Source organism: Melospiza georgiana, chromosome 5 (genome assembly GCF_028018845.1).
Source record: "Melospiza georgiana isolate bMelGeo1 chromosome 5, bMelGeo1.pri, whole genome shotgun sequence".
Classification (NCBI taxonomy): Eukaryota; Metazoa; Chordata; class Aves; order Passeriformes; family Passerellidae; genus Melospiza; species Melospiza georgiana.
Genome location: NC_080434.1, coordinates 15,804,205 through 15,873,713, shown reverse-complemented (window position 1 = coordinate 15,873,713; position 69,509 = coordinate 15,804,205). Strand labels below are relative to the sequence as shown.

General features: G+C 43.8%; 4 protein-coding genes across 5 annotated transcripts; 3 read left to right on the top strand and 1 right to left on the bottom strand.

Moving 5' to 3' along the window:
• Positions 1–9,333: 9,333 nt before the first annotated feature.
• On the top strand, positions 9,334–11,517 carry LOC131083401 (histone H2A.Z). 2 transcript variants are annotated; one of them, XM_058024072.1, is made up of 5 exons: positions 9,334–9,478; positions 9,825–9,902; positions 10,272–10,385; positions 10,844–10,973; positions 11,124–11,517. In XM_058024072.1, exons 1-5 carry the CDS (start codon positions 9,476–9,478, stop codon positions 11,183–11,185), a joined length of 387 nt encoding a protein of 128 aa, XP_057880055.1. In that variant the 5' UTR covers positions 9,334–9,475; the 3' UTR covers positions 11,186–11,517. The 2 variants fall into 2 exon arrangements, with proteins under 2 accessions (XP_057880055.1, XP_057880053.1); XM_058024070.1 differs by lacking the exon at positions 9,334–9,478 and having other exon boundaries at positions 9,777–9,902.
• A 1,522-nt stretch (positions 11,518–13,039) lies between these two features.
• Positions 13,040–40,260, top strand: DNAJB14 (DnaJ heat shock protein family (Hsp40) member B14). The gene is made up of 8 exons (XM_058024131.1): positions 13,040–13,321; positions 18,906–19,080; positions 27,949–28,094; positions 31,060–31,245; positions 31,594–31,688; positions 32,342–32,451; positions 33,670–33,842; positions 35,492–40,260. The coding sequence occupies exons 1-8, from the start codon at positions 13,189–13,191 to the stop codon at positions 35,614–35,616; spliced, it is 1,143 nt and encodes a 380-aa protein (XP_057880114.1). The 5' UTR covers positions 13,040–13,188; the 3' UTR covers positions 35,617–40,260.
• Positions 40,261–41,861: 1,601 nt separating this feature from the next.
• LAMTOR3 (late endosomal/lysosomal adaptor, MAPK and MTOR activator 3) lies at positions 41,862–46,664 on the top strand. The gene is made up of 7 exons (XM_058024526.1): positions 41,862–41,901; positions 42,124–42,176; positions 42,337–42,371; positions 43,023–43,081; positions 43,865–43,998; positions 45,071–45,134; positions 45,809–46,664. Exons 2-7 carry the CDS (start codon positions 42,168–42,170, stop codon positions 45,880–45,882), a joined length of 375 nt encoding a protein of 124 aa, XP_057880509.1. The 5' UTR covers positions 41,862–41,901; positions 42,124–42,167; the 3' UTR covers positions 45,883–46,664.
• DAPP1 (dual adaptor of phosphotyrosine and 3-phosphoinositides 1) lies at positions 46,248–68,798 on the bottom strand. Its single transcript, XM_058024525.1, has 9 exons — positions 68,731–68,798; positions 60,143–60,265; positions 56,873–57,006; positions 54,060–54,190; positions 52,721–52,768; positions 52,418–52,480; positions 50,359–50,444; positions 49,744–49,831; positions 46,248–48,785 (listed from the first exon to the last, which is right to left on the bottom strand). Exons 1-9 carry the CDS (start codon positions 68,775–68,777, stop codon positions 48,735–48,737), a joined length of 771 nt encoding a protein of 256 aa, XP_057880508.1. The 5' UTR covers positions 68,778–68,798; the 3' UTR covers positions 46,248–48,734.
• Positions 68,799–69,509: the final 711 nt, after the last annotated feature.

Here is a 69,509-nt window from a genome sequence, read left to right as displayed (position 1 = left end):
ATGGTACCACAAACAGCTGTTGCTTGGCTGCCCACCATCTGAAAATGCATCTACAAGCATCTACATCTAGTCCTACACAAGCAGAGACATCAGCAAAAACACTCCTTTGTCCTCCACTGTGGCTACATCTGAGTTCAGGTAAATATTATGTTAAGTGTCTCCAAGACCAAGAGAGGAGGGAAACGCAGCTGCTGTGGATGGGGAGTCACTTTGAAGTAAGGCCTGCCTGGAGAAGGGATGAAGGAAGGAGATGCAAGTCCCCTGGGCTTCTTCCCTCTACAGGCCTTTGCCCTCACAGCCAGCAGCAGGGACTACAGGCACCAAGAGCTCCTCAGGGACCCCAACTGGGCCACAAATATTAGTCTGCTTCAAATGGGGAACCTGTTGCGTTGCATGCAGAGATGTGAAGCAGATCACTGCCATGAAACAACCTTTGTAGTCTTGGCTGGCACCTCTCAGTTGCTCTTCACAGCCTTTTCTGTGGTGACTCATCAGAAAATACTTTGCATGCTTGGAACCCTGCATCCTTGGGGCAGCTTTAAAGCATGGGGAAGCACAGTGCTGTTGTTGGGGCTCTGCTGGGGAGCCAGGCACTGGCGGACACAAATCAGGCTGTGTATATGTATTTATGCAACCTGGTTCCTATACATCACCCATGTGCCAAAGTCAGGTGAACAGGACCAAAATCATGACCAAGAGGAATGCCTAAAAATCCCACCCATAATCACTGCATTTGAAGATGCCACATTGCTGTGTGCTAGCAAAAGCCTCTGCTCCCCAGGCTGAGAAAGGCATCGCAAGCCTTGCCATTTGGAGAGGCTGCTGTGAGCAAGCAGCTCCTGTGGCTTCACCCACTCTGGCACCAGTGGCTTTCAAAGGCAGGGTGTGACACAGCACCCGCTGCCAGCACTCCCACCCTGAGCCCATCCCCACACTCACCTCCCAGCTGCTCCATGCCAAGCTCGGGGGGTGGGGGTTCCCACCTCCCAGAGAAGGGTTTTCCCCACAGGGATCAGCTCTGCCCCTTCCCTGCCGTCGCCACCGCGCCGCAGGCTTCGCGTCCCCCATCTCTCCCTCCCGCAGGAAGTCCGAGCACCTCGTTGGAAGCTGAAGCTGCTCTCCCCCTCTCACCAGGCACCACCACTGCCCTGCCATCACTCTTACCCATCACCATCCCTTGGTTTGGCTCCTGATTTACAGCAGCAGCAGCCCAGCTGCTTCACTGAGATAAGAGGGATGGATACACATCCCCTTGGAGAGTCACAGAAAAGATGGTCCTGACAAAAGCCTTTCAAACCACCAATGTTTAACTCTCCCTGTGCTGAATATTTCTCTTCTTCCAGACTGCTCCCAGGTGTTGCAAGGCCTTACCAGTAAATCATTGTATTTGACAAACTTGTTTACATTTTTTTCCTACTTTTTACATGCATGGATTTGGGACAAATGCAAGACCATGCAGGCCGCCCAGGCCCAGGAGAGAAAATTTGAAAAGATTCAATGATGTATAATCGAGAGTTGTCGGGACATACAACCCACCCTGCCCCCCCACAAATTTGACAGGATGGGAGGGTTTTTTTAAGCTAGAAAAGAGCTCACTTGTAAAGTCAATCATTTTATAGCTGTGCAATTATGCCTCTATTCATCTGCAGCAACTTCACCTAGTGAATTTCACGTGCTAAATTTTGTTTTGCTTTCACATCTAAGAATAAAAATCCCTTTTTAACACAAGATCTCTAAAGCATGTTATCTTTCCTGCTCTGAAGTCCTAGCAGAGGATGTTAACCAGATGGCAGCCAGGTAAGGTCCATCTCGCATGAAATACTGACCTTGCCTGGTCTCCTGACACAAAAAATAAAATGTTTTTCTTTCCAATTTTTCAGCAAGATAAGTGTTGTGCTTTGGTTTTAATGGCAACCCCACCCCCAGAGAACAAGGATACCACTTTGGTGATGATGACTCAGCCTAAAAAGCCTTACAGAAGAGGAAGCCCTTCATATTTTCGCATTTTATTTCTTATGTTATGCTGCCACCATTGGGACAATTTCATTTGGTCAGTCACAGCCCCTTTACAGTTGAAGAGATTCATCTTTATACCCTGGTCAAAGTGTGACTCATTTTCACAGTATATCAAATTTAATTGGGCACTAATAGTCATACTGCAAGATCAAATGCTTCCAAGTGCAAACCTCTGCATTAAGGAGACTTGGAAATTTCCAAAAAAAGTCCAGCACAAAATCCTTCACTTTAGCAAACAGTATACAAGAGATGAAACAAGGTGAGGAATCTACTTACCTACTTGACTTTTTTTTTTCTTCTTTAGGTGCAATTTAAAGAAAAATGAAAAAAAAAATAAACACACATTAAAAAAAAAACAAAGTCAACCTCTCTGGGTTGGGTTCTTGGGAATGAGATGCTCTTAGCTATAATCCCAAATTTTGGCAGAAGTGAACTCCGGAGTTAATCTTGCTGTTTTTTGTAAAGGTATGTCAGTAAGGGTTATACTCCCCTTGACCTCTGACCTATGACTCCTCATCTTTGATCCTTGACCCTTACCCTTTACCCCTTATCCTTGACCTCTGGCTTTTGACCCCTGTCTCTGGAGCCTGGACCCTGACCCTGGTCCCTAACCATCTGCCCTGCCTGTACACAGACCTGCTGCTGTGTCCTGTGTCCCCAGCCATGGTGTGTGACCCTCAGCCCCCAGCCCTGCGTGTCACTGCGGCCTGCAAGTGCCATCCCTGCCTTTCTGGGGGCTCTTGTCCTCCTGTCAGGGTTCTGCTGCTGGCCTGGTGCCATGAGGGTGAAAATGGCATCCTTAGGGCAGTGTGACTTTATACTGCTGGTTTTTTTTTATTTTAAACTAGAGAGAAAAATTACAGTCTGGTTTAAATGCAGAAGAGCAGAGGAGCCTAGGTCTTGACAAAAAAAGCAGATCAAATGCAGAAAGGTTTAAAATATACCCAAAAACCTGATTAAAACCAAATAAGGTTAGATGTTGGTGCCAAAACATTGATATGTTTTATTTAATAGTAAAACAGGGAGGAAGGAAGGGAGGGAGTGACAAGGGTTAGGTAGAAAGGTGTCATCCTTCCAGGGATCCCGACAACATCTCGTTTCTCCCGTCCATCTGGTCTTCTTGGTCGTGAGGGTCCCCCACAGCCAGGGCCATGCTGAAAAGGACAGAATCCAGTGGTATTTGTGCTGACACCTTGACTCACTCAGAAACTGGTAAGTTCTCAGTAGAAAATAGGCCCTAGATCTCACAGTTCTTTGTTGCAGATGACTAAAAATGAGAACGTGTTATTATTAATTATGTACTATTCAGTGAGGGCTAGGCTGTCTGTGTCACAAGTTAATTGTGGTACAGGATCTCATTCCAGTTGTGATCTTCAGTTACTTCTCTACCAAAACCAACTTGCACCACGAGGAAGAAATGACAGCTGTAGTAGCTGCCTCCTACCACCTAAGAAGAGTTGGATTCCTTCTACTTGCAATGACTTCGGCAAGGGAAAGTGTTAAGCCCCCCAGTGAATTTTCTCTCCAGACTTCCAAAGGGCAGGTGGCATTTCTTTTTTCATGTTCACAGAACAAGTTGTGTAGAACCATTTCCAGCTCCTGCAAGGGAGCATTTTGTTTGAAAACCTAGGAAAAGCCACCTTCAGGAAAATGTAATTTTCTTCCTTTTTTTTTCATGTTTTCCAAGTTGCTTTCTTAGGCAAACAAACTGGTATAACGAATTTTCTATAGCTGGCAAAGCCCACTTGATTACAATGCTCTCGGGACATGGGTATCACAAGGCAAATTAGGTTCACCCAGACTTCCCCAGCTTGAACACAACTGGAGTAAGTACTTGCAAATGACTTTGTAGCCAACACGAAATATCATGTAAATATAGCTTCAATTACCATATTGAACAGAGCTCAGATAGGAGGAAGGTGGAGGACCAAAGCAAACCCCAAAGAGTGTTGAGGGATAAGTTTCTGTGTAAGACCGTGGGAAGGATGGGGTTAAGGAGTTCTGGCTGTCACCATCTCTGACAGATTCTCATTCCACCTTGCCTAACTAGCTGTAGCTTCCTTTCAGAGCTGGCTAAACAAGAACAAGATAAAAATCGATACAGACTAGTCGTTGTGACACTATTAATAGCAAATGCAAGGGTGTACCATGAACAACAGTGTGGATATAGCGGTAGTTCAAGTCTTTCTGAAATCAACATGCAAGTGTTATCTGCAAAACTATTACAGAGACTTGCATTTTGTTACAAGTATAAAATTCAACAGAAAATAAACCCTCCTGCTTTCCAGTTGGCCCTCAGAGGGTCTGGGTGCAGCTAGGTTTAATTTTTTTATTATAACCAATTCAGCACTGTAAGTTCGGTTGCATTCAGTAAGATCCCAGAGGCACCAATACAGTGGGTCTCATTCACAATCAGAAATTCAGAAATACTGCAGCTTACCAATGAGACACTGTAAGTCTGCTTGGGTTCAGAAGAACTTGCACAAACACAGACTCACCAAAAGTGCAGTTTATTGGAACAACAGATTGTAGATTCTTACAGATTGGCAGTGATGGATTCATGAGATGTGCAGAATATAAATATATATAGTACTATGTACAAGTGTTTCCAGATATATTTTAGAGGTGCAAATCTTACCAAAGAGGCATCCCACCTTTGGGGAAGAAGAGAGGAGTAAAATCTTTGACTTGTCTGCAAAGTGGTCATATTGTCAAACATTGCCACAGAGGATTTCAAATGCCAAATCACATTTTTGGAGAAGTGGAAGTGAGAATGTAGTCAAATATTCTGTTAGCTGCTATCACAAAGGGGAAGGGTAGACACTTTATACCTACATGAGGAATGTTGAGAGTTACAAAAAGAGAGATTACAAAGGCCGTATGTCTTGGCAAGGGCAGAACAGGACTGTGACACCTGAGTGTTACTCCCTATTCCAGCTGGATTGCAGTGATGAGAATCATCTTCAACCTAGAGATAACCTATCACCCCAACGGCAGGCCATCATGCCCATCCCTTCAGCACATATTTCACACCACATCTCACCCCTACAATGTGTGAAGCTGTTTAGAGATAACAGATTAACAGATATATCTGTTAAGCTGAACAATTGAATTCATTAATCACTACGAACAATACAGCAGTGCAGCCACGGAGGGTGGGATTTTCCTGAACCCAAAAGCAGCAGCCAGCAAGGAGACCAGCAGAGCAGAACCCTGTTATTTGATAGAGATCCTGGAAAAGGGCACAAGGGAACCCTCTGCAAGAGGAAAGAACCCTGGGGGCAAATGCAAGTCATACAGGAATTCCTCTCATCACAAAAACTAGAGCCTAAATAATTTAAGTGGTGTCTAAAAAAACCCCATATGAACTATATTACTCACCTAAGAGGAGTTGGTTCAAAGTTCAGCATATTAAAACCTCTGACTAAAAACTGTGTACTAAAAACTGAACTCCTTAACTCTCACCTAAAAAAAATTAATTTCTCAAATGCTCTCTGCTGCCTGGCTCTTGAAGTTCCACAGATATCCAGATTTGTATCCTGGAAATACCACGGCAGAGCTGAGCACCTCGACATGTATCTCCCACTTAAACTTAAACAGGATCCAGAAACTGTAAAGTTCTGAAGGCTGTGGTACAAAGAGCTTTCTGGGAATGCTTCATCAGCCCACTGAAGATGATATCCACCACTTCTGCAGAAACTAAAATCCTGCAAAAAATTAATTCAAGGAAGTCCAAATATTACCATGTTAGCAGCCCAGTACTTAATGAGGGGGGAGCAGCAGTACCCACTTTAGAGAATTTGTTGATATTTTTGGGGCAATCGGAAATAATAAGGAAATAACACCAAGTAGTAGGCAGAGTAGAAAAGAAGGCAACGCCACACCCCAATTCTCCTAAAGCTCTGAGAACACAGAAGGTCCTTCAGGTACCACTCTGTCCCCAAGGCAGAGGTAACCTTTACCCAGCAGCTCCCACTGCAAGGCTGAGAGCCTCTCAGCAAGGAGCTGCCCTAAAGGCAGGGCACCAGCAAAGCCATCCAGCTTCCCAGGGCAGGGGGAAAATGGTCAGGACAAGGCAGCAGCAGCCTGCATGCTGGGCTGTGTGTGATGGGCTGCAGCAGCCTGGGTGCTGGGCTGTGTGTGTGATGGGCTGCAGCAGCCTGGGTGCTGGGCTGTGTGTGATGGGCTGCAGCAGCCTGGGTAATGGGCTGTGTGTGATGGGCTGCAGCAGCCTGGGTGCTGGGCTGTGTGTGTGATGGGCTGCACCAGCCTGGGTAATGGGCTGTGTGTGTGATGGGCTGCAGCAGCCTGGGTAATGGGCTCTGTGTGATGGGCTGCAGCAGCCTGGGTGCTGGGCTGTGTGTGTGATGGGCTGCAGCAGCCTGGGTGCTGGGCTGTGTGTGATGGGCTGCAGCAGCCTGGGTAATGGGCTGTGTGTGTGATGGGCTGCAGCAGCCTGGGTAATGGGCTCTGTGTGTGATGGGCTGCAGCAGCCTGGGTAATGGGCTGTGTGTGTGATGGGCAGCAGCAGCCTGGGTGCTGGGCTCTGTGTGATGGGCTGCAGCAGCCTGGGTGCTGGGCTCTGTGTGTGTGATGGGCTGCAGCAGCCTGGGTGCTGGGCTCTGTGTGATGGGCTGCAGCAGCCTGGGTGCTGGGCTGTGTGTGATGGGCTGCAGCAGCCTGAATGCTGGGCTGTGTGTGTGATGGGCTGCAGCAGCCTGGGTGCTGGGCTGTGTGTGTGATGGACTGCAGCAGAAGCAGCTCAGGCACAGCCTGCCCAGCACAGACAGCCCACACAACATCAACAATGAGAAGCACTAGAAAAACTCCACAGTAAAAAAAGCAGGGGCACAAGGGCTGGGTAAATGATGCAAGCCCTTCACCACTGTGGCCTTCAAAGGTAAGACACCTGGGGATAGGCTTTCAGTACAAATATCATTATAAATATCATTAGGAACTTGGATGTGGTAAATGCTCCCTTGGCTCCTTTTATGCATGCATGTGGGATTGAGGTTGAGTTATTTGCGCTCACAACTGGGTCTGAAGTTGCTATGGGATTGTTCCTGAGTACCTAAGTTTGTTTCAATTTATCTCTTTAAATAGCAGAGAGGGGAGTCCAGGTTGTGCTCATGAGAGTGTCTTGTTAGCGTGAGGTGACCTGAGGCTGGTTTCATGCACTCTACCTGACACGTCCCTAACCTTATCTGGATGGTAAGAAATATCCTTGCTTTGGCTCAACCTTTGGTGTTAGGCTGCCTTGCCAGGTAATCCCAGCTGTAAGGAGCTCCAGGCAGCCAAAGTGAGCCATGTGGAAAGTTTGTGTGTGTGAAACAAGGAATGTCTGTGGCAGGGATATTTCCATGTGATAAGAGGCCTTTTTGTTCCTCTTCCTATTACTTCTGTGGACAGAAACTAGAGAATTTTTTGTTTTGTTTTGTTTCTTCCTACATCATGAATGGTGTTCCATAGGGGTATTATGGCCTGCAACTTGCTTGTCTTTTTCTGCAAGGTAAAGGGCACATGGATCCTTGATTTTGAAAACAAACAGTTTTTAAACAGCATGTTGAACGACATCTTAAGTTCTGGAGGCTTTTGTAAAACCTTGAGGTTTGTTTTTAAACTTTACCCCCCCCCCCCCAAATCCTTCAAACCCTTTTTTTTTTCTTGCTGAAGGAGAGTATAAACAACTGATGCTTCAAATATAGACAGAAGCACCAGACAGTTACATAAAAACAAACTGCCAGATCCCTGCATGTAGGAGTGCTGCTCTCAATTCAGTCCTGCCTCTCTGTGCCTGTGCCTGGAAGTAGGTCTCCCCACCCGGAGGCGACAGCAGCTGGGACTAGAAGCCCCAACTGAAACAGGGGGGTGCAGGCATTGATGATGTGGCCTTGGGTCGTCCTTCATAGCCAGGGGACCAAGTACTCGCAGTCAGACATTGGAGAAGAAGAGCCACAAAGTTTTAAATCTTTACTATGGGTGTGAACAGCTCAAAAGACCTTTAAGTGAAGCTCTAGGGACATATCCTCCTGTCTTAGAGCTCTGAGTACTTCGGTTGTTGTAGACCTGAATAAAGGGGAAAAGTTATGGTGTGGAGAGCATCCTCATGAGGACTTAAGGGTGTCAGCTCTACCTGCCACTTAACATCTGGCTCTAAGATATTCATTGTGCTCAGGACTCTTCAATATCAAGGGAGAAGAAACAGAAACTACACCCACCCAAGTGGTGGGTTTGTGATCAGGTTAAAGTGCATGAGAGATGTAGCTTGTCTTCCCTCTAAAGAGCTAGCTATTCAGCCATCTAAAGGCCAAGGTTTCTCCCTAAGTTCACTGCATGCTCACCGATGAACAGCAAATCTCTCAGATAACACAGACTTACAGTGTTCTGGAAGAGCACAGCGAATTGTTACTTTTTTGAAGCTGAAAATACAGGATTAACCAAGAACACCCTCAGCCGAGCTCTGAGGTTCAATGGTAACATACTGAAAACAGCACCTCGAAAAAATAAGTGGGTTAATGGCTTCATTTTAGGGAAATACAGCCAGGGATTCAAAGTGCCCAAGGTAAGGAAATTTGCACTACGTTAATTGTTACACTTGGAACAGAAAGGATGATAAACTGCTTTTAACTGCAGTTTGTGAAATAGCCGGTGACACAAAGGGATCTAAGGCTGGGTGGCCCTAGGTATTAGAGATAAAAAATAAAAATCAGAACACGTGTGTAGTCATTGGCACTTCTCCAGAACCGCAATTTTGAGAAGTTGATGGGGGAGCTTTATTTGACGCCCCTGAGCAGCCTCGTGTCCTCGCTAAGGCAGTGTAATAGCTGCTCATCCCAAACCCGCGCATGATCTCCTCCAGGCTGCTCCTGAGGCGCTTTGCACACAAAGCCAATTAACTCCATTGTGGAAAGAAAGCTTCGCGGGCAGCGCGGCGGCTCTGGAGCCATCTGAGCACAGAGGCTCGGCTCGGAGCGGGACCCGCCGATACAGAGCCCCGCGAAAATGAGTGGAGTGACTGTAGGCAGGGTCTCTCTCGCTGGTGACCCCACGGAGCGCCAGCCCCAGAGCAGGCCGCCGGCGCCGAGCCGAAGGGAGCCCCACACCGCGGGCGACATGACCGAGACATCCCCCCCCGCGTTCCCCCCCCCCCCGCTGTCTCTGGCCGGGGAGGCGGGGCCTCTCCCGCCCCCCGCGTCGCGCGCCCGGCCCCGCCCCACCTCACCATTGGTTGTCGCTGGGGCAGAGCGGCCGCCCCGCCCGCGGCCATTGGCTGGCGGCGCGGCCGGGGTTCCCGGATGCGGCCGAGCGGTGCGGATATAAAGGGCCGGGGGAAGGCGGGAGTGGGCGCAGTTTGAATCGCGGCGGGTCGGGATAGGTCGGTGCTGTCGCCCGGGCTCGGTGCGTGCAGGACGCTCTCTGCTTCAGCCTTCCCCTGCGCGGCACTGCGCTCCGGTTCGCTATGGTGAGGAAGCGCGAGGGCGCTCGAGGGGCGGGTGGCGGCGGCCGCCGGGGCCGGGCGGGTTCCGTGCTGCTGAGGGGGGGGGGGGAAACGCGCGCGGGCTCGGTGGGGGGAGGGCGGGGGCGGCTGGGGGTATGGTCGCACGCGCTGTGGTGCCCCGGGAACGGGGAGCGGGGGCCGCGCATGCGCGCAGGGAGCGGCCTGTGCCGCGCGGTGCGGCGGGTGGCGCGCACGCGCCTCGCAGCCGCGCGGGTGGCTCTGCGCGGGGACGGGGGGGTGGGGTGGTGGAGGCGTGGGGCGCATGCGCGGTGGGAGACGTCAGCGTCTGCTCTTCTCTTGGCATTGCCAGGCTGGTGGGAAAGCTGGGAAGGACTCCGGGAAGACCAAGACCAAAGCAGTGTCCCGTTCCCAACGGGCTGGATTGCAGGTGAGCAGGGGCTGAAGTGTGCATGAGTGAAAGTCAGGCGGACCTTCAGTCTGTTGGTTTGTTTGTGCAGTGTGAAACCTTCACACTCTGTTGTCTGGAACGATGTAAGGATCATGAACCAGACATTAGCACACCCGGCCGGTTTTAGACCTTTGCATATCTATACAGGGAGGAAAGCAGTTCCCTTGTGGCCATTGCTGGGAATCGTGAAAGTTGCTGATGTGAGTTTGGCATGCAGTCTCTTAACTGGATTCTCAAGTTCTGAAATGCAGCCCGTGCTTCTGCCGCTGGGATTTTGCTGCCCACAGTGTGGTTTTGTGCAGAGCCTTTCTGTCGTAACAGCCTGTTCACGCTTCCATTATTCTGCAGTTCCCTGTTGGCCGCATCCATCGGCACCTGAAGTCCAGGACAACCAGCCACGGGCGTGTAGGAGCCACAGCTGCTGTGTATAGTGCTGCAATCTTGGAGTACCTGACAGCTGAGGTAAAATGCCTGCAAGGCTGTCAGCAAGTTGGTCAGTCCCCAAAAGGTGTAACGACCAGTGCCCACTGTATTTGACAGTTTGGACTGGGTTGTGAACTCTTCATGTGCTTCGAGACACTTTTAAAGTGTCTCAAAGAGCAAAAAATCATGAAATATCACTCCTCTGCATTTTAAGCAGATCCTGCAGTGTGCCTTGTAGGAAAAATGCAGTATTGAAATAACTTTGAGAATGGGCCATTACAGCATGTCATATCTGCTGTAGAACACTTAATCTGTCATTGGGAAAACTAAATGCAGAGCTCCAAAGGAGGAACCCCTTGAAAACAGACATTGTTTGCTGTCTTGTCTCTGTATTTGGAGCAGAGAATTGAGCAGCTAACTGTGCTGTTGGTATCACTAACAGTGTGCTGTTGGTCTCACTTGATTGTGTAACTGTTGAAAAAATGGCCTTGTTTCAGGTCCTTGAGCTGGCGGGAAATGCATCCAAAGACTTGAAGGTGAAACGTATCACTCCCCGTCACCTGCAGCTTGCCATTAGAGGAGATGAAGAGCTGGATTCTCTGATCAAGGCAACAATTGCTGGTGGTGGTATGTCAGTGCTTCCTGTTTATGGGTGCTTGGGTGGCATGAACTGTCACAGACTTGAAGTTAGTTAGTGTTGTCATTTTATTTGAAGCATGAAGTTTAGGAAAATTGTTGAAGAAAAATAGCATGGTCTTAACTGTTGTTCTTTTTTAGGTGTAATACCACACATCCACAAGTCCCTCATTGGCAAGAAAGGACAGCAGAAGACTGTCTAAAGGATACCAGGATTCCTTGTTATCTCAGGACTCGAAGTACTTAATTTGTCCAGTGTTGGTGATTCCAGTGGACTGTATCTGTGAAACACAATTTTGCCTTTTTTTAACTTTGAGAAGCTAAAGCTCCCTTGAGCTTTCTAACAAACCAAATTTCTGCGTTGAAGTCTTAACCATATTTAAGTGTTACCATGGCTTCAAAGAAGCTATTGTGTTTGTAGTGGATTGTAATTGAGCCGACTGTTTCTAGATTGGTTTAAGTAAAGGAAATGTTTGGTTTTGTACAGACTTTTCATCTACTAGAGTGGAAATACTCAATAAATGTTATGTCAGGACTGATTTGTCTCTTTGTCATTAACTGGAAAGTCTGGTCTCCACTGTGCAGCTCTTGAAGTTGTTCCAAGAGCATGTAACTGAAATCCCTTCCTGCTGGGCTTGGGGCATCTTGAAATGCAGCCTAAGAATACGGTATTCGTTAAATACCATGTAGGGAAAGGGCACAGGGCTTTGTCCTGTAAAGTTACACTCTTCCTACTGAACCTGCTGTGTCCTGTGCTGAAATTGCCTTTAGCAGGGCTGATGTTATTTAAGGCCAGTTTTACTCAGTGTCAGCCTTCACAGGGGGAGAGGGTCTGTCATGCAGGAGTGTAAGATAAGCTGAAGAGATGTTGAAATTCCATGCTTCACATAATTTTGTGTCAGGGCCTCTCTTAACTGTTTCAGCTTGCAAAAGCTTTGGACAGACATCCATGAAAACAGGAACTATACTGCAGCACCCTTTAAATTGTGCCATGCAGTAGAGTCCTCAGTAGCAGTGGATTACAGGGGGGTCTGGGCACACCTTCAGCTGTCCCCCACTCTGCTAGTTCATTTCATAGAGCACAGCCCTGCCTGTTGTGGTAAGGGAAAACGTCCTTTTGTTAAGGCAGAGGGAATGGTTACTGCGTGCAGTTGGGGGTAGCAAGCTCTCTGCCTTCCAGAGCTGCAGTCACAGTGAAATACTGCAAATAGACTTGGTTCTGCTGAGAGCAGGCTCTCGTGTTTCCCTAAGCTCTTGGAGGCAGTAATCTCTGCTGCAGCACTGTGGCTGGGAGGCGGTGACCTAGATCGGAGACGCCGGTGAGACCTGTGCTAGCTGCGCTCCTCTGGCGCTGCGCTGCTTCCCCGGACCAGCACCCTCCTTGGCGGCACAGCACTCCTTGCGGGCTGGGACTGTTGTCGCTAATTACAGTCAGCCGCTAATGAGCACCGTCAGGCAGAGTCGGGCACGGGGAGCGGTGGCACCGTGCGGGCCTGCAGTGCTGCGCGCACGGTACTTTTCCATCGCAGCCGGCTCCCCCGCGGGGCCGGCCGTGAGGGCGGCTGCGCTCCCGGCCGGGCAGATCCCAGCGCTCCCAGCCCTTCCAGCCGCTCCAGGCCGGGCAGATCCCAGCCGCTCCCGGCCCTTCCAGCCGCTCCAGGCCGGGCAGATCCCAGCGCTCCCGGCCCTTCCAGCCGCTCCCGGCCGGGCAGATCCCAGCGCTCCCGGCCCTTCCAGCCGCTCCCGGCCGGGCAGATCCCAGCGCTCCCGGCCCTTCCAGCCGCTCCAGGCCGGGCAGATCCCAGCGCTCCCGGCCCTTCCAGCCGCTCCAGGCCGGGCAGATCCCAGCGCTCCCAGCCCTTCCAGCCGCTCCCGGCCCTTCCAGCCGCTCCCGGCCGGGCAGATCCCAGCGCTCCCGGCCCTTCCAGCCGCTCCAGGCCGGGCAGCGGCGGAGCCCCGGGCAGGGGGGTGGGGCGGCGCATGCGCGGCGGGGCCCGGAAGGGGCGGCCGGGCTGGCGCCGGTGCGAGCGCCGCGCTGGGGCTGCGGCAGCGCCGGGGCAGCGGCGGGATGAGCCCTGCGGAGTGAGCGCGGCCCCGCCTGACGCCCCGCGCCGCTCTCGGCGCCTCCGCCCCGCCCGCCTCCGCTCTGGCTTCGGGCCCCTTCTCTCTGCGCTGCGGCGGGCGGAGGCGGCGGAAGGAGAAGCCCATGGAGGGGAACCGGGACGAGGCCGAGAAGTGCATCGGGATCGCGCGGGAGGCGCTGGAGGCCGGGAACCGCGACCGCGCCCTCCGCTTCCTGAACAAGGCGCAGAAGCTCTACCCGACCGAGACGGCCCGAGGTGAAGCCCGGCCCCTTCCCCGCTGCCGCTGCCCGGCTCCGTCGGGACGAGCCCGGCCGGACCGCGGGCCCGCAGGAGGGCGGGCGCAGGGGGGCCTGCCCCGGGGGGGCCGTGCGGGCCGAGGCGAGCGGGAGCCGGCCCCAGAGGCGGCCCGGGGGCTCTGGCGGGGTGCGCGGCTCGGCTGGCGGAGGAGGCCGGAGTGTGTGCCCGGGAGCAGCGCTCAGGGCAGGTGCCTTCCGCCGCCGGTGCGTGACTCTGGCGTCAGGCGCTGCGGAGGAGTGGGTTTGCCTCCCCCGGTGCCAGCGGGGATCTCCCAGGGCCGACCCAGCTCCTCGCCTGCATTCCTCTCCTCCCTACAGCCATCAGTAAAAGCGCAGCCGTACAGACGAGGCTTAGCCCCGATTAACATCAGGGCATCTCAGGCCCCAGGCCGAGACAGGCTGGGTTGGCTTCTTTTCTGTCACTATGAATCACCCCTCTCTAGCAGCTTGCAATGAGAGCTGCAGCTCCAGAGTGGACCGTGTCCTCATTCTCTAATATATTTGTGGTCCGTGTCTCCATTCTCTAATATACTTGTGGTTTGGGTTTTCTCGGGTTTGGTTCCCTTTTGGGTGTACAGCAGCCACATAGGAATTGCACATGGGTTTACCTTTGCTAGAGAAAATAGAATATTTGGCACCCCCAAGACCTAATTAGCTCTCCTGAATATTCCGTACTAAAACAAAAAAATATTACCTTTAGCAAAAAGTGTTTAGAAATAATTGTTTCAAAGGAACAGTAGTAAGGTTTCAGTGTATGTAGAACTGTTTCCTGTCCTGGAGCCTTTCTGTCACACAGTGCCAGAAGTCAGCTCAAAACACCTTTGGACACAGCAGGGACTTGTTGCGTTCCTGTGGTTCTCACTTACGTGGTCTGTGCTGTGCAAGGAGCAGGAACAACTTCAGTGCCCTGTACCTGTTAAAGGCCTCAGCAGTTGCCATTTCTGCAGCGGAAGTGTGAGGCCAGATCTTAACTGGAAGTTGCTGTGAGGAGATGCAGTGAACATTTTTGGGCCTCCTATCCCCTGACTTCTTCTTCTATGCAAACAATAATTGAAGACTTTGCTGGCACTTTTTAAATTAGTATTTAATTTTTTCAAGTGTTTTGTTTTCTGCAAGACAGCATGGATGTTGTCATATTCCCCATAATTTCTGTGGCTTGAGAACATGACATGCGTGCAAATACTTGGAGCTTTTTGGAATCTGTTTTGGTCAGGAGGCAGGCAGGCAGAGGATTTCAATTCAGCTTCTTTCACCAAGGAGAGCAAATAGCTTCATCTGCTTCACACAGCTTGTTATCATCTTATATCTCAAGGAGTTAAAGCAGCTTTCAGGAAGAAAATCTGACTTGTTTTGAGCATTTGGTTTTTGGTTTTTTTTAAGTAGGACTGCCACTACATAACCACCATGATAAAGTATTCAGTGCAAGAAATAGATGGCTAATTAGGCTATTGTCTGTAGGACACTTGTTTTAGTCACTGTGGAAATTAGCCAAGTCAATCACAAACGAGATACAGACCTGGGGAAAAGAATTTGGCCTTATGGTAGTGGGCTGTAATCTGGGGAATTGTGTCTTCTTCAACGAAAAGCTTCCCAGAATTTCTGTGTGATGTTAAATAAGTCAGTTCACACCATTTCCATTAGTGACCAGCTAATTGTTTGTGCTTGGTTTTTCAGGTATTCAGCTTGAAACAAGGGCCTGATTTGTGGAACTGGTGGGCAGTTAAAGCTCCATCTGAAGCTAAAGAGAATTTCAGATGCCCTAATACCACTGAAAAAGTTCAGGCCTTAGGCCTGATTTGAACTAGGTACTTAGAAATTAGGGGACTCTGTAAACATCTAATATCTCTATGCTTCAGTTTTCTATTTGTGGAGGTTGTTGAATCTTCTAAAGTCATCTCATTTCCTCCCAAAACAACACCAAGTCATTGAATTTATTTTGGTTTTAAAGTTTGAGGCACTTAAATGGCCCTCTTAAAAGTGCAGTAAAGTGCAGGGACACAGACTATGTTTTGCAGAACAGGTTCTGGACGGGCTGCAATAAATTGCAGCTGGCATTTTACACTAAGAACAAATTAAATTGCTCTCATTGGCATCTTTTAGTTGGGGGCCCACATGAAGGAAAAAAATCCAACCTGTAATTCATAATTCAGGTAACCAAAAATGTGTCATAGCACATACCAGAGAGAAAGGAGTAGTTAAGGTTTTGTGAGCCCCTTTAGTTCTAACACTCATTTTACAGTCATAATGTGTTGGGTTTTTATGGTGCTAGGACAACGTGGTGCAGCCCCAGTTGCCTCTCTGCTCCCTTATGTTTCTCTGGAGTGGGTTGGAAGGTAGTTGAACTAATTTCTCACTGAAGTTGCAGATTCTTCGTATGCTGTACCTTTAGTATCGTTTTGAGAACAATTGCCCACCATTTCACAAACAAAGTTGTCAGTCATAAAAGCAATGAGAATGGTAATGCTGAATCTTTTACTGGTGGGAGCTTCCTCCTCCTGATGTTGTAGTGGATTACAAAAGGGCAGAGAATACGTTTTAACTATTGTCTCTAAAACAATACTATGTGTGATCTGCTTTTGGCAACATTTACATTTAGAGGGCATTCAGCACTAGTTCAGTCATCAGTGAAGTTTAGTTTTGCTAAACAAAGCTTCTGCCTGAAATACGCTGACTGCAGCAGTGCTATTTTAGGGCTTTACTAGTGTGAAATGTAAGGTCAGTGCTTATTTAATGATACTGAGCTAATGACTTCGTAGTAGCAGTGTCCATGTTGACGTCATTCTTTGCTAGAAAATTGTTTGATTTTGGTTTTTGCCAAGGATTCATCTTGCAATTGAACAGAACCTAATTGCTTGTTGGGGAAAGATTTTTTTAGAGTGAATTTAAAGATAATAAAGGACAAAATGTCCCTTTCAAACTTAGGTGCCATTCTGTTTGAAGGCAGAAAATAATGTTAAGGAAAACTTTGTGTTTTAGTGCTTCTTAAGATTTTCTTGCCCCATTTCTGATGCTGCCTTTACAAACAATTTTTTTGGGAGCATGTCAGTTTAGTTTTTAAGCTGTTGCAAATTCTGAATTAAACTGAATTCTTCCATTAGTGAAAGTGGGGGGAGGAGGGGGGTCATGTTCAATGCATAATGGAATCAAATGTAGTCCAAGGATCTTTCATTCAACAGCAGGTAATAGTACACACAACAGAGGCTTCAGACACACTCAGAGATAAGATTCATTGCCTTACCTGCTAACAAAATAAGTCTTTGGTTCCCTGTATGCCCTATTTTGAAATACTAGATGCACAGTTAAAGTTTTCTTAAATGCAGTGTTAGTATTACATTCTAACAGCTGGTTTTACCACCAGCAGTTCATGGAAGAGCCAGAGTATTTTCTGAATACCTAAACTGTATCTTCTATTTGAAGGAAACAATGGCACCATACCCTTTGTGTGGTTTTCTTTTTCAGTGTAGGACAATAGCATGTTTGTGTATGCTGTGTCCTGCTATTTTAAGAAGTTCACACTGATATATTTGAATTTTATTTTTTTAAGCATCCTGCATTGTATTCTCAGCAATGCAGCTCCGTTATGAGGTCTGAGAAGGGGGTTAAAAATAGTGATGTTTATTGAAGTATACTGCTACCAAACCTGTTCATTAAGAGACTTAGAGCCACGCTTTCTGTGGAGAAACGCTGCACATTAAAAATGCAAACCATGGCCCATGCCTGCGTTTCTGCCATTTCTGCTCCCACAGCTTCTGCATAAATGTTGGGGCAGGGATGAGAAGTTTCTAGGGCAATACCAATATGAAAGGAAGAACTGCAAAACTTGGAGCAAGCATTGTTTCAAGAAGGCCACATGTGCATTAGGATTCTGTGCAATGCCATTGTTAAATGTCATACTCACTGGATAGAAAGATAATTATTTTTTTGTTTTGTTTTCTGGTAGCAGTTCTTTGGAGTGCATTGGGATTGAAATGCTTCATTCGCAGGGCATTGTCTGTTCATTCAAAGCTCTGTTCTTGATTAGTTCTTAATCTGCAGACCTGGTCACCTCGTTGGAGTTGTTACAACTTCATTTACCTCAGAACTTCATTTGCCACAACGGAGGACATTAGAATAAAGTATTGCAAATATTCAGTATGTCCTTCAGTTATAATCCATAATGCAACTGTAGCTCTCCTGTTTTCAAGCTCCAGATTTCATTTGTAGTGAGAGCATCCCCTCAGTTACAACTAGACATCTAAAGCTTAGTTGTTTCCCTGTATCTGCTGTAAAGAGCCTGATCTGATCAGTCCACGAGTCTGGCTGAGGCAGGTGGAGGGCAGGACTGGCTCTGAAGTCAGCTGACTTTCTTGTTCAGGCTGAGTGTAGCTATTCACTAATAAGTGTATGTAAAACTAAATGCTGGGGAGCTTTTAAGAAGTGGTGGCTCTCCTTTTCAACAAAGCTTCACTTTCTTTTCTTCCTGTGATACACAAGCTATGATGTGTAGGATCCCAATTTTCTGCTGGGAAAAGACTATGCTAAGCAGAGGAGAACTTTTTTTTTTTTTTAATTTAGGAGAAAATTCTTAAGGATTCTTCCCATGGGCTTTCTAGAAGAAAGTGCTGTGCTTTCACAGTTCATGGGACATTTTTCCTTAGCAGTTTTTATTAGTGGGTTTTAATGCAGATAGTAACTAATTTTCTTTATGAAGCAAATTTAGCTTATGTAGTTTGCCATGCTGCTCTGAAGGAATCTGTTTTCAGGAAAGGTGGACTATTTAATAATCTTTAATCTATATTATACTTTCTGTGCAGTCCCTTGTGTTAGAATGGTGTTGTTTCTGATTCATTGCTAAGACAGATACCCCTAAAATACAGGCTTATATACAGAAATGGACTTTGTGTATAATGTTTATTCAGACTGCTACATTTGAGATCTACTGGAACATGGAATGAAAGAGGATTTCAAGAACTAGCAGAAGCCAACTGGTTTTCAAGTTTCAGGTCTTGAGTTGGGTGTACTTGGCTGGTCCTTGCTGGTTGTGGCATTTTAACAGTGGTTTGAATTTCAGCTGATATTGCCTGGAAGGAATAGAGCATCAGTTTGTGGCAGTAATGACTCAGGTTACAGGTAGGTATGTACTGTAGGAACTGAAATGTCTGGAGATGGGCTTGATGTCTGTGTGGAATGATTTGCATTTTATATAGAGTGCAAGGTTAGTTCCTCTTCTTCAATTTGCAGTTGCTTATTCAGGTGTTCAGATGTTTTCACCCCAAGGCACAGGTTCAGTGGCTCTAAAAAACATCTAGAAATGAAGCACCTGGGCATATTCTCTGCAGTGTTACATTACCTTGGCAGAGACAGATGGGAGGAGCCTGGTCACTAATTTTGAAACACTGTTCCATAGTTTTGGCACAAAATTTGTGACACAAAGTGGTGATCAGTAAGGAAGGAGGATGTAGCAGCTAGTCTTGTCATGTGGTGCTCTCATCTGAGATAGTTGAGAGGCCTGACTTTTTCACTGATACCTGTAATGATCCTATGATATACTGTTGTTTTTACAGTTTTGTTGGAAGCTATTATGAAGAATGGAAGCGCTGCTGGGGGAGGCGCTTACTGCCGAAAACCAGCCAGTAACAGTGATCAAAGTAAGCCCAACAGCATGAAGGAGAACAATGCATCTGCTGCAGGTGAAAGTGGAAAAGGCTACAACAAAGACCAAATGGAAGGAGTACTAAGGTATGGCTTAAATATGTCACTGCTTTTCATTCTGTGTATTATCTACTTACCCTTTCGATTCTGTCATCTAAAGGAGCCACAGGAAGTTTGAGGTTATCTCAGAGGGATTACTTGTACTGAACTTTGCCTGGAAGGAGGAGTTTTGCTGGCTTTAAACACTGAGTGAGACGCTGTCACTTTCTGCAAGAAAGATGCTACTCCTTTCTTCAAAATATTAAGGCTACTTTATGGAAAAATAATACTCAAAATAGTTACTGAGTAGATCTCATGGTAAATGGATAAAGTTATGAAAATTCTGTTGTACAACTTGCAGGGCAGTGTTTCTATTCAGTATTTTTATACTAAAGATGCACAGTCACTCCTAAAGTTTATTTTCAAGCTAATCTTGCTGTCCAGGCTGGTCTTAGACAAATGTTAAAATTATTTTGGTTTGAATGTAAAGGTGTCTGAGAAGCACTGGAATACATCATCTGAATTGCAGTATAAACTCTGCTTAGTGCAGCTTGATAGTATTAAGATGAGGCGACGATCAGGAAAGGATGTGGGAAAAGAAACAAAGGTCAATAAAAATGCCCTTTTGAGTCAAGTAAGTCTTAAGTCATGTTATTACTGCATACTTGCTGGCTGTAGGAGCAAGAAAAATATTGTTTCATATGTGCCCAGGTTTCTGCTAAAGAAATATGGATATAGCAAGGAAATTTCACAGCTCAAACCCTGGTATTTTCACAGAAGCCTAGCCCACATATTTTCAAGGGAGCTTGGAGTGAAATCAAGAGGTCCCTGTCTCCTAGTTTGTGTGTATTGGATGTTGTGCATAACAGAAATTTGGGGTGGTTGGGGTTTGTGTGCATCTGTGAAATGTATGTTTCTGTTGATACAATCTTAGATCTTCCTGCATTTCAGAAATCTGTTCAGCTGTGCTAACAGTGAGGAAAGAAGTAGTTTTTCTTTGTTGATACAGAAGCTCTGCATTCAGGCAGGTAGACAGCAGCAGGTCTCACATGATTATCCTCTTGGTGTTATTTACTAGTGCTTTCCATTGACCATCATCTCTGCTTAATTAATGTTATTACCTTTTGTGATATATCTAAAGTAAAGCCTGGAAAAGCCTGTATGTTTTTGTTAAAATGATTGTAGAATGTATGCTCGTACACACATCTGTGAGACAAAATATCCAGAAAGAAGTCGTCTGTAAATGTGGCTTAGGTCAAAATAAGACATGTCACATACTCCCAACAAGCTGCTGCAGGGAGGGCTGTCTGGTGCCAATAGTCACTCACCTGTGACGTGCCATTCTGAGCTGCAGTCTGCTTCAACATCAGGCTCCCTGCAAGATCAGTCTGTTTGTTTTAGCAGAAGGTATGTTACCTACTTTGTCTTGGCTGAAATGGTGTTGTAGAGCTAGCTTTTTTCTCTGGTTGGCTTTTGTGGTATTGGGTATTGCTTTCTCGAAGGGATTTGTTAAATGCTACATACACTTAATGCAGTTTGTTGAGATCAGGACCAGAGTTGGGGGTATTCAAGAATCACACATTGAGAATAATATTGATGCAACATTGCTTCAAGAACATTGAATGTTGAATACAGAGTTTTAAAACCTACCAAGATATTTGCAAAATAAGCGATTGTAATACAGAACAACCCATGTTTGTTTGTTTAACATACCACTTAAAATCATGTGTTAAAACAATGTCTTCACCTTTGCTCGGGGAATGCTGCCATCCTTTAATACAGCACTTCATGAACCTTTAGAGAGAGATGAATTTTTTGTTTAGGTTTGTGGAGTGATCATGTTGAAAGTTTTGAAATGTTCGTCATGTTATTATTTAGTGACATAAACCACTTAAAAAAATTGTGGTTAAGAATTAAGAAACATGTGTGCCTTGCCAATGAGAGCAGAATTAAATACAAACAATGGCCTAAAACTAAATGGAAAAATATAACACATTCAGTGATGATAACTGAGAGAAAGTTCATGTTTAAACCACAGTGAGAATGAGCTTTCTAGTTGGAAACGTGACAGACAGCATATGATATTGCTTCAGCCAGGCCCCATATTTTTCCAATTAAATGAAACATGCCCCTCTAGGGAGGGTATTCTTTAGAGAATAGAGTTTGTCACCACCATATGCTTCTGCTGTACCGCAGTGGAACGGTTTTCAGATGTTTGAATTGATTAAAGAAATTGTGTGTGAAAAGAGGTGGTTTTAAACAGTGTTTCATGCCCAGTTGTTGTCTTTTTTCTGTAAGAGAAGAAGTTTATAGCCAGCAAGGTAGCAAAACCTCCAAACTTCAATCAATTCTGACACTCACCATGGACATCGGACAGAGTGGTTTGCATGTGCATGATTCAAAAGGTCATTATCCTCAAATATTCTTCCCTTAAGGAGTTCTTGGTTCAGTAACTGAATATAGACATAGAGAAAGCTTTCAGCTACACTTCCATGCCATTTGCAATGCTTTTGTTGTAAGCTTTACCGAGCTGTCAGACAGGGAGACTGACTCTGAGCTCCCTGGCTTGGATCACTGAATAAAGTTCCTGGAATTGTACAGCTATCTTGAATTTGTTTGTGACAGCAGATTTAAGAAGCATGGTGAGAATATGCTTGGAGCAATGTAACTAATTTAGCTGCATTAATTTTCATCAGGGTTACTCTAGTAATGTGAGTAGCTATGAGTACAAACAAGCACCTCTGTGCTGGCTTCATTTTTTCCACATACACAGGGGACACTGATCACTAGCAAGTTACCATAACAGTTCTGTAGAGTATTACGTGAGCTTGCAAGCTGCTCAACAGGGAGGAGCGTAAGATGTAACATATTTCCTTTGATTGCATAAGTGCTGGGTAATGCTGCTCTTTGTGGGAGCTGTGCTTGCTATTTCAGTGTGACAGTTTGAAGGTTGAGAGATACCGCAGCACTTTGTTGCTTTTTAGTGGAAATGCTTTGAAAATCCCATCTGTAGTACGTGCATCTTAATGATCCTTAGCTTGTCACTGGCAACTGGATCAAGTTGCCTGAACACCCTTAGGTGACCTGCATGTGGGAGGTATTGACAGGAGACCAGCAGAAATATGCTAGGACCCACAGTGGCCTTGATGCCTTCTTAGAGCAAGTGCCCTAGAGGTCTCTAGGCAACTGAAAGCTACACAAGCAATGTCAGCTTAAGACAAATGTGTAAGAGTCACATGCACGACAAAAAAATGAGGCATTTTCATGTTGTATGTTTTATACAGGGTCTTTTTAAATTATCTTAAAATGCACATGGTGTTTGACCTCTTTGGTCTCTTTTTTTTTTAGTGAATAAGCCATAGCATGTATTCCATCTTGCCTTTTTGACATCTGAAAGAAAACTGCCATGACTACTAGTATGCTAAATTTGCATTGTTGTCTTGTGAAAACTGTGGTGGAATACTGCTTTTCCTGCCTTGCCAGCACCAGCTTCTTGGAAGAAAGCACAATAATCAAGTTTTGTATTTGGATTTTTGAGATAAAACCAAACCAAACGAATAGAGGCATGAGTTCTGTAGAAACCTTGCAAGGCAGGATTAAGTGCCATCAAGTAGTGGTCAGGAATAATCAGTAGCTTGATTTGAATTCATGTAGTGAACAAAAAAATTGCCTGTACACATTTCATGGATCAAAGTAGGAGTATAAGTTGTGTGACTGACTTTTTCCAAGCATTCTGCTGACACTTTCACAAATCCAGCAAAAAGAAAGATATTGGTTCTTTTCTACCATAGTGTCAAGAAGATAATTAATTGGAAGTGGATTAATAAGAGCAATCAGTATGTGTTAAAAAAAACCAAACCACCAAAGCAGAGAAATCAGGGCATGCCTTTAATTAGGCTGTAGAGCTGCCGTGAGTTTTTGAAATATTCAGTTGAATGGTTGAGAAATTAAGGTGGAAATCATAGTCATAGAGCCTGTCACAGAAAAGTGGCAGAGAAGACATGATGGACTTTGTCAGAAATCTCATAACTAAAATAAAATATTAAATTAATTCTGGAGAAAAGTATGCTGATGTAAACACATCCTTGACTATTTCATATGATACACACAATAGAAACAAACTGATCAGGTACATCCAAGAGCAAGGTAGTAAGACAAGCACCCTAATGTGTTGTTGAATCTATCGGTGCACCAGAAGTCTGAGAGTTCTGCTGCATTTGTTTCAAAAACTAGGGGTATGCTCGTACCAGCTTGAGTTCTTTGACAATGCTGTGACCTTCTCTTCCCAATCTAGAGCACTTCTTTCAGCCCATGTTTGTCACCCAGACTGTGACTGGCACATTACCAGCTCAGCTGCAAGATACCATTTGCATCAGGCTCTCTGGCATAGCTGGAAATTTGACCTGTATAGATTTTGGTCTGCATTTTACTGTGTTTTTCAGCTCAACTCTAGGATCAGAAGTCAGTATAGCTTCCTCTTGCTGGATTCTTTGTCACTAACATTCACATTGCTGCTCACTGTGCTGCTCAGTTCAGATTACCATTGGGAGCAATAATTGTGGCTCCCTTGACATGCTTCTGGTTGAAGTATTTGTCTTTTGGGCTGTTCCTGTGAGGCTTTGGAAGACCCTTTGAAATACTTCCTCATACTCCAAATTTCATGATTGTGCATTGCTGCAGGTATTTGATACAGTAAGGCAAGCATCTCTGATAGGTTTTGTTAATCTGATAAACGCTGGCAGTGCTGACCTAATCTGAATTGTAGATTTGAAAAGTGATCTGACAAGCACAGCATTAGGATCACATCATTTTGTGAGGAGAACCAGTGGTGGCAGCCCTTGGGTTTTTACAGGTGAGAAGAGGTGTTTCAGAACCTGAAGGGCTTCCTCTGCTGTCAGCCATGAGAGCGTGGAGAGGAGCCCAGCATCCAGCAGAGTTGTTGGTGCTGCAGTTTGCAGCTGGCTGACCAGTTCTGCTGCAGGTGCCTTGTCAGCTGCAAGCTGGGATAGTGGAGCTTTGCAAGTGGTGATGAGATGCTTCTGTCAACAGATTGGGCATGAATGTAGGCCATCACTTGCTCTCCTGCAGTTTGAGAAGTCTATTCTGTAAAAGTCAGGTGTTTTTTCAGGAACAGTCAGCAAATCTGTTAATCAGAAGGACAGGGCCAAGGTGTTGGCAGGGGACTAACAATTCAACAAGGAGAGAAAAACAGAAATAATATGATAGTAATTCAGATACAGAAGTGATCCAACCAGAAATGAAAAGTACAGGAAAAGCAATTCACAAAAAAGCCAAAACCCCAAGCAAAGTATCAGTGAAAACACCAAACTTCAAGTAAACCAAAAATAAAGAACAACAAAAATAACCTGTTCAGTACAAAACGGGCAGTTAGTAAGCAAGTGATGTGTACATTAGAATTTTAAAAAGAAATGTCTGCGTGGAGTTTACGTATGCAAGAAAACTAGCAGTAGGAACTGCAGTGCCTTAAGGGCAGCAAGACCAAACAAACAACAATTTGAAATGCAGCATTCAGAAAGTTGTTCATGCTGAGAGTGTTGGAGGGGTTTCAGGTGCAGTTGAAAGCCAGCAGTAACATGAGTGATGGAGCTTTTCCAGAACCTCCACTGATTTTACCCTTAATTTTTCCCTGCCTTTACTAGCTGATTTTTGTGCCCTGTAGTAAGAGAAAAGTGCCACCTGCCTTCCCATGACAAATCTCCACAGGATAATTCAGTGGTGCAGGTGAGGGTTTCTGGCTGAGTGAGGATTGTCAGAGGTCAGTCTGCTAAAGTAGAGGTGAGGAATATGTCCGGTAATGTCTGCATCTTTTGAGGGGCAAGGATCAAGTTGGCCATGGCTTCCAACAGCTTCCAGCAGCTGGAGAGAAATTTCTCATCAGGAGAGTGGAGTTTTGGGGGAGGAAGACTTGGAGCATGATGGGGCATCTGAGGCTGTGTGCTGGGGCATCCAAGGGTGGGCTGTGTGCTCCAGCAGTGTTAGAGAAGCCCTGTGGCTGCACAGCCATGTGTGACCTGAGTCCTGGTGACCCCACAGTTTGTCCTGTGATAAACTGACTTTCCAGGTTCTGTTTGTGGTGCATTAAAGTTTTGCTTCTCAGGAGCACATCACAAGCACTGATAACTTTGTTTAACTGGAAAGCACCTTCTAATCATCTTTGCTTGTCCTATCATCCCCAGTGCAAGTTTTGGTGCAGAACTCACATGAACTCAGTTGAAGGGGGAAGAAATGGAGGTGTTACCCTGTTATGATTGCCCTGAATTGTGCTCTGTCAGGAACCTCCTGGCAAAAGTCACTGATTTCCTCCCAGGAGGAAACTGCATTAACCAGATGCTGGCAGCTTACAGTCCAGGTGATTTTTGCCTTGAGGTGGCCAAGCAATGGTGTAAAACTGTTGGCTAATGGCACAGTGTGGTAAGGGCTTCATAGCATAAGGTCACTGCTGAAAATTCCAGGCTTAGGTATGGTTTTTGGCCCCTGTGCATTTGTAAGATCATGTAATGGTTTTTAGCTTTAAAACTTGATCTGCCTAATCCAAAGTCCTGCTAAACTGCAAAATTTCTATATGTATATGCATGTTCCACATTTGTGTTTGTAAAATTTTTCATTTTTTCTTTGCAAGTCTTTAGGAAAGACTTGCAAAGAAAAAACAGAAATGTGTTATACTTTGGCTGACCATGTTTCTCAGTAATAACAATACCTCATTTGTGGGCCAGGTTCAGGATAGCTGTTGCATGAAAGTGATTGCATTAATCCTTTAGATCTTCTGGTAGATACCCACCATTGCTGCTTCTCCTTTGAGGGTCATCCACTGTGGAGCATCCACTGGTTGTGAACAGGAGGAAATCTCAAGTGGGTTTTGGGGAGTTAGAAGTACAGGTTGGCATCTGTTGCATTATTCTTTTTTTTTTTTTTTTCCCATATTTCTCCTCTTGGCATCCTAGAGTTGTGAAATGAACGTATATTGTAAATAAATACATTTCTGTGGGTTTTTTTTCCCCCACAAAAAATGACAATATGCTGTTGAAGGAGAGAGTTGTTGAGGATGCACAATGCTTAAAAACACAGGAATGAATGTTTTACACCAGACTTTTAATGCTAAAACTATAACAACTTTGCTGAACATTGACGGCTTGCTATGTAATTTTATATCAACCAAAGTTCTGAAGAGTCTGGCCCACAAACAGATATCTCAGAAGCAATTGTTGAAGAGAACTTAGACTGGATGCTGACATAGCAATTTCATTAAATAAAAGCTTAATTTGATACTGTTAGACATTTAAATAAAGCTACTTGTTCTTGGTGCAGTTCATAAATCATCCCAGCATTGAGGCTGTGGATTAAGGGATCTGTACACTACCACACTTCTTTCTGCTTGTACAGATTACCAAAAAGAGCTTCCAATACTCACGAGTATAATTTAATGTATTTTCTTTCCAACCTTTCTTGATGGATTCACTGTGTTCTTTTTAGTTAGCTCTATCAGCTTCCTAATTGGAGCTTATTAAATGTTACTTCAATATAATGAGCCATATTTATTTCACAGGATGTTTGTGTTGGCAGCTGCCTGCATACATTCAATTCAGTGCTCTTGTGAGCATTGCACCAAGGCTTCCATCAAAGCTTCTGTATTTGAACACAGGAAACAGGATCCCTCAAATGAAATTTGATTTGATCAATCTGTGAAGTAGGATGGACCACACATGATGGTGTGGTTGTACTTGTGATGCTCACATTCCCTTAATTACAGGATTCCATGAGAATGCCAAAGGCTTGCTTGCCCCCTTGCAATACACAGGGCTGCCCTGTGTATAGTCTTGGAAACATTAAACCCAAATTTATGTAGACATTTGTGCATGTAAGAGAATGCAAATACAATTACAGCCATGTGAAAGACTCACATGAAGCTTTTAAAGTACTTTTGGCTATAATCTCTATTTCTTGCTCAGACCAGCCCATTTTTTTTGGCATGCACCCTGTGTCAGTGTGCCTTATTTCTGCAGTGCAAGTTTGGGATTCAGCCTTTTCTTTCTGAATTTTTACCTAAGTAACTTGGTTTGATTGTTAAGCTGTATTTACTGGTTTGATCAGTTCTTCCTGCCCACAAAGAATTAATGTTCTCACTTTTCCTCTAAGTCCTCTTTCATTCATCTGGGGTATTGTGAAGTATACTAAATCATTACATCATTTTCAGATTTTGCTTTTCCTGTCTGGGTTAGACAGCCTACAAAAAGAATATTTCTGAGGTTTGAGTTTTAAAAAATGCTATACTTGATTATATGAGATAAGCTAAATATGCAATTGCTGGAGCTGATAGTGTGACTTTGAATTTACATAAACACTTACAGAAAGATTGTTAAGATCCAGGTGCATTCCCAGCAGCAGAAGTATTCTCCCATGTTTTATTCCCTGAAAAGTGAATGCTTGAGTGATGGTAGGATTTGGCTTTAGTCTGGAGAAAGGGAGGTGGTGTTTGCTTTGTTTTATATCCTTCATACTGAAGTGCATTTGCTGTTTACAGTCAAAACACATTTTCCTACCTGCTAGTTGTGCAAAGTAAATTTGGAACCTTCTTTTTATGCATTATTAACATCAATATTAATGTAATTATGGGTGAAGAAATGCTACAGTAGTTGCAAACTGAAACCCTTTCTTACAACCATGGTAGTTCTACAGTAGGAGTAAAAGAAATGTACATAATAAGCTCAATAGTGAGTTTATTATCAAAAAATTACATTATTTGTTTGTAGAGTGGATATTTAAAAAATAATTTATATTGAAAGCAAAATATGTAATATTATGCACCAGTGTAGTGTATGACCTCATTCACAGCTGTGTGTTAACCCATTACTTTTACATCTTTTTGCTTGCAACATTTTACATAATTTTCTTTTGCAGTATAAAGAAATGTAAAAATTATTACGAAGTCCTTGGAGTGTCAAAGGATGCAGGTGAAGAAGACCTAAAGAAGGCTTATAGGAAACTTGCTTTGAAATTCCACCCTGACAAAAACCATGCACCTGGAGCAACAGAGGCTTTTAAAAGTAAAACACCATTTTTACTTTAAATTTCTTTTATCATTAAACTTCATCCAAATCCATATTTATCTGCATTGATTGCTTGTATTTTTACAAATGTAAATGTGTTTTTTAGCTGTGGTTGGACTGACATTTTTATTCAAGAAAATATTTGACCTTTGTTATATTAGAAGTAAAGATAAAGAACATGGACTTTGGCAGTAGGGCTTGGTTTCAGAAAATTAATGTTCAGTACAGGGAACATTATCTGTGAAACCCAATTGTACTTTTTTACTGTTGTTGACTTAATGTAGGTATCAAATTTTATTGTCTTGGATCTTTACTGTACCTGAACTAGATAAAAAAGAAGGCAATCCTTGATAGCAAAATGCAGTTTTTTTCTGAATCACGTGCCACACTAAGTTGCCTCTTCCTTAGAATTTCTTGGATGTGTGTAGTTTTACTACTTTTCCTGCATAAAAACACCTGAGTTCAATCATGGCCTTACTAGTAGTTGCCTTTGACCATTTTTTAGGTAAAATTTACAGTCTGACTTGACCTTATTTAAGGCTGCCTAGCTTAGTCCTACACAAGGGGAGTTATTGAAGAAAAGCTTTTTAAAGAAAACTACAGCTTCATCTCAGATGAAGAAAAATGTGAATCTGTAAGAAATGATAATGCATAAACAGTCTGATTGTGGTACATCTTTTTATTTTTTTCCTGTGTGAGGTTTACATGCAGACATTTGAAAAAATCATTCGGATAAAACACTTAAAATTGGGGAGGGAAAAAAAGAAAAAAAAAGTCGTGAGCAAGACTTCTGATACAGACTTTAAGAGGTAATTATAATGATATATTAACGATTCCAGATGAAAAGTAGATACAGAGAGCAGGAAAGTTGATTGCTATTGATTCATTTAATACAGCCTTGTGATGTCTTTATCTAAAAGATACTATTCCTATAAAATTGTCTCAGGCCCTGGGAATAAAATAGTTCTTCCTTGTTAATAGCATTTCAAATAAATCATCTTTAAAATGTTAAAAATCAGTTTCTTAATATTTTATTTAATGTGAGCACTTTGTACAAGTCTAATTTCTTCAGCTGCATTTCACTTTCTGGTTTTTAACTAGATGAGTAAATGAACAGAAAATTTTGTAGGGGAATCTCATTGCCCAAAAATTATTTCATGACAACTGGCATTTTCTTGCATTGAAATTATCGTAACCTTTTGTATGGCTGAGTAAATTTATGGTTTAGTTTTCCTTTAAAGATATCTGATCAGTTTTTGACATCAATCTGAGAAAAAGAGTTTTTAACAATAGTTTTTATTTCATAATAATGCTTTATTTTAAGGAAAGGTCACATTATAAAACAGAATTGCATTTCATGATAGGTAAGGTACTTAGATCTTGACCTACCTAGTACTTCTGTTGTACTGAGCAATCTTACTGAAGTGAATTTTAAATCAAAAAGTATGTGCAAATGTAATAACTTCTGCTATCTTTTATCAATTTAATCAAAAATCTTTCCTGTGAAAGTTTTGAGCAGTGACCTTTTTTCATTTTTACGTCCTTTTTGAAAAGAAAGTTATATTGGAATCAAATCTGTTGTGAATTAGCACCAGATAATCAAAAGCAAGTAACAAACAGGCATATGGTGACAGTAGGGTAACTTCACTTTATGTGCAGTCACCTGAATTATCTCTCTTAGTTTTTAATTCTTGGGATAATCTAAATTTTTACTACCTATTTTATCCTCATACTGAGCAACACAGCAATATTTGATGTCAGTTTGTATCTTGCTGCAGTTCAGGCTTCATTTATTTGGGTTTTCTCCTCCACTTAAAGGAATTGTTTAGGTTTTTTCCTAAGGGCATCTTAAAAGACTTGTAGCTAAAACTCATTAACTTTTGCTTAGATTGGATAGCGTTTAAAATATTAATTATAAAGCCACAGTCTTATTTGCCTGTGTTGAGGTTATGGTGGTGCACCTTTCATGAACTTTTGATGACTGATGGCTTTTCAACACTGAAAATCATAATCCCTGTGCCTTGGGTTGGTTGGCTGCAAAGGAACTCTTTTGTTGGAGAGGCCTGGAGGAGAGATTAGAGAGGAAGGCAGAAGGGGTTTAATGAAGATATGACTGAGTGAAGATTGTTCATCAAGTGGCAACACGAACTTTCCATCAGTCTGTAAGATCATTATGTCTGTGCACGGCAAGAAAAAAGCTTCTAAAGTCAGCAGTGTGTGTGGGTTTTCTTGCTGATATTTTCTGTGCTTACCTAAGTGGGGTTTTTTCCTTTCTACTGCCAAAATGGAAGCTGTTCATTTGTGATACCATAGCATAAACAGGGACAAGCATCCAGGCCAGGCCCTCCAAACACTGAGGTCATACTGACCGCCTGAGGAGCACATTCCTGTCATGCATGCATGTTCTACTCCTCAGGTTACATCATGCAGAACTTTGTGTTATTCATGTAACCCACAAATACCTTCAGAAGCATGAAGAAAAATACATTCACACTCTTGTAGACAATGAGGTTGGTGCATTCCAAGAAATGCCCACTTTACCAAATGAAACCAAAGAAAACCTGCTAAGTCCATGAAGGTTTTTTAAGCTAGCTGCTAGAGCAAACTGCAGTTACTCAGCTTCAGAGTCTCATTGTAATGCTTGATGCTTTTTTTGTAACTGCAGTGAGAGAGAACATTTCCACAAGGGTAGGTGTTCCCCTAGAAAAGGAAACAAAGCTCTCCTGCCTTCTGCCTTGTTTAACAGGATAAAAGGCTTTTGGATAGCGTTGGTGGGAAACTTTGTGGAAGCTATTCTAAGAAAAGTGGAGATGTTTCTGGACCTTGTTCTACTGTAGCTGTTTTGTAACATACAGTAAATTGCATCGTTTGCTGCCTATTTTTGACTTTGAAATTGCAATTTTCATGCTGGAATAGCTTTTATCATGCATTTATGGGAGTTGTGTTTTATTCCTCGCTTCAGAAATCGGAAATGCGTATGCTGTGCTGAGTAATCCAGAGAAACGAAAGCAGTATGACCTTACAGGCAGTGAAGAGCAAACCTGCAATCACCCTAGCAATGGCAGATTCAACTTCCATAGAGGTTGTGAGGCAGATATTACTCCAGAGGATCTGTTCAACATGTTTTTTGGAGGGGCCTTTCCAACAGGTATTTGTATACATCAGCATAATAATCGAGATTTACTGCCAAAGTGGCATTAGAGTTTATGACATTATAAAACAGTAGAATTATTCCCGCCAGCCTTGAACCCCAACTCTACAATCTGCATCAGTTTATTTTTCCCTCAAGTGTTCCTAAATCCCAAAAATGTCAGTTCTTTGGGGTTACTATCATACAGCTTAAAATACTTATTTTAAACAACTTTGAAATTTCAAGATACCTTAACGTCGTTTTATGTGCTGTTGAGCAGTAATGTAAAGTGCTTTATGTTGCTTCTGTACTGACCTCTAAACAGTGTTTTTGTACATGATTTTAATGTGGATGTTCCTTCCCCAGGTAGTGTACACTCATTTTCTAATGGTCGTGCTGGCTACAGCCATCCAAACCAGCACCGTCAGAGTGGGCACGAGAGGGAGGAAGAGAGGGGTGATGTAAGTTTAAGCACCAATGGCTTTAAACTACAAAATTTGCTTTCAGTATTGTGATTGTACAGGAGCTCTGTACTGTAGAGGAGGATTTGTACCTGCCAGTTGGGTATTTCAAACTTCAGTGGGTGGTTTGCTTACTGACTGATAAATAGGTGTGCAAATTTGAGAAGGTAATAGCCTGGTTTTGTAAACTTGATGTTGTATGTCACTCTCTTACTGGTGACTGGTATTATTAACCTATATGTGCCACTAATTGTGGCCACTAATCCTTGTATGCATAGAAAAATTTATTTGGGCTGAAGTAAGAATTGAACTTACGGCTCAGTATTCACCTCCATGAATTATCTCTAGTCCTGTATAATCACATATCACTGTATAGATAAGACCAAATCATAGCATACAATGTAGCTGAATCCAGCTTTTATGTGGTAGTTGCTTATGTGTATGTGCTAACCCATGAACTCCTGCAGCCTGAGCGCTGTGTGAATATTGTGTATGCATCTGAAAGTTCAGATAATACCACAGTGTTTACAGTTACTGTTTTCCTAGCAGCTTTTGAGGCTTAAAGCAAAAAGTCACACTTAGCATTAAGTATTGTCAGATTTACCTTTTTGCCTGATGATTTATGAAATACCTGAATCTGTTTTGTTCCTTAGGGAGGTTTCTCTATGGTCATCCAGCTGATGCCTATTATTGTGTTGATCTTTGTCTCCTTGTTGAGCCAGTTGATGGTATCTAACCCTCCTTACGCCTTATACCCAAGATCGTAAGTAATACTTAATTACATCACCTTAAAGCAGAGGGGAAGGTATTGTGATCACCCTCTCCCACTTAGAAGCATTGTGGAGAGTCTTCCCTTAGTTGATCATTGATTTCCCACAGTGAAGGAAGGGAGGGAAGGTGTAGATGAAGCAGAAAAACATGTTCTGTTTTTTAAAAAAATTAGATGCAAAGAACATGCTGTGAGAATGTAATGGAGAAGAGAGGTCAGCAGTACCTGGAGTTCAGGAGGTCTAGTACAAGGCAGTGGGTCCATGCAACGTGGCGTGTTGCAAAGGTGTTTGCATCTCCAACATAGTTATCAAAACCTGAAATCTTCTAAGGCTCATTACTCTTTTGGGGGTAATCTGTGTTTGTAGAAGGTGAAGAACTTGAAAGCAACTTTCTCATCTTCATTTAAGTGGTAAACATGATGACGGCTGGGAAGATTGTCTGTTCTTTGCTTCATTCTAGGTGATGGTAAAATCTTCTTTTTCTTGTGAAGAATTCTACTTGTAAAACTTACCTGTTTCATACAGTAGGGTATTTAAACCTTTTTATCTTCTGAGAAATAAGTAACTTGAATCAAGCATGCAGCTAGCTGGTAGAAATAGCCCACTCACCACACTGGTTTTAAAGGGCCTTACTTCCTTGCAGAACCCCTCAACAGAGAAGTTTATTTTCTCCTGTTTTTCAAAGTTCTCTATTTCTGGAGTAGGATGTTTTTCCCTTCTGCAGTTAAGCTGTTGTAATGCTTAGAAAAGCTTTTCTGCCAAAATGTTTGCACCCGGTCTTTGATTTTTAATCTACAGAATGCCAGCAGGAAAATGAATTTATCAGGGCTGGCAGCAGACACTTCAGAATGGAGATGCTGTACTGGGTTGCTACAGAATAGTGACCTGTTTCTTTTGAGTTTGAATGTAATTTTCTATTATTAAAACTGTATTTGGCTAAAGAGGTATGAAATAAGTGTCTTAGTAAAGTGGATTTTTTTTGAGATCAAGTGTTTTGGCAGCAGAAGTTTAATGTTTAGGTAAGTGCAATAATTTTTTTCTCTAGCAGATTATAGAGCCTTTCTTTTAATTATTTGTCTCAGAATGGCAGTTTTGGGAATGTGCTGCTATTATTCTGTAATGTCAATATTTTTTTAAGTCTACTTGTGGTGTTAAAACAATAATCAAATTAATATTTAGTCTTTCTCTCCCCCCCACCTCCTTTTTTGCAGAAGTACAGGGCAGACCATAAAAATGCAGACAGAAAATTTGGGTGTCATTTATTATGTCAATAAGGACTTTAGAAATGAATACAAAGGAGTGTCATTACAGAAAGTGGAAAAGAGCGTGGAAGAAGATTATGTATCCAACATTCGTAATAACTGTTGGAAGGAGAGGCAACAAAGTAAGTTTGGCAATGTGTGTAATTTCATTAAATCATGCATTACTATAAAAATAGCCTGAGGCTAGATGGAAGTGTTTGTATTATTACAACATCTCAATGCAAAAGTAAGTGTAAGGTCCCCTGCTGTTTCTCACTTTAAAACTGTCCCCAGTGTGTTACTTAGTTTTTGAATTTTAATCAGTGATCTAAAAACCCTTTGTAAATTATCAGCAATTTTAACCTGATTTATTAGCTGTGACCATTTCTCAGAAAATTAAAGACTACACTAAATTGATTATGACAAAGCTTTTGTCCTTAACTCACTGCAATTTCTAAGAATTCTCATGTCTGCCACGTTACTGTATCATGGCAATAGCTCATTTCCCTAGGTGCTTTTATACAAGTAAATAAATAAACCAGAAGCTTACATAGGTGTTTCCAGAGAGACGAAAAAATAATCTGCCTTGGACCACTGTACATACAAACACTGCTTTTCCAGGCAACCAAGGACAGGCAGCACATCCTGTAAAACAAGGGAGTTCAGTTTGCCATCTGTTTCTCCAGTCTGATATTATACAATGAGTTACTTCTTTTCAGAAACCTAGAATTCAGTGTTAAAGCATAAGAATACTGAAGAGCACCAGCAGCCTTTTCTCAATCAGCATCAATTTTAACAAGTTATTCTGTTATCTGTGACCATTCTGTGAGCTCTGTGGGAACAGCACTGCTAAAATTACATCAGTGTTGAAACCAGATGGTTTTAACTTTTCATGTGGTGAGCTTCAGTCATAGAAAACTGGAAAAATAATTCATTCATGATCTGTCAGTACACAGACTAGAAGCAAATAGAATGTAGTTCTCTGAGTCAGATCACATGTTTCTGTCCAGCTTTAGTCTCTGCAGTCCAGTTGTTTGGTACTTGTCATTTATCAGGTTGTGAAAACTACCCAAACTGATTTTGAGTAAGAGGCTCCTAATGGTTTTTCTTTTTATCCTGATTATAGAAACAGCTGATTTTGTGGTTTTATGGATTTAAAATACCTGTTGTGTGTTAACTCTCTTTGACAGTTAAAATCTATCTGGGGTTAATTGACATTTAAGAATGTCTTGCATTTTGAGTTGAAGTGACAAAAAAGATTTTACAGAATTACAATGCTCAGCAATGTCAGGCTGTTGAGCACCAGTATAATACAGAGCGCTCTTAATTATTAATAGCTCTGAACACTGACAGTCTGAATCAGCATCAGCTGAAGTAAAGGGCTTAACATTAAGATTGGATTTTTTGGGGCACAGACAAGATGCTAGAGGTATCAATAACAATGCAGGATCACTGAGAGTGGCCTATATTTGTAGTGATTAATGAGGTCTGACAGAAGTAGTAGGGGATTTTTGTAGGGTGTGTTTTTTTCGTGTTAATCAGATACTGCTGTATGAACTCTGAGGGAGCTGGAAGGCTGATACAGCTTTACCTGCTCAAAAAGATGGAAATGTTACAAAGATCCAGCAAAGGAAAACTGTAGCAGTGCTGCTTCAATGGCATCTGAGGGAAGTTAGAATAGCGAGAAGGAAAAAAGGGCAAGGGTTACAACCTGAGGTGTTTTGTACAGCTCTGTCATGTGCCGAGTATTGAGTTTGTAACAAAAAAACTCTTTTCTCTTTTCTCCTTAAAGAAACAGACTTACTTTATGCAGCAAAAGTCTATCGAGACGACCGGCTCCGAAAGAAAGCAGAGTCCATGTCCATGGAGAACTGCAAAGAACTAGAACGGCTGACCAGCCTCTACCGAGGAGGATGAGCTACAGTTACACACACATCTTACCTATGCTGTTATCTCTCCTGAAACTGAGAAGAGATTTAGTTTCACCATGGATGCTGGAAAAGAGGGTGGATGTAAAACTCTACTGTGTAGCTGTTTCCAGAAACCTTATGCTGAAATATCATTTAACGGCTTCTTTACCTACTGTGAAATATAGGTAACTTTAATTGTTTAGATTTTACTTCAAAGCTTCTGTGAATTCTTTCAGCAGAGAGAATAGCTCAGAAAGGATGCTATACTTATAGAGACTTAGTCATAGTGGTTCTCCTCTAACATATTTGCCATGTAAATATCTGTGGAAAGAACTCTTTGTGTATATATGAGTTAAATGACTTTCTATTTAAAAATCTCAGAAATTTAGTTCCATATTACATTTTGTCTCACTGATGGAATAAATGGTATGATTACATCACTCCTATTCAGATGTCAAGTGTGTGGAGTTGAAACAATAATTTTTAATATTTTATCTCTAACTCTATGTAAAATCTTCTAGGTTTACCACTTAGAGGAACTTGGTATTTTTAAATATAATGGCATATATTCCTAAATATCTGTTGGGGTAAATTGATCTGGTGTAGAGTAGCAGTTTAGCTGTTGTAGTTTTTTAGCATTTCTAAGCAATGCTGAGAAAAATAAGAACTACACTAATCTCTTTTCAAAGTAAATATTTGCAAATGCTGTACAGACCATTATAAACATTGCTTTTAGTACTTGCAACAGTTTACAGCAGCTCTACCATTTGGTATTCCAGTAGTAGTAAGTCCATACGTACGGTTAACATGCCTCCATAGCTTCCTTAATTTTCACTGGAAAGGTAGAGGAAAACATGCAGCACTAAAATTTTAAAACTAAAATAAAAAGGCAACCTAATTTTTTTTTTCCTGGCAGGCTTCCATTTTCTTACTACTTTTTCATTTCAAGCTAGGTCCCAATACTGATTCCTCAATGGGCACCGCAAGTGGAACAGGGAAATTTTGCTAAGGACAAGCTATGTGCCTTTCAACCCTTTTGCCAACTATTTAAATGCTTTGCTGCTTTGCAGTGTGCTCCTATGGTCAGAGCCCTATCACTTGTCAGAAGAGGTAGGGTATGTTTTTTTTGGGACCAGAATGTAGCTGGACTGACTTTGTAGAAATGAGCAAGCCTACTGTTTGGCTCCTGCATAGAAGATCATGTAACTCAGTGGCCTGGAAATGGAAACTAAATGTAGCCACACCTGCTGATGCAAAGAGGTGTTCTGAAGCAGCTAAGTACAATGTACTTGAAGTTTATCAAAGTATGTTGAAAATGTTTTTAGGTTCAGTAGCTGATGTTTTTTACATTTTAACAGTGTTATGCAGGGGAATGTTTCTTGAATTTGAGAATGCCAGACAGCTTGTATTATGGGCAATATATTTTGTTTGACAAAACTGCTATCTTTGAACAATGCTATCAGTTCATGTGGAGCCAAATATTTCTCCTAAACTGAAAATTTAAATACTTTGTCTGACTTCATTGCAATTCATTCTGATCTACAGCAGGGTATGACTTTACAAATACACTAAATTACTCCAAGTGATCCAGAAAACATTTTGAATATATCCCTTTTCCAAATTGTCCCAGTGGAAATGTCTTCTCTTGAATTGGTGTATCATGAGACTGGCTGCAGGCTTTTAACTAAGCAGCTAAACCAGCATTCAAGGTGAACATAAAAGCCTGGTGCACAAAACAGAACTAAAAGTTGCTGAAACAACAACAAAAAAAAAAGGGGTTGCTGTACTGAATGTCCTTGCTAAGACTGCAGTAAAGGGTTCAGATACAATGGAAAGGCATCCAGTTGTTTGAAATATGCAATCCAAATCTATGGAGAAAACCAGATTCCCCAGATTTTGTAACTGTCCAGAATGTATTGTAATTATATTAATGAAAACAAACTATCAAAGTACATCCTGGTACTCCTGTGTCTTCTTAAAAGAAGAAAGTTGTTCCAAAGGCTTTAACAAGTACTTGGGCCTTCCTGTTTACAAATGAGTCTGAGTTTGCAAGTGATCTTTTAGTTAACAGGAAAAAGGATATCTAACACATTTATCAAATATTGGAACTGTGAAGTCAGAGTGAACGGATGGTCTTAGCAAAGCTGTCTGTAATAATCCTATGGGCTGTGTCTGCCCTGCAGCCACTTCTGGTGCAGGTGAGAAGTGGGGAAAGGGATGGATGCTGAGCTGGGTTCCATTGCTGTCAGTTCCTCTGCAAACTGGAATGATGTGCTGGCTGTGCCCTATGGCAGCACAGACATCCCAGAAGGTTAAAGGTGAGACCTAGACTGCAACATTTCATTTGACTACCTATTGCAATTAGCACTTTCTGAAAAGGAAATAATATGTTTATACTGGTGGAAGTATGCTGCTTAGCATTTAACAGATTAAATAGTTGCACACTTTGAAATATCTAGTAATGTGCAAAAGGATGCTGTGATTTCCTGTGGCATAAAGATTAAGCTGCTCTAAATATGGCCTGCAAACATTCTTTTAATATTTCAAGTGGGTGTTTTTCTCCTCATGATTGTTGCTTTTTTTCCTCAAGTCTGAAGGGTTTTTTTCTTCATAAATGTCAATATCTTCCCTGGATTTGTTAAGGGAATCTGCTGGAAAGTTCAGAATTCATTTTCACATGAGCAAAATGCAAATTGAAGAGGGTGGAGTACTTAAATCTTTTCAGATGACCTTTCTTCAGAAGGCAAAGTTCCCATCAAAATCAGATACTGGAAAGAAAAGGGAAAATCAAAACTGGTTTTGAACAGCCTGACTAAAAATCCCTCAACATTTTATCTACCTGCTCCTTACTGTTTTTATTTAGTCATTACCTTTCATTTAATCTAGAGTTAAAGATAGCATGAACACGGGTTCTTGGTTTTATCCTTTAAAAGTGCAGGCAGAAAAGCCTTGTAAAAAGAGAAAAATCTTGGCATGGCTCTGACATAGCCTAATGAAAAAAGGAGGTGATTTGCATCTGCTGAAATATAACATCAATATGTGTTCTATTTATGGAGCATCCTGAGTCACAAGCAGTTCAGTGTTCACATCTGATGAACATTTCCCTACAAGTTCTCTGTTTGGGTATAAAACAAGTCTAAATTGAATTTTTTAACCTTTATTTAAACAGTCTTTTTTTCTCTTACAAGTTTCCAAGAAATGGTAGAACATTACCGCACTAAAAATGTAACAGATGCATTTAAATAAACAGCAGAGACAACTTTAAATAATAAATATTTTTAATATAATTTTGTAACAAATGCTGTAAAAGGATTAAAATGGGAGGGCAAGAATATTTTTTAAGGTTGTGTGTTCATAAATTTCATTCACCCTTAAGCAGTTGTTATGCTGACTTCTTGTAGCTCTTTTTGTCAAATAGAAGGAGAGTGCAATAGTAAAAGCATTTTGTTTTTTTTTAAAGCAGGTAAATCTGAAGCTCTAACTTAGATATGATGTAATAAATACAGGAAAGAACAAGGCCATTTGTTGTGGTTTGGCCATGACCCCAGCAGCGTGCAGCCAGCTACTCCCACCCCACAGCAACAGGAGGAGAACCAAACTCAGGTAAAACCTCTGGGCTGAGATGGCAGAGGTTTAATCAGCAAAACAAAATCAGAGATCAGTGATCAATAGCAATGAAAAGGGATACAGCAAGGGAGAGAGGAATAAACCCCAAGAAACAGAAGTGGTGCCCAACACAATTGCTCACCACACTCTGACCAGTGCCCAGCCTGTCCCTGACGAGCACTCAGCAGCTCCTGACCAACCTCCCCAGTTTAAACACTGACCATGAGGTGCTCCATGGATGGAATATCCCTTTGGCACATTCAGCTTTGCTGTCCTGGCCGTGCTCCCTCCCAGCCTCTTGTGCACCTGCTCACTGCCAGAGCATGGGAGACTGAAAATCCTGGATTTAGGGTCAGCACTGCTCAGCAACAGCCCAAGTATCAGTGTGTAACCAACATTATTCCCATCCTGAACCCAAAGCACAGCACTGTACCAGCTGCTAGGAAGAAAAGTAGCTCCCCCATCCCAGCTGAAAGCAGGACACCATTATAAACTATACTTCCCATACTGCTCAGTCTGGCAGGAATTAGGTTTGAGTATTGGGCTTCTCCACATTTTCAGAAGTAACATTAACATGCACTGTTTAGTTATGACGTTATCCTTCATGCAGAATACACTTCTCCCTTCAATACTGGTTTATTCCATGTACAGAATGACTGTCATTGGGGTGGAAGAATAAATTGCCATTAATAGCAATACAGGGGCCATCTCATAGATGCTTTTGCATAGGTCTTATTCAAAATGTGACAGGGGAAAAAAGTAAAATTGATCACTGAGCATCATGGCTGCAAATAAAAAAACAAGTTGCATTTTTAAACATTTTTAGTGTATAGTAGGGAATATTTTAATAAATGAGAAGACAAAGGTTGTTGCAGGTAGCATTTTCAAAATACTACCAGAAGCTCACATGATGATTTTATGGGGTTCTCTTTTAAGTATCTCTCTAATATGACCAAGTCCTTATCAAATTGCTGTGTGTGCATGGCTTGGATTAAGAAGGAGGTATGGATTCTCAGTATTCAAATAAATTTGTTCTTTTGAATGACCTTTTTCTCTGTTACTTGCAAAAAGTGGCTTATCTCTGTTTCAGGCTTTTTGGAAACTTCGCTGGAAGTTCAGAAACACTAGCAAGTGATTTAAGTGATTTTTTTTTTTTATTTTTAAAATTTTAAGCAAAATCTTCAGGTATCCACAATGCTCTAGTCACTGGTGGTGTCCCCTGGGCTCAGTATTGGGCCCAGTCATGTTCAGTATCTTTACTGACCATCTGGATGAGGAAATTGAGGCTACCCCCAGTAAATCCACAGGTGACATCAAGTTGGGTGGCATTGCTGATCTACTGGAGGGCAGGAAGTCTCTGCAGGGGATCTGGACTGGCTGGATCAATGAGCTGAGACCAGCAGAATGAGGTTCAACAAGGCCAAGTGCTGAGTCCTGCCCTTGGGTCACAGCAGCCCCAGGCAGTGCCACAGGCAGGGACAGAGTGCCTGGGGAGCTGCCCAGTGGGAAAGGACCCGGGGGTGCTGGTGACAGCAGCTGAACATGGGCCAGGGTGTGCCCAGGGGGCCAAGAGGGCCAAGGGCATCGTGGCCTGTGTCAGCAGTGGTGTGGCCAGCAGGAGCAGTGACTGTCCCCCTGTACTGGGCACTGGTGAGGCCACAGCCCAAGAGCTGTGTCCAGTTCTGGGCCCCTCACTGCAAGAAGGACATTGAGGTGCTGGAGCGTCTCCAGAGAAGGGCAATGGAGCTGGGGAAGGGTCTGGAGCACAGGTCCTGTGAGGAGTGGCTGAGGGAGCTGGGGGTGTTTAGCCTGGAGAAGAGGCAGCTCAGGGGGCACCTGACTGCTCTGCAGCGCCCTGACAGGAGGGGGCAGCCGGGGGGGGGCCGGACTCTTCTGGCATGCTGCCAGTGACAGGATGAGAGGAAATTATCTCAAGCTGTGCCAGGAGAGATTCAGGTTGGATGTTAGCAAGAAGTTCTTCACAGAAGAGGTGACTACTACTGAAATGGGCTGCCCAGTAGGGTGATGGAATCACTCTTGCTGGAGGGGTTTGAGGAAAGACTGGATGTGGCACTCAGGGCCATGGTCTGGTTAATGTGGTGGTGTTCAGTCATAGTTCAGACTCGATGATCTGGGATGTCTTTTCCAGCCAAATTTATCCTGTGATTCTGTGCTTGGCCTCTAGTAGCTTTTTTTTTAGAGAAAAAGCATTGATACGTGCTAAGCAAGCTTGGAGGTTTTTTGAGATCTACCATGAGGGTCCTGCATTCTGATAGAAGACTTTAAAAACAGATATGTAGTTACCATTGTTACCCTGTAGGCATCTACTCAATTAATCTATGTATTTTTTCACATTAGCTGTTTAATTAGCCTGCAGCTGCATGGTTTGATGGACTAGATTCAAAAGCAGGGTAAATAAGTAACACAGGGGAAATAGTGGAAGAGTGGCAGTAACTGCTCGGCATAAAAACACCTTTGCTCCCGGTTGCTGGTCTCCTTTAACCAAAGCGCTGTGGTTTGTTTTGGTTTTGGTTTGTTTTGCTGCCGGGGCGCAGCGGGGCGGAGGCGGCGGGGAAGCGGTTCCGGGGCCGGGAGGGCGAGGGCGGTGCCGCGGCTCATGTGACAGCGGCTCCGAGGGGAAGCGGCGGCGGCGGAGCTGTGCGGGGCGCGCCGAGGGCGCCGACAGGTACGGCGGGACGGGCAGGGGGCGCCCCCCTCCCGGTGCGCGGTGGTCTCGGCCCAGCCGAGTGCCCTTCCCGGCGCGGCTGTACCACGGCGGCGGGGCGGGGGGTGGCGGCCGGCCGGGCCTCGGGGACGGAGAGTGCCCTCCCCTCCCTCCGGCCGCTCCCCTCCTGGGAGGCGGTGGCCGCGCCGCGGTGACGGGGCCGCCTCTCGTCTTGTCTCGCAGGCCCGCGGAGGTGGCGGCGGCGGCAGCAGCGGGCGGGCCCAGCCATGGCCGACGTGAGTGCGGCTCCGCGGGGCGGGCGGGACGCGGGCGGTGGCTGTGTCTGTGGCGGGGGTGGGGCCGGGGGATGCCGGGCCGGGCCGGGCCGGGCGGGGAGGGAGCTCCGGGGGTGCTGGGGGCGGCCGTGAGTAACGCGCCGCCCGTCTCTGCCCGCAGGACCTGAAGCGGTTCCTGTACAAGAAGCTGCCGAGGTAACGCGGGGCCGTGCGGGGCGGGCGGGCAGGGCCATCCGGTGCCAGCCCTCTGCCACGACAGGGACACTTCCCACCAGACCGGCTTGCTCGGTGCCCCATCCAGCCTGGCCATGAATGCTTCCAGGGTGCGGTATTCACAGCCGCCCTGGGCAATAGGGCACTATTCCAGTATCTCACCACCCGCACAGTAAAAAATTTCTTCCCGGTATCTAACCTGAATTTCCCGGTCTTCAATTTGTACCCATTACTCCTTGTCCTGTCACTGCAGTTCCCGATGGAGGGTCCCTCTCCAGCTTCCCTGCAAACCCCCTTCAGATACCAAAAGGTTGCTGTGAGGTCTCCACCCAACCTTCCCTTCTCCTGGCTCCGCAGCCACAACTTCCTCAGCCTGCCTTTGTAGGGGAAGTGCCCCAGCCCTCTTATCAGCTTCGTGGCTTCCTCTGGACTTGCTCCAGCAGCTCCATGTCCTTCTTATTATTGGGGCCACCAGACCTGTACTAAACAGAACAAATGCTAAATTAACGAGGGCATCCGTTTTTTTCAAAGTTTTCCCCTTTCTTGCACATTTGTTCATCCAAAAAAAACCCTTTCCTACTAATTACTGTGTTTTTAAAATGGTGTCTCTTCTTCCCTTTTTGTTCTTTTCAGCGTTGAAGGTCTTCATGCTATTGTAGTCTCAGATAGAGATGGTGTGCCTGTTATCAAAGGTAACTTCAGCTTCTTGCTGTACTCTGCAGCTGAAATCCTGATGGAACAGCAGGGGTTGGAGAAGTACAGAAGAGTCTTCTGGTTATGTCGAATACCTGAATATCCCAAGTGGTAGAGTTAAATTGGACTTTAAGTAGAAGTTCAGTAGTTGATTATGTACCTCTTTAAATATATCCTTTTGTTTGTGCCCTCAGTAACTGTAGTCCAAGGAAGTGGTTTTTTCCTCTGTGACAGGGATTGGAGTGCTCTAAGGTCCTGGTATCTTTAAGGCCTTCACAGGCTGATTGATACTAAGTGGTAGACGGAGCTTGGCAGTGTTTTGTTGGCTTTTTTGGTACTGTAGTTTTTATGTTCTGCAGTCCTTATTTCAGATGTTTTTGGCTTGTGAGTACAATAGTTTAAGGATACAGAGTTTCAGGTATTGCAGATTTATTTTGTTCAGTGCTCCAGAGTATTCAAGCACCCAGCAGAACTTGCACATCATCACCTGTCTGCTGTCAAGTGACTGTGTGCCAGTAATCTGTTCAAAGGCTGGAATGGGTGCAATGGGACATGGAACCAAAGGAACATCAGCACAGGCATCCTAAAGGAAAAGGATTAAAAAGGATCATAGAGAGAGCACTAGATGATGTACAGCTTGTGAAAACTGTTTGGTGTTCCTGTGGGAGTACCTCAGAGGTCTTGCATGTTTCTCTGCTTCTGGCAGAGCACTGAGCTGGATGAGGGTTGGGGTGCAGTCAGAGACCTCATGTAAAGATAAGGATTTTCTTGTTTTGTTCCAGTTGCCAATGATAATGCTCCAGAACATGCACTGCGACCTGGCTTTTTGTCCACCTTTGCCCTTGCCACAGATCAGGGCAGTAAGTTAGGACTCTCCAAAAACAAAAGTATCATCTGCTATTACAATACCTACCAGGTGAGTAACCTCAGTGTGCCCTGTCCTCAGCAACATGAGCTGTTCTTGCGTTACACTGAGCAAGAGAAAGAAGGTTATTTAAGCTCTGGTAGATTTTCACTAGGCTGCTATTGAAGTAATTTTGATTTATTTCTTACACAGCTTTAGCTAAGCCTAAATTTCACAGTATTTTTTAAACTTCTGTTACCTTTCTCATAACTTGAGATTTACTTGTTGACAACGGGAAAGTGTAGTAGTTCTGAATTTGCAGGAGATGTTGCTGATATGCTCTTCTGAATCTTTTATGAAGGGTTTATGTTCTTTTTTATAAACAATGTTTATAACTAGTGACACCTAACATGAATTAAAGCACATGCAGCCTGCTTCATAGCTAATGCTGCTGCCAGTATGACTTTGAGGTAAGAACACTTCTAAATACCACTCATGTTTTTCACAAATAAATTGATAATTTGTGTCCAAAAGTCCATCATCTACTACATTTCTGCTCCTTCACAAGTTCCGGTGGTCCTGAGAGCTTTTAATTATGGCTGCAGTAAACTGGCCAGCTGTTTAGCCTGCAGTGTGTCAGGCTTTGTTTGGAAATAATTGGGTGAGTTAGTGCCTTGCTTTGACTCTCTTGATGCTGCTAGCTTACTGTTGTACCCATGGTGCCGTTTCCCTGTAATGGAGGAACAGATACTCCTGTACAGGGAACAGCAGTGTAAAACAATAAACCTGCCTGCCCTCCTGTTTCCCGTGGTGGGTGTGGTCTCCACAGTGTAGTCTGCAGGGTCTGCAGCTGAGGCAGGCTTCTGGTGGACAGCACTCTGTAGAACAGACTGGAGGTGGAGGGAAATGCCAGGTTTTCCATCTGCAGCTCCCTGTACTGTAGTGTAAGTTCTGTTGGTGTTTTTAGCCATGAATCTTGAGAAACAGGTACACTGAAAAGTCACCTCTGTGGCCCTTGCTCCTGCTTGTCCTTTAAACTGAGGAGGCTGCTTGTTGCAGAATGAATTTTTGTGGCAAGCATTCATCAGAGCCCTGGTGTGCACAATGTGTTAGCTGCTGGCTGAGCACTTCTCTCTCCTTGCAGGTGGTGCAGTTCAATCGCTTGCCTTTGGTAGTGAGTTTCATTGCAAGCAGCAATGCCAATACAGGTATGTCTGCACATGTGTTGTAAAGATTGCAGTATTTTAATAATTGAAAATAAATTCCCTGAATTCACTGCAAGCTGTGTTAACTTTGTTACTGCTGTGAATTTTGTCAGTGTATCGTGAAAGGTGTGAGTAGAAATTGACAGATTTTAGGTGTCTTGCTGGAGTTGTTATTCTTCTAGAAGCATATTTCTCCTGTGATTACCCTTGCCCATGCTGTGTGGGCAGTACTGTGCTGTACAAGCCAGCTGTTGGGTCTCTTTCTGTCAGTCAAGTCCACATTCTGCAGGAATGTGTGCAGATTTGTCTTCAGTTCTGTGGGTGGGGAAGTCATTCAGCCAGGCCCTAGCCTTGCTGGTGAGGACATTGGCTAATGAATGTGAGCAGAAGGGATTTAGTTCTGGTACAGCTTCTTGGGCCACAGTAGCTATGGAAGTGGCAAGGCAGTAGTGGGGCAGAGTTGTGCTGCACTGGGTGCTTCTTTTAGTGCCAGGGACTGCAGACACCCTGCCTGGGGGTGCTGCCCACTATGCACAGGAAAGTGAGAGCTCACATGAAACATTTCAGGCTTTGAAAAACACTGCCTGTGACTTGGGAGGGGGAGGGAGCTGTGGGCTTTGGAGAGGGGCTTCTCAGTGATGCTGTTTGATGGAACATTGTCTCTTCTCTCTTGCCAGGGCTGATTGTAAGTTTGGAGAAGGAGCTCACACCCCTGTTTGAAGAACTGAGGCAGGTTGTTGAAGTTTCTTAACCCGACGGTACAGCCAGAGTGCAGCATTCCTCTGCAGCCCAGTGGACAGAAAGATTCAATAATCATCAGTCAAATAACACGTCTCGGAAGAAATACCACAGCTCCTTAGTATACTAAGTAAGAGTAAATTGTACATAGTACTGAATCTGAAATGATCTACTAGTGTGTTGTAGGTGGATGTTACTTTAGGCCATGCTTCTTGTATTGTGCAGTACTGGAGAGCCCACCAAAATAGCTCCCATGGAGTTTAGCTCAGCCAGCTGAGCCAGGCCGGCGCCATGCCCTCGGCTCCAAGGAGCGACCCACAGATCTCCTGCCTCACAGGGCACGTGGCACATGGCAGGGGTGTGCTCAGGCTGGCCACCACTGCCTGTGGGAAGGCACATCAGCTGGAGGGAGTGAGCAGAGACGTGCTTGGAGGCATTGTGAGAGCAAGTGTGATAGCAGTGATGTGTCGGTACAATCAATGTCCCAGCTTCCTTACACGGGGGGCACTTTGGCAAGGGAGTGCTACTAATCTGGATGCTAGCTGCATCCTGCTTCCACTAGGAAGAAAGCTGTTTCTATGGAAGCTATTGCTGTAGGGATTTTCATGATGCCTAGCTAAAAGCACCCAAACAATGTCTCACTTCTTCATGGGGTTTTTTGTGTAATATGGTTGTGAAGATCTCATGTCTCATAGTCTTTGTGTGGGTTCATCACTGGTGACACTCTCAGCTTATTTACCCTTAGGTTTTCTTAAGTAAATAAATATAAATAAAATACAATATTTTTAAATGACAGAGCCTGGTCCACTCTTCTGTTGCACTGTAATAACCCCACAGCACATCTGCTTATCTCTAGAGAGAACAGGTCTCTTAATTGTTTGTAAATGTCCAAACTCCATGAATTATACACTGCAAACTAACCAGTGTGTCTCTCAGTTGGGCAGTAAGGATACCAAGTCCCAGGGCAGAGCAGAGATCCTGTTGCTGGGGGTCAAGCCTGTGTTCTTAGCCCCATCCCTTGTTCCCTCCCACGTCCCCTTATGACAGCTGCCAGGCACTGCAGGTCTGGGGACAGCTCTGGGCAGGTCTGTGTGCCAGGCTGGGAAAGGGGATGCCATGGCCCTTGCTCACACCTCACTGACCTGTGGTGCATCAGGCAGGATGGGGGGAAACAGTGGTGCTGGAAATGACAGCTGGGAGTTCTTGTCTCAAAAAGAGATTACAGCTTGTCAGTCAACCCTTTTCCATTTAAACTAAGCTGGAATGGGACTTTGGTTGCTGGTCATTACAGAAGCAGCTGGAAGGTGTGTGTATTTCTGGCAAAATGTGTTTGTGTTCCAGCAAAGGCCTCCCCTTGCTGTTTGCTTCTGTTCAACCCATCTGTCTGTGACGGCTTCCAAGGCCACCCAAGTGCTGTTTCTTTCACTGGCTTCAGTTCGTGACACTGTGCTGAGCTTGTGCCCAGTGTTTTGTGAGGCAGCCTGTTGCTCTGAAAAAGGGAAGGCAATGTTTGTGGTTTCCCCACAAGCTCCATTTCCATGTTCACAGGACACTGATCCTGTTGGAGAATATAATCTCTCTCTTCCCTTTATGCAGCCTCTCTCTCACAGAAACTCAGCCAAGGTTTTTAACTAAATGGGAGATGCAAGTTTGTTAAAGCTTCATTAAGGGAAAAAGGAGGACAAAGCTTTAGCAATACAGTGCAGGAATATAAAAGACCTGTGGTAGATTTATAATGACATTTTATTCAGAAAACAGTCTGTATAAAAATATTTACAAATACTTTGAATTTCTAAGTTGAAATAAAATGCTATTTATATGTCCTAATTTAGATTTTCTTTCTTCTTCCAATGTGCTTTTGCCTTCCTCTTCTGCACTCTTCTCCCAGCAAAGGCAATTATCAAACACCTTCTGCATGATCAATACCAAACACAGACTGCAGTGTTGCACAGCAGGAGAGGTTTGCAGATGCTGTTTCAGCACAAATTTGATTGCTATGCAGGGAGAGAGGGTCCCCTCTCTTTGCCAGCCCTCGGGGAGGCACAGAATTGCTCAGGGGATCTTGCAGCTGGGTCAGTCTGGTCTTGAGCCTCTCCAGTCAAACTTTGCTTCCAAAATGTAACACCTATTTAGAGTACAGCACCAACATCATGGGGTTTCACTTCTTGTCTCTCTAGTGAGCCACAGCGCTGTTAAATGTGTGTCCTATGGTTTCTCAGAACCCTGGTTTGTATACAGGTGTGCTTACATGATGCTGCTCACCATTACCTACAGGTGCTGTTTGAAACAAACATTCCCTTGTAGCCATCACTGTGGAATAAAGCTAAACCATATAAAAGTTTGTTTGACATCTGTCACTTTGAAAAGGCCCTTGAAATACTACTTTCTGGATTGCAATATAGGTACTATTTACAAAATGTAATTCTGTCATTTTTCTTTTGGTTTAAAGCCTAAACAGGTAATAAAAAGATATTTAATGTTTCCAGAAAGGACCTATTTTAAATAAAAGGTTCAAGGTTACAGAATATGATACCAGTGCTTAGTTGTGATGCAGCTTGTAATAAATTAATGAGTGCTCTGAATAACCCCAAAAGTTTTCAACAGTGCCCATTTCTGTGATTAGGTGGCAGGAGTTTGAATTAAGTGCATTACAGGCATACACCAAACCCACACTCTGGCTCTGCAACCATCCCCACGCGTGACTCGGCAGCCCCAGAGCAGCCGGAGCTGCAGGATCCCGTGTGTGCAGCGCTGTGAGGGGCACAGACAGCACTGCAGACCTGAGGCTGCGCTCTGGTAAGCAATGCCTTCCTTCCCTTGGGGAGAGGCAATTCCTGCCCGCGCAGCAGGAGCGCTGGCACAGCGCTAGGAACTGAGGGTGGCGCTGCGCTCCTCCAGCTGCTTCCGTATCTGCGACTGCAACAGAGAGACGGCCCATTAATGACTGCTTGGCTGCCTGCATGTGCATGTGGGTGAGTACAGCCCACCCAATTCCTGCAAGTTTTATAGGAAGTAGTGCTTTCAGGCCTTTACATTGTCTCCTCATTCCTGCCATCATGACCCCAGGACATGCGGTCTGGGCTGATGATCAGTATTGTTTACCAAGCATATATAATGACATCCTTAGAGATGGAAGTAATTTTTTTCTTACAAATGAGTGTGCCTGTAAAAGTGCATCCCAAAAATGCTGAAGTGGGTTTGCAGAGTAATACATTATGCCCCTGTGCATGGCACTGACGAGGCCACACCTCGACTGCTGTGTCCAAGTTTTGGGCCCCTCAGTTCAGGAAGGTGCCTGATGCCAGAAAAGGGCATTGGAGGGGAAGGGGCTAGATTGTAAGTCCCACGAGGAGCAGCTGATGGAGCTGGGGGTGTTTAGCTTGGGGAAGAGGAGGTTCTGGGGTGACCTTATCACTCCCTGAAAGGAGGGGGGAGCCAGCTGGGGGTTGGTCTCTTCTCCCTGGCAACCAGTGACAGGATGAGAGGACACAGCCTCAAGCTGTGCCAGGGGAGGTTTAGACTGGACATCAGGAGGAATTTCTTCACAGAAGGGGTTGTTGGACATTGGAATGAGCTGCCCGGGGAGGTGGTGGAGTCACCATCCCTGGAGGTGCTTAAGAAAAGACAGGGTGTGGCTATGACAGTGCCACAGTGTCTAGTAGACAAGGTTGTGACTGATCAAAGGTTGGACTCGATGACCTCAGAGGTCCTTTCCAACCTAATTGATTCTGTGATTATGTGAAAATGCATATTCCATTCTAGCTGGTCTGGCAGCCAGAGCAAGTTCTCCCTGTTGGAGGTGCTGAGAGCTGTAGCCCTTGGGTGCCCCAGTCCTGGGGGGCTGTGCTGGCAGTAGCAGCACACATCACCTTACCAGCTTCCACCGCAGGATTTTAATCCACTCATCAGCTTCTATCCCCGTTTTTGCACACAGGTAGTATGTCCTTAGTGGGAACACTAAACTGCAAGCAAACAAAGCTTTCTTAAGTTGCTAGAACAACTGGCAGTTCTCCCCAAAACTGAGCCCAGCTGGCCTGTGCCAGCAGTTGCTGAGACAGAGCAGGACAGGGAGGCTGAGCTCCCCTTCAACCACCAGGAGGGAGATTAACCAAGAATGGGTGACAGCCTTTTACAGCCCAGGGTCCTTAAGGACAAGGACCCTTCTAAGGATAAAAGACCCACATTTGGGGACAGAAGAGGTCACCATGTCACCTGTATCAGTGTCTGACCCCAAGATCCATGAGTCTAGGTGATGATTATAGATGCTCACAGAATTAGAAATGCCCACTACACATGGGCCCAGCTTTTGCCAGGAGTAATTTGGCAAAGCCATGTAGGACTGACAGAGATTGTCTGACAGAGAGAGACTTGAGAGTTAGAGGATGAGCAGGGTCACAACCACCAAAGGACATTTCAGAAACACACATTGTTTATATTTCAAAATTCCCTTTGAACTTCCAAGCAACATGGAGAAAATCCTGCAACCTACCAGAAACAATTGACTCTTTCCTGGGAATAGTCAAATTGCACAGCTGAGCATTCAGTTAAGTCAAGTGCTCGAATTGGTTCCGTAGCCTTGAAGAGAAAATGTTTTAAAATGTGGGCACATGAAAACAGAAGATAAGGTTATCTCAGTTCATCTTCAGTGCATCTAGACTTTTACAGGCACCTCCACAGGTTTTTCCAGGCATAGTTACAATGGCTGTAACACTATAAGCACAAACTAGCAAGCATAACATCAGTGATATGATACAAAGCGAGCTTAATGCAAAAAATGCAGGGCTGTTCACATCTGGACAAGCAACAGAGGAGGTGTGTGAATGTTTGAGCTACATGGAGCTGCTGAGGGTTTGGCCGATGCCTTGTAATGTGACTGACACAGCAGCAAACCTGGCACCATTTTCAGCCAAAGTTTACAAAGACAAAGGCATGGGTATGGGGGCCTATCAGACCAGCCAGCTGTTGGAGATTGAATTAATTCCTAAGTGCTTTAAATGGATGAAGCTGGGTCAGGACAAATGTAGAAGTAAAGCTAAAGTAGTGCTTGCAGCAGAAGTGATAGGTTTGGCTGCCTGAGAAGCATGTGTGCACAAACAAACACACACACACACGCACACACACACACACACACACACACACACACACACACACACACACATACATGTGTGTGTAAAAGTTTCTTTGGGTGAGCTCAGGTGCAGGGATTGTGTATAACAGCAACCCATCTCCCTCAGGAGTTTCATTCTCCCTAAGTGTGAGAGCTCTTCCTCCATTTGTTTCAGCCTCACATTGTTAAGGCCTCAGAAGAGACAGCTGAATTGCTTTCTGCCCAAACATCCTTAGCTGTTTCCATGGTCCTTCATCAGGTGTATGGAGGTGTCTGTTGCTCTCTCATCTTCCCTTAATATTTTTGCTGACTCAGTGGCTGCTAGCAATACCCTACATCAGAAGAAAGCCCCTTGGGCTGTGGTGTGATACCAAATGCTATCCCAGGGTAAGCTGCAGGCTGCCCACCTGTAGGTCCCTGCAACCCCACAGCAACAACAGGAGTGCCAGGAGACACTGGAGCTGCTGCCTGGAAGGAGATTGTAGTCCTGACAAACACAGGAGCCCTTCTTGCCTGCTAAGTCACTAATGGAGTGCTGCTTTTTGAAATGCTATCCTGCAAACTTAACTCAAGTTGTCTTGAACTGAAATGAAAACCGGTGGAAAGCTCTGCAAAGCCATAACTGTTTAGAAATGGTAATGTTTGGTGAGAGAAGGCTCTTGTGTCTGCTCTTGTGTAAAAATCTGTTAGATGCTTGAAATGGGGCTTGGCAGAGGTGAACAGTGTGGATGTGTTTATGAAGGAACTTCAAACAGAGGCATTGTAAGGGCAAAGAAACTCCAGCTGTGTTTCTTATCTTTACTCAGATCAAGATAGAAATGGAGCAGCAACTGTAAGGACGCTGCAGATTAATCTTTGTCAGAAGGAATTTTTAAATGAATAGTTTTTCATGTATCCTGTGAGACCACTTGAAAGAAGAGGATGAAATCAAAGAATGCAAAGGATACTACCAGTATTTTCAGAACTATTTTAGCATGCTCTCTGTCAGGTTGTGTCTGAGCTACAAATAAAGGTTGTGTTGTGCTGGTAGCTTAAAATCCACTTTACAAAGCAACACAAAAATGTATTCTAGGCCAGGTTGGGCAGGGCTTGGAGCAGCCTGGTCTAGTGGAAGGTGTCTCTGCCTGTCTCCACCAAGAGCTTGGAAGAAGAAAATCTTTGAGGTCCCTTCCAACCCAAACTATTCCATGATTCTTTGCAAAAAATCCCTGTAAACTCTATCCAGTAGCTAAGACTGGCAGAGCACAGTAAACATAAAACTTACTTTCTCTTGTTGAAGTCATCAGCAAAACTGACTTTACTTGACAGGTTTGACCCCTCTGACAGTTTGGGAAGCTTTAGCTTGGAAAGCTGTGATACAGATGTGAGAAGCCAGAGAGACAAGGAGGCTGCAGCTGCCTGTGTAGATGTTTAAAAGGTGGAATTGTTGTTTCCTACTTACTGTCTGGTCTTTGAAGTACTTCAGTTCATTCCTATGCAGTGTAAACCACCTTGTTTTCCAGTTCTGAAAGATCAAGAACGAATGGTAACTGCTTTGGGAGAGTTTAGTCTAAAACTTCTTGGGGAAAGAAAAACTTTCAAAGCTGCTGGCTTGCCCTGGTTTACAGCTGTGTTTTGTTGTTGCTCAAAACACAAACTGTTCCTCTCTGCAGGGAAATACAGGTGGAGCAATTTCAGCTCCATGTTGTCTTTAGCTTATGTGGGTGATCATGGGGCGGAAGCAACAAGTAAGAGTTTTCCTTACCTTGACTATTTTGCCTTGTTTTATCAAATATCCTTCTTTGGTACCGAGCTGTGAAGTAAGAAAGAAAGAAAGGGATTGTGGTTAGAGGCTGAGCTCTGCTTCCATGTCCCACATCCCCCTCTTTGCCTACATTGGGAAGATGCATCAGTTCTTTGGCAAACTCCCCAGAGCCAGCTGCCCTCACTTCAGTGCTCCCCCTGGGCTGATGCAGCTGTCCTAGGGTGAACACGGAGCAGCGCTGGCTCTGGAGCAGCCCCCAGGCTGGAGCTCCTGCCCTGCCCTTCTCAGCCAAACACACCACAACAGCTCAGTCACTCCTCATTTGGTGAAGCTGGATGGTTGTCCCTGTAGGTGTTGTGACCAGGAGCACATGGGGTGTAACTGACAGTGGAATTATCCCCAGGAAAGGCTCCTCAAATGCAGCCAGGGGAAAGTGCTGTTTTACTGAGCTGCTCTCTTCTCTCAACCAGGCCCATGCTAGACAGGAAAAACCTGTGATGTTCAGTGTGCTTTTGGAAAAATTGGGGTTTGAACTGTTTCTCTGGCATCATGAGTGACATGTGGGCCTTATCACTTCTTAGGTACTGAAATTCTCTGTAGGGACCTGGCTGTGAGATCTCTGAAAATCAAAATCTTGCCAAGTTACTGCTTGTTCTTGAAAAAATATTACCTTATTATTGGTGGTATGTGGAACTCAAGCTTTCTTGGAGGTTAAAGTGTAACTTGGTGATGAAGGGTTGGTTGTGAGACACATCAGAAGTGGTTCTTCTTGCAACTTCATTAACCCATATTAACATAATTCTTCCTCTTCCCCCCCAAAAATACAGTATATAATTAAAATACTTTCCTCTCTGTTCAGAGCAAACTGTTCTGGAGAAACCACCTGTCTCACTTAGACGTGAGTTACAAGGGATTTAGAGACTCCAACTGCTGTTCAAGTGAGTCTCAAATGTCAAAATAGGTGGCCCAAATGTATATGAGGATTTTTTTTTTTGTATGCATTTTTAAAAAATTCACGATAATTTTAATAATGATTATTCTAAATAAAATATTCTAAAAGACAACGTGAGAATGAAAATCTTTCACAGATTCTTTGTTTGGATAGTCAAACTCACCCAGGTTTTTCCGGGGACAGCATGAAGTGACAACAATTATAAAAGCCTTTATTTGCCATGGGCCTGTACTGAGCAAGTCTGTATTTGCTTTGCCTTGTTTGGCAGAGACTTCCTGTATTTACAAACCCACTGAGGGATTAATAACCAGTCCTACTCCATAGCTCACTCCAACAACCATGCTAGGCTCAGGCCACGAGCACCCCTCCCACCAGAACACAACTTACTGAGGGAGCACTTGGGACAAGGTCACTTTCTGTCCTCCCTGTCTGCATTGCAGTGTGAACTCGGACAGACTCATAAATGGAGGGTTCCTCCACTTGCCGTGGGTAGGGATGCTTCAACACAATTAAAGTTCCTGGACAGAAAAGAGCAGGAGTCATCCATCTGGCAAGTCCAGCTTAGAAAATAACTTGTCAGTAGCTACAACTCTGAGGAATGGTTAATTTCACCTTCCCCTAAAATTAAAAAGGCAGCTGTGAAAACTGTAAATAGATGGTACCTTCTCAAACCTTTACCCTTGCAAATGCTTGCATGAAATCCCTTGACTTTTTAAGTTGCTTTCCTGCCCCAGAGGCTGGCTTGGAGGGTGGGCAGGATGCTAAACTAGACAGGAGGCACAGGAGTCATGGGGTTTGCCAACATGCCACTAGCTGGTGCTTAAATCACCTAATCTGTCAGAGCTTGGTTACAGACTTCCTAACAGTAAACCCATGTCAACTGTTCTTACCACAGCTCTTCCCAGTTAAACTTTTCATTGCAGACATTCTTCTTTTTCTTCAAGTGAGGTCATGTTTATTGCCTGTTCCCTGAAAAAAACCTGCATTCTCAATAGTGAATGCATTGTACTTTTCAAAATAGTATTTTTGTACTTTTAGTACAATAGTACTATTGTATTTTTCAAGAACATCCTTGAAATAGTAACTGCTCCACCGTCTAACTCCATTCTTTAAAAATAATGTCACAGCATTTCAAATGCTGCTCCATTTGCATTTTATGCTGATATTGCAGCTCTTAAAGAGGAGGGATGCTAGAACTGGAAGCAACTTGAACTTGAAACCTACAGATGTATGAGTAATTTAAAAGTATTCTGCAATGGGAGGGGATAAAAAGAGAAGTGGGAAAATTGTATTTGAAGTAACCAGCTGAAATCTGTTTGCAGGCACGGGGGGTGTATGCAAATGGGATCTTTTCAACTTGCTGTAGGTGGAAAGTCAACATTAGTTTATTTCTATCTGGCCTTGCAGAAAAATTACGCTTTACCATTTAAAATAAAATTGAGAACAGCTCCATCACCATTCCAGAGAAACTACTCCTGAGCTGTTGCACAGAACCAGGGTATCATGATCTGTACACCATGGATAAAAAGTTTCATTGCAGAAATGGAAGGACTAATATAACGTTTTTTACAATATTTGTTTTCTCTGTGGATTTTTTTTTTGCCTCCACAAAGACAATTTTACAGAATAATCTGGTACTTATACACAAGATTTAGCAAAAGCTGCACTGTAGCAAGATTATTCTGCCACGTCTGCAACTGCTGATGCTTGGATTGGAGTTGACTCTGATGAGCCCCTACCTCATTTTTGACAAAACATGGTTATGACCCAGGAGAAATTTGACACCTGTATCTGAAGGAATATTGCCTGAGTGTTAATTCTCTCTTTCCCTGTACTGTTTTCCATGGTATTGTAAGGTGGAAGGTTTCTTGATATGATATCCAAATTTTTTTTTTTTTTTTTGTAGCACATCTGACTTAGAGGTTTCACAGAGCCAGTAGAATCTGATTAGGAAACCTTAAGGTGACAAGTGTTAATCTCATCCATCAAGATCAGATAAAACCAATATATTGCTTATTAGTGTCTGTAACACATACAGTGAAGGAGTGAGGAATGGGGAAATACAAGTTTTATGTCATCTGAAATCTTTACAGGGCTAGGCCTGTGGGTGCATGCTTGATTTCCCAGGAAAAATAGCTCACTGGCACAGATCATACATGTGGGAGCTCTGTGTTTGAACCACTCTTGAAAACAATTTAAAAAGAGTGTTTTGAAAGATACAAGTGCCACATTGAGTGTAGAAGAGCATTTTTCTTGAGGGGAGAAATTGGCAAAGGAGCCCTTGAATTTAATGTTTGGGTTAGCAGAGTACTTACTGGTGCAGATTTAGTGTGTGACAAGTTACAGTTATTGCATGTGCCAGCTATGATTTAACTGGGCTCTTGCATACATAATTAGCACTGCTCTGAGTTATTTGCATACACTTGCCACAGAGGACACTGAAGTTTTGGGATTAACTTGTACTGACATGTCCTCCTCTCTTACACTTGAAGCTAAACATAAAACTGACATTGCCATGATAATATCCACTTTGTTTCTCCAGGGATTCTAGCCTGATGGCGTTCAATTCTTGTAGGAATCAAGTTTAATATTTTGATCCTTTAATTCAGGCAGCACACTGGTTGTTAAAGAAACCTGTGGTCTTCTCTCTCCTCTTAAAAGCAAGAAAAATCACTGTGATGGCAGATGGCATCAGCATGGTGATGGCATTGCAGGCAGGACAGGAGAGCTGGTTAAAAACACATTCCCTACAGGAAGGAGGAGCATAACACTGTAGGCTCCTTCCTTGGACAAATAATTGTGAGATGAAACCATTTCAAGTCACTTTTCTATTTATTATATTGGGGGATTTCAAGTTCATAGATGAATATTTATTTCCTCACTATCACTGTGCTTTGGTTTTGCTGGTTTTGAGAATGTTCTAATCCTCCTGGTATTTTGAAATCCTCCTTCCTCTGAGAAACTGAAAGGAGCTCACAGCCCTGGTTAGCAAAAGCCCAATAAGCTTATGTGTGGTTTATCTTCAAAGAACTTGAAAGACTTTTTGAAGTGGAATTGATTTAGATACAAATACAAATGTGAATTAATGAACACTTCAGCAGAAGATCTATTTGCTAGCACAACAGAAAAGATCCTTTTAGTCAGATCTTCGTGAAGCATGGCTACAAATGTGCTCACACACACAGTATGGCTCTCCTTACCTGTTTCACTTCCAATTAAAGGCTGGTTTGCAAAGTGCATGACCAATTCTTTCAAGCTAGAAAATTCATTAAATCCAAATTTGAATGAAGTTCCTGTGTGCTCAACATGGAAGTGTTTCACAGAGTCTTTACCCCTAAAATAAAAGAGAAAGATTTGTGAAGACATAAATGCCAAAGGCATTTTGCAGATAAAATCCTTAAATAGCATCTTTCACTGCAGGGCCCCAGGTCACAGGCTGCCAATCACTGTCCTAGTAGTAATACTACTGCCATTACTGTCCCTCACTAATACTCAACACAGCTGAAAATCAGAGTATGAAAATTAGGGATATGAGATGATGAAAGCCTAGAAAGGCCAAGTTGGTTAATTTAACTCTTGCATCAACAAAAAGACTCACAAAAGAGATTTCAAGCCTTCTGCCTAAATAGGATTAAATCCTTTCACCTACTGGGCTTCAGCCTTGAGGGTGTACTCAGTATGTGTCTTGCTCTTCAAGTAGCATCCCAATCTCACCGAAAAGGTCTTCTGTTTCCCTTTGAAAAATAGGCTGTCTCTGTTTTGCACCCAAACAGGTTTAATAACCTAATTTTAGCAGTTGTTTGCTTTGTCTCTGTATTTGGATGATTGGTTCCACTAGGATGGGCACTGACAAACATGAACCTGGGTCCTTGTTCTCTAAGGGAAGTGACAGCTTTTGTTTATGAAACCTGATGGCATTTAGAGAAGTGTGCAAGGTCTCACTTCCTGGGTAGCAATTATTTTGACTTCAAAGGACAGTGAAGCACTTATTGCAAGTATTTCTCCAGTGGAAAAGAGACTTTTGTTAATGTTACTAACACCCAATGCAAACTGTCTGAGCAAAAACTTACACAGCAAATATACTGGAAAAGCGTGGTGAAGAAAATTAATTATAGCATCTCTTTCATTGTTTATTGCCACTTCCAAAGAAGATTATGGTTTCAAACTGGTATTTAAAGATTTATCTTTGAGCAGTATTTATGGTACTGTAGAAAACAGAAGGTGGCCTCTGTGGGCCTCCCACATGTTTTGTGCTACAGTAAGCTGAGGCACAACAAGCCAAGTGCAAATGCTCAATGCCAGGGAAGAGCTGCTGTGACTCTGCTGCAATTACAGGCATTTCCATATTTTTGTTTAATTTCTCAAGACAATGTTGCAATGAGAGCAAATTCTACTCTGCTTCCTACTTCCCTTTCAAACTGGGGGAGGGGATTTCAGGGAATAAGTGATCTCTCTTCCTACAGCTGTCAATAAAAACCTCAAGGGATGGCTAAGCAGTTTTTCCTTGAAAAACCCCAAACTATAATCATGACCAAAGTTCCTTGTGAGGCTGAGGCAGAAAATAAAGTAAAAGCTACAGAAGATATTTCAGGACAGAAGGAAAAGGACAGCTAGAATTGCTGAAGTTATCTTTTCTACAGAAATGTATCAGAACAAAACTGAATTACTTATTCTACTATTAACTTTTAATATTAGTCCAAAAACTGAGAGAAAACATAACATTAACCAGTAGAAAAATTGAAAAACATTTTAAAATCAAAATCAGTATTCAAAGGAGATGTAACAACAGAAACTAGCAGAACAGAATAAAAGACCAAACTTCAGACAGGGCTATTCAGTTCATATGGTAATGCAGTGAGAAATTCTCACTACATGAAGAGCTGAACAAGAGATTGGAATGGGCCTGAAACAGACTTTTGTAGGTCTTCTAAGGCTAAAATCTAGTCAAGCAGCAAATTTATTTTCATTAATTAGCACTTGTGTTTCCTATTAAAAGAGCTATTTAAATTTTGGTTTATTACAAGAAGTTGTTTCCTGAATGCCCTTTAAAACTACCTTCAAGATACATATATACATATTTTTAATTGACTGAGGTAGTTACCTCAAATAATGCTTAACATTTTAAAGTAAAAAAAATATATTAACCAGAAAAACAATTTTTTTTTTTTTTTTTTTTTTTAAGGAAAGCTATTGCTTATAAATGCCACTGTTCTTTTTGGCAACACTTCCACTGAATTCAGTCATTGCTAGTCTGAATACTCATTCTGTAACATCACCTGCAGATCTGTAGGTCACCCTTTGTATAAATGGCTGCCTATAGTGGAAATAATTTCAACAGTGTGTGTATAGGCACACTTGCTCCTAGATCTTCTGTCAGAAGTGGGTCAAAGACCTCATTGTTGCCTTTCCTGGGGAACAGGGAATGTGCAAATCAGACTTTCCTCAGCTCCCAAGCAACTGCTCTTCCAGATTGTAACAGCTCCTGGTACTGAACATGCAGAAAGCCACAATCTCAAGGGCATATGCTGTGCCCCTGTCAGGGGTGGAAATAACCAGCAGCATTACACTGCTCAAAGTGACTTTAGAAAGTTACTGTGATTCAGCTGAGTTGTGGTCATGAATTGTTCAGAGCCTCACTTTGCAGCAGGAATCAGCTTGCATGCACCAGTTTAAAATTTGGGTCCAGAGGCTGCTTTTATCACACAGTTGTCAAAGATTACAAATACTTTTACGGCTGGTTACCTCTAACCAGCCAATGTGCAGGGAGTACCTTGTGTGTCTAATGCATGTGTGCTTAGGTTTCCTCAATAAAATGTTGTGGCTTCTCTCCTTCTGGGAGACTCTTTAAATGTGATTCCATAGTGAAGTAGCCAGGCCAGACTTCCTCTACCCTGTATTGGCTGTGTCCTGAACAGTTGTGTCCTAAACTGCTGTAATTGACTTCAAGGCCCTGGCATTGATCACTCACAAGGTGCTATTCAGTTTAGTCACCCAGACTTGGCTAAGACTGAACCTTAGCACAGAACAGAGGAGTAAACCAGCCAAACACTTCATCATCCTTCAGAGGTGATGGTTCCTATACAGGGATTCAGAAACTAGTAAGATTAGCACCTGTTAAGTGTTTGCTGCTGTCCTCATCATAAAACATTTCTATTCCCACCAGCTGTTTCTTAAGCTCTTTTAAATGACATGCAGATTTTTATCATGCAGACTGAAAATTTACAGCCATTCTATAGAATTATGTTTTCTATCAATAAGATTAATTCATAATTTGGAAAAATGAGAGCAGCTGTCAAATCCAATCAATTTTTTTTTCTTCTAGCAAAATGTCATTCAGTGGGATTACACCAATAGGAATATATTTCAAAATAGTTTCAGCCCTAGGGAAAAAGAAAAACCTGTAATGTAAGGGACATTCAAACATGGAAGTAGGTGCAGCATTAGATTAGTTCACTCTGTCCATAGCCTACCTTACAGAGAGGGAGTACAGATCTTCCCTTTCATTGCTCTTCCTCAGAAGATAGCTCCCGTCCTGCCCGTTGGAGAGCAGCAGCGCTTCTGCTGCGTGCCGGGTGAGATTGTCATGGTACCACCTGGGGAGACACAAGGAGACACAAGATTGTCATGGTACCACCTGGGGAGACACAAGGAGACACAAGATTGTCATGGTACCACCTGGGGAGACACAAGGAGGCACAAGATTGTCATGGTACCACCTGGGGAGACACAAGGGGTTACAGCATCCTTCACTCCGGTGCCGCTTTTTGGAGCAGGGTTAGAAAAGGCAGTGCTAGTTGCAGTCCTTCCTCTACAATTTTGAGTTACCACCCTCTTCACAGGCACTCACAGTTTACACAGATCTGTGCCTTTTGCAGTGGCCATCTTTTGACAGAGTTAAAAACCTATTTTTCCTTAACACAAAGTTGTGTACAAACAGCTGAGTGTTCTGCTGGATCTAAAAACCCTGCCAATTCTGCTTGCATGAGCAACAGATTACCCAGGTCTGTGCTGATAAGGTGAAAGCAGCTTTGGGGGGGTATAGAGAATCCTTTGTCTATTTTCAGAAGCTGCACTTCCTGACATATGTATGTTCTTTGGTACACATCCCCTTCTGGGCAAACAGGCAGTGCCTAAACTCCTCATGAATTCTGTATTTCCTTCAACGTGTCTTCACTGACAAGAACTGCAATTAAACGTGCCTGCCTAAGCTTAGAATTAAAGGGAAGAAAATTAACTGACAAAATGTCAGTGAAAATTAAGATACCTTGCCATTGTTGCCTCTTGGCCACCTGTGAGCTGAACAACAAAAGAAAATATCTAAACACTGTTTCAATTTATCTTCAGTGAAAATTAACTTCATTTTTATATAAAAAGTTTTGAAAGGACTTCACAGGGAGAAAGCCCTGCAAAGAAGTCCAGGAAGTGTAGTTTATAGGTTTCCATTCAGAATGTTCCACAATGGAAACACTCAATTTTCAACAAGAGACAAGGATCTCACTAGAAATGAGCCTGAGCCCAAAAAGCTGGAGCTGTAAAAGGTTGGAGCTGAAATCCTGCAAGGCACGTGATAATAACCATAGCCATGCACACACACAAGCCTCTGGAGCAGAAAGAGGGAGGGATAATACACCCAAGGCTCTGCTGGGAGCAAGCTTCCCTTGCTGTGTATGGAGTGGTACCATGTCACCTTTCCCTTCCTTTTAAATGCCTGCAGCATTGGCAGCAAAGCCTGTCACTGCTTCAGCCAAAGAAACACAGTTCCCCTGAATGCAGAAGTGCCATGGCAGCACTTTCCACAGCTTGTAACCTGGCAGTCTTAGAAATGAAACCAGGTGTAACTGTATCCTCCTTCTCCTTAGCTGTTCATCCCAAATTTCCACCAAACTTGGCACCTCACACAAAGCTTTAGCTCTGGATTTGGACGGCTGCCTATTTGAAAGGCCAGCTGGCTGATGAATTGCTTCATGAGAGACTCCAGGCTGTTAACCCAGAGGAAGAGAAGATCCATGTGAAACTCAATACAGGCAGGGCATTGCTGCTTTGGCTCTAGAATGTGGTCCATCTACACAGTAGAATAAAATAATGAATATTTAAAGAGTCAAAGTGTCATCCTCTGGAACACCTGTCAGCCAAAATCCGCTTTGGGATTAACTGCCCAAGTAAGGAACAGGCAAAGGTCAGATCACTCCTGGTGTGGCAGGATGGTCCCAGCATGGCCAGACCTGCAGCTGAGAATGCTGCACTGTGCTTTGGGTGGGATTTCCTCACACTGGTTGGCTAACTTCTGTGCAAAAGAAGCAGATGTTGAGAAAATCTGAGTGGTCATTGTCAGAAAGGAAGCAGATTTAGTTTGATGTTGCTCAGAACTGTGCTGTTACCTTATTTCCAAAAAACTTTACTAAACTTTTGAGAGAGAAGTCACTTAAGTTTAAAAAATGCTGTGTTTAAATTCACACTCTCTTTACACATAAAAGACCAGTGACTAATGAAATGTTACTACTATGCAAAAAAAAAACAAAAACAAAAACATAAACAAACCAGAAACCAACAATAAACCCCTCAATTGGGGAAATAATGTTGTTTGAAAGCACACTTTTAGAACTTAGCAGACAAGGCTGTAGCAGTTTCTTGCCTAAATATGCTGTCTCAGACAAGAATCCCTCAAATGTTACTATGTTCCTCTTCTTCAGCTCAAAAAATAGAAGTGGATGGGAGACAGTAATGCAGATCTTGGTGTCAAAGGGACTGCTACATGTAGGTTTGGGACTTTTCTCTTCCTGACTGTGACAGATGGTTTGATCAGGTTACTTTGATATTCCACTGTGAAAATGGTCACACAAACTTTGTTCCAATTGCATAAACATAGGTAAAATATTAAAATGCTGAAGAAAATTTAAAATTTGCATGACATACCACTAGGAAGGTAAACAAATACTCACCTATACAGTCTGCTCTCACAATCAAGCCTGAGCTGACAGTACAAGTAATTTGGAAAATTGAGAGCAGTTGTCAAATCCAATCCAATTTTTTTTCCTCTAGCAAAACTAATCCCCAACGTCCTGTGATTAGACACTACTAGGTATACTTCAGGTAAATTAAAGTATTTTTCACAGGGAGAATCCTTCTATTTATGTCTCAGAAAAAAGACTTTTAAGCAGTTCTTTGAAATTAGTAAGCAATTCAAGATGGGATTTATGCCTCATTTGGCAAAACTGTAAAAGGCAGACCACCTTCAGGTGAAGTTCAGGTTGTCTTCTGAGTTACACTGGGGCAGGAAACAGTTGATACAAAACACAATACTGTATCAACCTTCATGCTGTCTTAAAACAAGACATAAAGGAAATTAAAATGCTTTACAAACACCCATCTCCTTGAAGCCCCTAGAAAGTCCTTCATAAGGTGAATTGTCTTAAATCTTCGGTTTTGAAGATGCTGGATACAGTTGGATAATTGGGATGTTTCTGAAGGTCCCTCCAAAAGTCACCTTTACAAAGTCTTGTATTCACTACAAAACAAGTCCAGAAATCTGCTCTATACTTTGACACCTTTCAGACTGAAAGCCATCAGTAGTGTAAAAATTGCCTGAGGTTCTTGATTGAGATTTCTCTGAGAAACACAAGAAGAAAGATGAAATTCTTTCCTTGCTTCAACCCCACTTCTGGCTGCCCTTAGCCTTGTACACCCTCCTGGTATGTATACATACTTCTGGGAGGTTTCTCTTTTCTAATGATTTCATTTCTTCTATTAATAAAAAAAAGTGTGGTCAACTTTTTGGGGTTCCATTTCCACAATCTGACTAGCAATCTCAGGCTCAGAGTTTATAGCTGCCATCATTTATCCATTCTTGTTCCTTTAACTTCATCCTAAATGGCATTAAATCTCTTTATCCCACCCATGTAAGCATGCTTGTGTTGTCACTGTGTGTGGCTGAATGGCCATGCCATCCTTCCTGCTCTTTGGAATGGCCAGTGAAGGCACGTCTTAGGGTGGGCAAGCACAGCCAGTGAGACCACTTTTGCTACCCTTTGAAAAAGAAACCATTTCCAGACATCAGCCTATTGTTTATGCCACACTGCATTGGTGATGGCATAGAGGAAGGACTTCACTGATGGCTTTTACAGGAAGGAGAAGGAAGTGAAACACCCAGTGCCCGAGAATGCCCAAACTCATCAGAGCACTCAGCCTTGCCCTGAAGATCTGTTCCTCCAGACAGGATGCACTCATGCTAAAATCTCTTCTTTGGAAGACCTCTCTGTAGTTAATGCAGCACCTAGAGCTACCTACACCATGGTGAAGATCAGGAATACGTTACAGCAAAGTCTGGGGTGGGAAACTCTTTGTTCAGGTTAGAACATCATCCTCAAAATGTTCATTCATTCTTTAACAACCCAAGCTGTTCCAATGAAAAATGTTAATGAAACTTCATTTCTGTGTCCCCTGCTGATGAGTGCCCTTAGGTATGGCATCTATCAGTTATGATAATGCTGTTTTCAAAGCAAGCACCTGGATCTTTTGCAAAAAAAAAAAAATAAAAATCTGCCTGTGTAAATAGGGGCTGCTGAATAAACTTGTAGCTGGCATCAGGTGGATAAACGTTTTAACAATAACAGAATACACAAGGAACACAAACACTCATCCATGAAAGGGTGAATGCTGACTTGCATAATTCTCTTCTGAGCCATTTTAATGTGCAAATTGTGTGACATCCAGTAGAAACACTTGCTTTTCTTCCTCACAAAAATGAAAGATAGTAGCACCAAAAGAGAGCACAGCTGGAAGTTCTGGCTGCTATTTGGTGCAAGTGTTTGGAGTGAAACTCTGCAGCATGCCCAGCTACCAGATGAATGCAGTAGGCAGAGGCACACTTGGTTTTTGTGTCCTTATCAGATGTTCTCAGGCAGGTGTAGCCTGGATAGAATCAGAAACTGTGTGCATGTTTGGCTTGCTTTTGTGGAAAAGTCAGGCAATTCAAAGTTCCTTCTGTGAAGCAAGAAGGAGATTCTTGGTGTTCAGCTGGGTGAGCTGTGCTCTCTTTTGGCGCTGCTATCTTCCCAGAAGCCCCCTCACCTGCTGCAGCAGGGGCAATGCTGCTGGTGCCATGTGGTGGGGGGAAGCACTTGGGCTCTCTGAGCTGCAGGAGCCCAGCAGGAACACAGCAAGTCTAATTTATCCTTTGTCCACCTCTGAAAGGTAACAACAACCCAGGCTACTGGGAAGATGAGCTCCCAGGAGGACTTCACTCCCATAGTGCTCACAGCAGTTATTTGCCCTCAGTTGCTTGACTGGAATTTTTGTTGTTTGTTTGTGGGGATTTTTTGTGGTGGTAGATGTTGGCAAGTTTTATGTTTTGTTGTTTTGGGGTTTTTTTATTTAATTAAATATATCTTCTACCACAAGGAGTTACACTTTGAAACTATATTCTAGCCTCAAAGATGTATTCCCACTCTTGTTAAAGCAGTAGTCCCCAGCACTGCTCGATGGAGCACATGGGAAAGCACTGACTTATCTCCTCTGGCTGGATGCAATGCTCTTCACACGCCTGTGCTCCAAAAATGACTGTAACACTGACTCACTAGTTGTCTATTTTTGGCACTCTGTATTTCACCAACTTCCAGCTCTTATCTGTCAAGTTTAGTACTTTGGGATCTTTAATTTTTTTTTCCCTAATATCACACCCTAGAAGCATTGCCCATCATCTGAAAATTGCAAAAGGGTTCTCTGTACCTCACATCACTAAAAGTGAAGTTTTGGCCATGTTTTTAATGGTGCATGAGTTGACAGCTCTAGAGAATCTCCAAAAGGGCAACAATGCTAAGACAGAAGTTACAGATGTCAGTCAACCAAATTGGTATTTTTTAGACATCCTTTCAATGTGTTACACTGAAATTCACAAATCTGTGTAAAGTACTTTGCTGGAATACAAGGAGGCCATTATATGGGGGAAAATAATTTTAAAATAGAAATAAGAGGAAATAACATCATTGTATCCAGTCTTAAGGTTTGTCTTCTAACTGTAGACTTTCACTAGTTCATCTTCTGCTTTTCACTTCCATTTTCACTCCCCCTTCTTTTAGCTGCCTTCATTCTGATTTTCACCCATTATCTGGCCCACTTTCTAGTCACTTTAATTTTTATCTTCCTTAAATTATAAAATAGAGATAAAAAAATTCTTATGACCATTTACCCTGTTCCAGTCTAACATGTTCCTCAGTTTCACAATTTTATTATCACCTGATCTAGGCCTGCGGCTTAATTTTTCTTCTGTTGCTAAAGCTAAGCATGGAATGTATTGTCCAGCCTTACAAATATCACCTGTCATGGAACTGTCAGACCTGAAAGGGCATAATAGTTCTGCTGCAAGGGGTGACAAAGATTGAGTTTGGACTGTAGAAGGAAAAAAGGCTACAAAAATTTGTTTTCTCTCACCCTGTGCCTTTCACTTCTGATAAACAAAGCGTCACCCAGACTAAGCTGTATTGGGATGGGAGCTGTGCTGCCAGAGCCGCCTGTAATTACCGGGATGACGGGATCCTCCACATTCTCCCCTCTTGCGCAAACAGCCGCGCAATTCCCCGCAGGCCGTGCTCAGCCACGGAGCTCCACACTGCTGCCTCTGGCTGCGCCTCAGCTCCCACAGCAGCAAAGGCACTGCCAAAGGGACTGACTCCACCAATAACCAAAGAGCCCTTCAGAGGAGAATCCCTCGGTCAGCTTCCTTCTCCTTTTAAGCCAAGGTGCTTATGTCTCTTTTGGCAAACTTCAGTGCTCCCTTTAAACATTTTGGTAGATTTAGGGACAAAACTAATGGGTGAGACAACAAGTTTTTAACAACGTGTTCTGCTTTTGATCTTCCTCTTCATTAAGCATTAGGTCCACTTATATACACGTCAATACAACGAAGCTGACTGTAATCTGAATTTTCCCGACAAGTTTCCATTCTGTTGAGCAGCTAACCTGGTAAACTACCAGCATATCCTGGTACTCAGCTTTTTCTCTTAAGAGTAAAGTCCTTCCCATTTCACACTTCTTTAAACCTTATCCAACTTCTTTGATTTTTGTACCAGAAAGCAGAAGCTTTAAAATAAACTGCTTCAAATTCCCCCCCAAAGATATGTGAATGTTGAAGCTGCTTCTCATTTGAATGACCATTGTCTCTGCTGGACACACACTCCTCACCAGGACTGGGTGCTCAGTTGGGCTGGACTCTGCATCAGCTGTCAGGGGAGCTCTGCACTGTGAGAAGGGGGCTAAGTTTAGGATGGAAAACCCTTGTGATGACTGAAAATTTCATTGTATGGTCTGGAGAGTGATACACCTATTTGTCACAGCTGAAAAAGTATTTACATTAAGAGATCTTTCAGATTATGCTACAAGAATGTCTGCTGCACGAGGGCTTCTTTTTGCATCTTTAGGCAAAAAAAAAAAGGGAAGTGGCTTCAGTACTAGGTGAAAAGAAAGGGCCTTGTTTAATAATTTGAAGGGATTCTTTACCTGGCATTCCTTATTCAACTTTAATGCATTTAACTCAACGCACTTCCCTGAAGGAGATGCTGAGCGTTCTGTGGAAGGGTGAAAAGTTTAGGTTTTCCATTGAAGTGGAAGTAAAATAAAGAAGGTACACCTTTAAAAATGCATATTTGTAGCCTTCTAATTTGTACTCTTTCCTTCTTATGGATACCACATTAGGTACCACATCAAGCTCTATTTCTACAAGACTGTCTGTGAGAATTAACTCCTTGCTGCTAATAGGCACATGTTCCTGGCATATATTAACTCAGACCACATTGTAGAAATCAGTAAAAGTCTGGTAATTGGGAGTCATGCTTCCCACAACAGCTGCAATAAATTTTTCTTTCCTTCTTCCCTGTAGACTCTGTTTTAGCATGAACATAATCTTACAGATGTATAGAAAAAGTATAAAATGGCTACTCTGGGTACCACTGCAAAGTGACTCCCACTGAATTTCGTACATGTTAGGTGCTTCAGTTTCCAGGCATTTCATTAAAAGTTTTTTTCAAATATGGGAAAGTAGCACCAGTGTGGAGATAGTGAACAAATCTGAGTGCAACAGAGTAGGTTGGAATTACTAAGTGAATAAACTGCAAAAATAAGCAATGAATCGGTCCGAATCCACAAATACTCGGGAAGCAAAACACCCATGCTTTTTTCATCAGTTCTTTTTGAATGCAGAGCTGACACCAGAGCCCTTTTGCTTTGTCAGAATGATCACTGGCCTTTCTTCTGCCTTGCCTCCCCTCTGCATTGCTGCCACTGCTCCCGCTCTGCCTGTGCCCACCCGTGCTGCTCCTCCTGCCCGTGTTTCTCCTCGCCCACGGCACTGCTGCCGGTGACAAAGGGACCCAAGCCTTCCTCCTGCAACAACCAAAACTAACTGGCAGAAAAACTGGGCGAGCCACATAAGACAGGGAACAAGGTCTGTTGCAACCTTCAGCCTTCCTTTTTGCTCCCGGGCTTTTGCTTTTCGGTGAGCATGGTGTCCTCGTCACCGCGGCTGTGACTTGTCCGCTGCTGTCCCTCCTGATGCTCCGGGCACCTCTGGGAATCCTGCAGCCTCCCGGGGCCCAGCAGGACAGCAGCTCTGCAGAGCCCAGGCCCAGCTACAAGGAGGCAGCGGAAGGGACGGCACAGGGAGGGCAGGGATCTGAGGGCAGGTGTGGATTTGGTGCTCCCTGGAGACGCAGGGAAGTGGCACGGCACACCCTGGGCTCTGTCCCATGGCGACGGCTTCGAGGCCACAGAGGTTTTCCGAGGGAAGGTGCACCCCTGCCACCGGCTCCCCACTGCATTCGAACCGTGTGCCCGTGCTCCCGGTTTTCTAACTATTCTTTATTCCTCCGGGTCCCCTGTGCCAGCCCATCACCCCCATCCATCGCCGGGACGAGGCGCTGGGCACAGCACCGGAGCGCCTGGGCGGCCTCGCTCAGACAGACCCGCCGTCCCCTCCCCATCCCTCCCTCACCAGACACCGAGCAGCCGGAGCCGCAGCTCCCGCCCCGCCAGCCCCCCGGCTGTGCCCAGGGCCCCGCGGTGCCCTTACCCGAGCGCCAGCAGCTCCCGCTCCAGCGGCTCCCGGCGCTGGGCCATGCTGGGCCGCTGCTCCGCGGCGCTGAGGAAGTGCGGCCCGGCACCTCCCCGGGCGGGGCCCGCCCCATCCCGGCCCGGCCCCGCGGTGAGACCCCGGCCCTCGGCAGGAGCTGCCGGAGCCCCCCAGCTCCCAGCGGTGCCCGGCGTGGCTCCCATGCTGCTAACACACCTCGGTGTATCGCCAGAATAATTCATACCTCCCGTTGCTTCAACCTGTCCCCCCCAGAAGTTCGTATTCCCAAGCGTTTCGTTGTCCGCTCGTTTTATTCCCGCAGTCAATCCATGAACGCCCCTCTCCTCTTTTGTGTCCGCCCAAGTGCTCAGCGAGGAAATCTGTGGAGGTGAAATTTGTGGATCATTCTGTAAGTGCCAGGTGCCCAGTTCTGTCCCCAGCCAGCCCCCAGAGCCCAGAGGGGCTGTGGCTTACAGCTTTCCATGGCCCTGCGCTGGATTCCCTGGGAAGGGGGATGCTGCTTGCCCAGGGTCTGCCCCGGCACCCGGACCCGCCGATTCCCGTGGGATCCTCCGTGCAGGCTTTGAAGGGGTCACGCTGTCTTTCTGAAACAGGAATAGGAACATAAACTGCTAGGAATTTACAGCTTCATTCCTTCTTTGGAAGTATCAAGAGGACTGAGCTTTGTGGATGAGAAATTTCTGAGCATTGTTTGGTGTCTGTTCTTTCTAATGCTTAAACGATCTCCTGCAATACTAGAGGTTATTGGTATTCCCTGA

Excerpts from the sequence above, each read along its gene's own strand:
- DNAJB14 (XM_058024131.1), top strand. The coding sequence starts at position 13,189 with ATGGAGGGGAACCGGGACGAGGCCGAGAAGTGCATCGGGATCGCGCGG. Across the intron at positions 13,322-18,905 it reads CCCGACCGAGACGGCCCGAG|TTTTGTTGGAAGCTATTATG; the intron begins GTGAAGCCCGGC and ends TTGTTTTTACAG. Across the intron at positions 28,095-31,059 it reads AGCAACAGAGGCTTTTAAAA|AAATCGGAAATGCGTATGCT; the intron begins GTAAAACACCAT and ends TCCTCGCTTCAG.
- LOC131083401 (XM_058024070.1), top strand. The coding sequence starts at position 9,777 with ATGCGCGGTGGGAGACGTCAGCGTCTGCTCTTCTCTTGGCATTGCCAG. Across the intron at positions 9,903-10,271 it reads CCCAACGGGCTGGATTGCAG|TTCCCTGTTGGCCGCATCCA; the intron begins GTGAGCAGGGGC and ends ATTATTCTGCAG. Across the intron at positions 10,386-10,843 it reads TGGAGTACCTGACAGCTGAG|GTCCTTGAGCTGGCGGGAAA; the intron begins GTAAAATGCCTG and ends GCCTTGTTTCAG.
- DAPP1 (XM_058024525.1), bottom strand. The coding sequence starts at position 68,777 with ATGGCCCAGCGCCGGGAGCCGCTGGAGCGGGAGCTGCTGGCGCTCGG. Across the intron at positions 52,769-54,059 it reads TTGTCCCAAGTGCTCCCTCA|CTCGGTACCAAAGAAGGATA; the intron begins GTAAGTTGTGTT and ends CTTACTTCACAG. Across the intron at positions 50,445-52,417 it reads AGTACTTCAAAGACCAGACA|GCTACGGAACCAATTCGAGC; the intron begins GTAAGTAGGAAA and ends TTTCTCTTCAAG.
- LAMTOR3 (XM_058024526.1), top strand. Across the intron at positions 43,082-43,864 it reads TGGTGTGCCTGTTATCAAAG|TTGCCAATGATAATGCTCCA; the intron begins GTAACTTCAGCT and ends GTTTTGTTCCAG. Across the intron at positions 43,999-45,070 it reads GCTATTACAATACCTACCAG|GTGGTGCAGTTCAATCGCTT; the intron begins GTGAGTAACCTC and ends CTCTCCTTGCAG.